At 47.5% G+C, this 67,934-nt stretch overlaps 1 protein-coding gene and 2 long non-coding RNA genes across 5 annotated transcripts; 1 reads left to right on the top strand and 2 right to left on the bottom strand.

Annotated features, from left to right (window-relative positions):
- Positions 1–14,146: 14,146 nt before the first annotated feature.
- LOC138066685 (uncharacterized) lies at positions 14,147–24,064 on the bottom strand. Of its 2 annotated transcripts, none has more exons than XR_011140058.1 (3): positions 23,919–24,064; positions 20,599–20,722; positions 14,147–20,060 (listed from the first exon to the last, which is right to left on the bottom strand). It is a non-coding gene; the product is annotated as an uncharacterized lncRNA (long non-coding RNA). The 2 variants fall into 2 exon arrangements; XR_011140057.1 differs by lacking the exon at positions 23,919–24,064 and adding an exon at positions 23,760–23,832.
- Positions 23,107–40,183, top strand: KLF11 (KLF transcription factor 11). Of its 2 annotated transcripts, XM_068937199.1 has the most exons (4): positions 23,107–23,332; positions 26,189–26,443; positions 27,797–28,790; positions 30,915–40,177. In XM_068937199.1, exons 1-4 carry the CDS (start codon positions 23,291–23,293, stop codon positions 31,217–31,219), a joined length of 1,596 nt encoding a protein of 531 aa, XP_068793300.1. In that variant the 5' UTR covers positions 23,107–23,290; the 3' UTR covers positions 31,220–40,177. The 2 variants fall into 2 exon arrangements, with proteins under 2 accessions (XP_068793300.1, XP_068793301.1); XM_068937200.1 differs by lacking the exon at positions 23,107–23,332 and having other exon boundaries at positions 26,203–26,336; positions 30,915–40,183.
- A 628-nt stretch (positions 40,184–40,811) lies between these two features.
- LOC104147610 (uncharacterized) lies at positions 40,812–58,020 on the bottom strand. The gene is made up of 3 exons (XR_011140056.1): positions 57,953–58,020; positions 49,278–49,330; positions 40,812–42,299 (listed from the first exon to the last, which is right to left on the bottom strand). It is a non-coding gene; the product is annotated as an uncharacterized lncRNA (long non-coding RNA).
- Between the last annotated feature and the right edge of the window lie 9,914 nt (positions 58,021–67,934).

Genomic DNA, 67,934 nt, shown 5'->3' with positions numbered 1-67,934 from the left:
GACGGTTTCGGCAAGCGAAGGGCCTAAAGGCGCGCGCGGTTCGAGGAGCCGCAGCTCTCCCCGGCGCGTCCGGCTGTGCCAGGCTGCTGCCGCAGGCCTGGGGCTCGCGCGCCGCCCGGCACACCGCGGCACGGCCGGGCTCAGGGGCGATCGCTCCCGAGCGATCGGTTTCTTTCCCTCTCGCGTGGCTGCTGCTCAGCCGTGGTGGCCGACCCGGTCCCTGCGGGATCCCTTCCGCCGGGCTGCTCGGCGCGGGCTCGCGCCGCTCTGGGGGGCGGTAATCAGACGGCTTCGTTTTCTCGCTGGGATGGGGCTCCCGTGTAATCATCTCCTCGGAGCCACGAGGATCCCCCCTCGTCTCGAGCGGAGCCGCTGCCTCTGCCTCCCTCCCGGGGCCACGGCCCGCGGGGGAGCCGCCAGCGTCGGCCCCGCTCTCCCCCCGGCGCGGGCAGCGGGCGCCACGGGGTCGCTCCCCGGCCTCCCCTCACCTTGGCCTGCGGGCAGGCAAGCGGTCCCGCGAGCGCGGCGCTGACCCTTGCTCTGCCGAGCTGCTTAATTCGCTGCGGCACGGCCGGCGCTGGCCGGGGCGCGTATCACGAGACGTGCAATTACCGCAGCCGGGCTACTGCCGCTCAAATATTTACAGCTGCTTTGCGTTGGGTTTTTGTTTTGCAGTCGTGCAGCAGCGCCTGTGGATGGGCCATCTCCGAAGCTGAAGCAATGCGTTTCCCGCTGCAAGGTGAGTGCGGCGGCTGAGCGCGGAGGAAGCGGGGCCGCCGGCACCTCCGTTCGGCCTCTGGGCCCGGCTGCGTTCGAGCCTCGCCGTGGCCAGAGGCATCCGCGGGAGCGCTCAGAGGCATTTTTTCTCCTGTGCTTTGCCCGCTCGGTTGGTGCTGGGTGTGCAATTATTTCTCCTCGGTTTCGCTAGCGGAGCCCGTGCTCCCGGTGCGACGGCCATGCGCAGCCGTGAGCGGGTTGCTGCAGAGCCGCCCATCTCCTGTTGAGCTCTACCAGGCCAGAAAACCCCCCAAAAACTGCTATGGGGAAACAGTGGAGAAGCACAATACTTTTTTTTTTTTTAGTATCTCTGGTAAAATGTCGCTCTTCCTTCCGCCCCAGATCAGCTCTCTTTGCTTTTGTACCCTGCGTATGGATTTTGGCAGGGAGGGTGTCGGACTTGCAGACGTGGCCAGTGTTTTCCCAGCGTGAGATGAAAGCGATCCTGATTGCGACTACCTCCAACAGAGCCCGGCGCCCGGCAGAGCCAGTGATTACAATCTGCCAAAGCCCGGTTTTGTACGTGTCCGTCCGAGTGGACAGATTTGGCCTCTCCGGGCTGGGAGGAGGGGAGGGAGAAAGAGTTCCTGCTGAAGTTGCAAAAATAATAATTTCCTCTTTGTCTTCACCAGGAAACAATCCTCGGGTGCCTCTCGACAGCCTTCGTTGTCCCTACCTCTGAGGAAGTCTAAAGCACCATGAATGTATAATTTAACCTGCCTGGTTTCCCCCCGCCGTTCCCAGCGGGCTGGCAGCGGGTGCCGGGGAGGGGGTCACCGCGCACGGGGCGAGGGGAGCCCGCTGCGGCGCCCCGCTCCTCCCCGCTCCTCGCCCCCCTCTCGCTCCCGCCTTGGCTGGTCAGCGAATTCGCCCCGTGAGCGCTGGTGGCGCTGGAGGCGTTGTCCTTCACTGTGCGTTTGTACAGCGCTTACGGCTAATCGGCACGGCGCTTCCAGAAGCTGCTGCAACGCACAAGTCAGTATTTCCAGGCAGGGCAGATGCTTTGGGCTGAGCAGTTGCCCCCAGCTCCCATCCATCAGCTAACGTGCCAGCTCCGAGGGACGCTCCCAACCGAGCCTCTGGCCTGTCGCTCTCAGGAAAAGCCTGCTAATCCAAGGAAAAGAAGTAGAAAGCATTAACACAGTGACTCAGCATCTCCTTCCCCTTAAGTTTATGTCTTCTGAGACAGTTTCCCGAATATCCCTCTTGCACTCTTGTCATAGCCCTTTGTGACATGACGCAGTAATGATAATTTAAGTATAGCCAGACTGTGTTACTGTTAGGAAGGCTGGTGATAAAGTCAGAGATCCCAGAAGGGCAGTAAGTGCTTATTGCTGTAAATAAAAAAGGGTGCTTTTTATTCACATTATTAGACATGGTTTTTTATAACACTTTCTTTTTCAATTGCTTAAAATAAGTATCTAGGCTGAATTTTTCCATGCTGCTGCTTTTCCTTAGGATGAATTTTTGAGAAAGTTTTAGCCAAAGCAGGAAAAAACCACGCAGAAAGAAGTCTCACCAACATTTTTAGAGGCTCTATTCCTATTCTGGATAATAGAATCCTCCCCAGCCTTGAGAGTTTGGGGAGGACAGGCCACATACATGCCTTGCACTATGCAATTCCAGCCATGTTTACACCGCATTACAAATGAAAAATCTCAATTCGCACCTGCCCAGTGGAAAAATACTATATGATTAGCCTTAAAATAAATATTTTTTAAAAGCATTAGAAAAGCATTAAAGACTCTCTCACACCTACATAAAAGGAAACTGGTTTTGGTTCAGGGAAACCCTAATTTAAGCAACTTTCTAACTTTGGAGAGCTTGATGTCTCTCTCTTGGTATCACCTTACACTTTGGTGAGGCAGTTTTGGTTGCTGCACAGATGTCCGCTCCTGCAGCAGCCTCCGCCACAGCAGTGTCCTGGCTGGATCTGCTTCTGCCCCATGGGGCGGGCTGCCTTGGGGGCTGATGAGCGCTGCACCCAGCGCACAGCCTTCTCCAGCGCCAGCATGGCATGGCATGGCACAGCATGGCACTGCTGGAGAGCCTCGGCACAGACCGCTGACTGGCAAAAGGCCCCCAAACAAGACAGGGGCTACAGGAGGGAGGTCGTTTAAGAGCCCACGAAGCTCTGGTGGAAGTCAGGTATGTTGACATGATGTACTTGGCCAAAATCCAAGGTAGACTTTTTGGTTTGGTCTGGAGAAGATTGGTGGGAGAATGTGGAAGAGAGAGGAGTCTTCGACTGTGGGAAAGGCAGGGGCAGAGGGAGGCATATGCTGTTCCCCGCAACCAGAGGCAGGGCTGGAAAGGTGAGGGCAAAGTGCCAGGCATCCATTGGGGAACATCTGGCATCTCCATCCCTGACGAAACCGGCTGGCAGACATCTTCTGGCAGTGGCTTAGGTGTAGCTGGCTGTGCTTTGGGCTGGGAAAGTGCGTCAGATGACCCCTAAAGTCCTTTTTAACCCTATATTCTATATTTTTTCCTTGTTATGTCACTATTCTCCTCTTCCTGCCTTAATATTTTCCTAGGCTTCTCCTGAATGCTGTGAAAGTAAAGAATGTTTAGCTCTAGAGGTGGCCACTTTTCAGCAACAGGCAAACTGAGTATATGTATAAAGCTAGCAAGTGCTCCTGGTATCACCAAGAGCACTTGGTCTTTGTCTTGAAACTTCATCTCCTAGGTCTGTGCAATTACATGGGAACTGAAGCCTCCTTTATCATTTTTAAAATGAAAACGTTGAGTCTCCCTTCCTTCAGGATGGGAGAGAAAAGTCAGGAAATGTCTCAACAGGAAGATAAGTGAAGAAAATTGTTGCACTTTTAATTCTAGAAGATGATCATGACCCTTTGCATTTTTCTCAGGTTTGTCTTCTAATTATTTAATGCTTTGCGTTAATGATACTGTTCAACGCTATCAAGTTTTGCAATATTTAATTTCTTGGCAGAATTTGTAAATGTCTCTGAATCATCATACTCTGAAAATTCTCTCTGAGATCTTCAAAGTTTTCTTCATGTTGTATTTACATACATCCATCACCCTGTTGCTAATCAAAGGTACACCTCAAGCCTTTTGAAAAGTGTATTAAAGCTCCTTGACAACAGAGCTCAGGCAGACATAATACAGCATAACAGACCATGTGAATGCCATAAAATGCAGAGATAACAGGTGAAACCCTGGCCCTACCAACAGGCCACAGAAAACCTACTGGGTGCAGTGGGATTGGGATTTCTTGCATAGGTGAAGGGAGAAGGAGCATCTGTTCTGACACTAATAAAGCTGGGAAAAAGTAGGCAAGCTTTCAGCCAGGCAAGTCTTCCTTTAGTTCTGAAACAGAAGCACCAAATTTCAGGTTACATACAGGCTATTCAAAGTTTTGCTTAATTCTGTTACCTGCTTAGACAGCGAAGAGAAAATGAGGGGTGGCACTTGTGAAGCAGAAGAAGGTGCTAGCAAAGGAGGGAGGTGATTAATTCGTTACTCCACATAGGAGCAATAACTAGGTTGCTAATTATCAGCTGTGAAACATAGAGGAGTGGTCTGGGATGGCGTGTGGGGAAGATTGTAAGGTGTTGTGAAAGTAGTGTTTCTCCTGCATCTGTGAGGTTTCATATCTAGCAGAATTACGAATGCTTGTCCTCAGGCTGGTCTTGTGAAGGTATTTGGTAGGTATCCCTGAAGAAATGGAGAGACAGAGTAGTGATTTTTGTTGTAAGTACATAAATAAAAGATACTGTTTTCCCCCACTGGTAGCCATATGTCTTTGTCCTTTACCATTTCCCTCTGCAAGTTCATTCTGGTGGTTTGCTTTTGTTTACGTCATTTCCATTAGAGAGTTCAGGGCGTGAGGTTTAGCCCCATTGGGCTCAGGTCTTGCCCCATTGCAGTTGGGTGCTGAATGCTAGTGTGGCTGCCGGGGTGAGCTGAACCGGGGCGAGGATGGGGCTGCCCGGGGGCTGAAAAGGGGCAAGAGCACCGAGAAGGAAGAGGTGGCATCCAAGGCTAGTGGTCGGCACTGAGAAAGCCGAAAGGGGAGAGTCACAGAAAGGGACAAAGAGAGTGACTAGGATTGAGGCTTGAGCCTAACTGGGAAGAACGATGGGGAAGGAATAAGGGTGCTCTCTTCCTTGAAGATGAGATGAGGAACTTGAACATGGGATGGAAAGAGAGAAGATCAGCAGCAGGATAGTTACGTTAAGTGTTACAGCTTAGTGCCCAGATGCCACGTTGTGAGCCCCACCCTCATCCCTGCACATATCCTCGCAGTTTCGAGTCAGCCTTAGAGGATAAATTCTTGTGCAGCCCATTGATATGTCTTTACTAAGCTGAAGAAATCTCTGTTGAGTGATAGGAGATATCCCCTTGCTGACATCCTGGAGCTTAGCCATCTTCCAGTAAGCTGAAAAATTTTATACTCCTGCCACCATAAATTTGATCCAGTGTCCAAGCCATAGAGTTTGCAGCCAAGGTCAAGCTTTCCTGGAGGTCAAAAGAGCTTGGATCTCAGTGTTTTGGTCTGGACAAGTCACTTATGCTACTTTCCTCTTCCCAGCTTTCCATTTCTTAGGCTAAAATGCAAAGTGCTAAGAAAAGGACTTGGTACTGAATACAATATTAACCAGTTTTACTTGCAAATCTTATTAAAACAAACCTAAGGAAGCTGGAAAAGATGAAAGCAATCCTGGAGTCAAAACAGCCCAAGCAACTGGAGTGGAGTAAGCCATCAAGTGGGAAATAGCTTATTTCATAACTGGCAACTTGTTCAAAGTTATTGCACTTTCTCCTTTTGGCAACATCCCAGCAGCAGTGGGAAGTCCATGGTGCAGTGAAGAGATTTTACTGTATTCAGGAGCTGCATTACATTCTTTAACAAAAAGCACCATCAAATTTTACAGAGAAGGATAAAGACAACAAGCAAGTTGATAGGATAGAAAATCTAGAGTAAAAAGAGTCCTAAGTGTCAGATCCCATGTGTTAGTTTGAGATCACTGGATACATCCCATGTGCCATGTGTACCAGCCAGGTACACTCCTATGTATTCACACAACTTTGATGCTGCTGAGGGTTCAGCTTGGCAACCTGAGACTCTGCCTAAGTCCTAGACACTGTAAATATTGTGTTAAATGAACATGTTAAATGTTGTGTTAAATGGATAGTCGATCCTCCCCCTACCCACACACTTCCCAGCTCCCCGCGAGACCTGCTGAAAGCAGTGGAAAGCTTTGACTTGTTGCCAAATGTTTCTTCTGCATAGCTAGTGGTCTCTGCAAGGACTTGCTGTTAATTACTGCTTATTTGTTTGTAAGGCCAGCAGGAGTGTCGTAGGATAATTATTATTTAGCCCTCTTTTTCCTTTCCTTTTTCTGCTCTCTGCCGTCAGGAGAGACTGTGACACTGATCACCGAGTATTTACATTGAGCTGTGCCAGGTAGTTATACTCTGTCATCATACTGGCTCTGGTGGCACTGAAGGAACGTGACTGAAGGAGGGGTTTGCTTCTGTAGCTTGAAAGCATTGTGAAAGTATCAATGAGTAAAGCCTTGCAGAAGTTCAGGGAAGCAGGAACATGTAAAATACTTCACCTGTTTAACAGAGGAGGAAAGTCAGACCATTTTGAGTATTAGGGCTGACATGCATGGGGTTTATGAAATGCAGCTTTTGGCACTAGTTAATGCCTTGCCTCTGTCCTCGTCAGGTGTCTTGGAGGACCTGAATACGCCTCGATAAGGCTTGAGGTGTCTATGGTAGTCTCCAGCTGTAAGATAGTAAGCGAGCTGACCTAGCCTGAGGCAAGGCAGCAGAAGCGAAGGCGCAGGATGCTTGCGGTCGCAAGACTACACACAGGCCCCTAACATGTGCCCCTTCCCCGCTGATCTTGTGGCCGCGCTGCAGTAATTCCCCAAAAGGTAATTTTAACTTGTCAAAAATGATGTCCGTTAAATGGACTGCATCTGCCTGCCTGTCTGTGGTGGGTGATCTGTGCTCTGTTGTGGATTTGCTCTATCGCAGTGATACAGTGTGATGTTGACCAGAGGTTCCCCACTCCTCGAGCGGGAGGGAGTCTAGTCTGGCTCTGCGTAAGCCTGGAGTGCCCTAGCTGGAGGGCAGAGCAGCTCCAAAAAGCTTTGCTGGGTTATGTCGGGCTACACTTAAGACACTGTAAGCTGTGGCTGTATCTAGACCTCCTACCACAGTGTCTGAGCTTGTGAGAGCAAGGAAGCATCTGAAGTAGTTGTTCTCTGGGGCTGATGGACTTTAGTGACCTACAAAGTCAGTGGAGAGAAAATGTCACGGCATCGAAATTCAGTCTGTGTAGTGTGGGTCACCAGTGGTGCTCTCCAGGGGCTAAACAAGGAGTTTGGGTCTGGCAGCCCAGGGTAGTAAGTGATGCGAAGATACCTTGTAATGCTAACAGCGCTTCAGAAGGAATTTACTTGCAATCTGATACCACATACTAGTGGCATAAGGAAAGGATTTGGAAAACATACCCTCAAACAGAAAAGCCATCTATTTCAAAGCATTACTGGAAAAATATAGTTCATATTAATTTGTTACTAAAATCCTAGCAGTCAGAAGTGACGTGGCCTCCTTCCAGGCCCCTGAAGTAGAACTTGTCTGGCATCAAGTCCGGATCAAGCCCCTCTGCAGATGCTGCACTGGGTAATGTCACTTCTGGCCTGACCCCTTTCTTGGGACACCGCCATGCCGAGTGTCACACACATATCTGCACGGCCGAGAATCCCCAGCCTGCTGACTTCAGGCCTGAAGCCTGCCGGCCATCAGGCGTAGCCTCCCCTTCCTGAGAAGACAGCTGCTGTCCCCAGGTTCTCCTATGTTTGGCAGCTGCTGCCTCCTTCGAGCTGACCTTTTCCTCAGTTTTGAGTTGTATACGGACTGGATTTACTCTGGTAGTGTTTACAGGAATTGCATGTTGTGGCTGACCTCAGGGTCCTTTATTTGTAATTCCCTCCATCTCTCTGTGTGTGGAAAGCTTAGCTGGGCAGCGACAGAGCTGCTCAACACCATGCATGCAGGAGAGCGTGTTTTCCCTGGTTCAGCTCGCAGATGTAGTCTCTTGCTTGCGGAGTAGCGCAGCATAAGTTTCCTGCAAATGTGAGGAAGACAGAGAGCGCTATTTGGTGGCTTTAGGGAAGCATATTTAAGTATCAAAGCAAAGCAAAAAGCCAAACGGTGCTGACTAGGACTGGCGTTTGTGCAGTGCTGGAATTGCTTATTAAGAATTACTGTGTTATTATGAGACAGGCTGTTCACTTGTTGAGGGCCAGACTTAACAAACCAAGCAAATTAAGAAGCTAAGTCAAGGCGATTAATATGGTAGCACTACTCTAATAATGATTATAAGCATAATTGGCAGATTACAAGTGTAATCAGATTTGTACGCGTAAAGCTACGTATTGTTTCAAACGTGTTGTTCTGAGAAATCAGCTAACTAATGACCGGAGTGAGAAGGCCCTCCGGGGAATCTTGGGAGCCTGATGCACATGGTATGGGCAGACGCAGCCACTGTCCTGCAGCTGGGACAAACCCAGCCAGTCTGAATGTTTAGCAGGAAATGACAAGATATGGACTGGCTTTCTAAGACGAGCCTTTCTTAGGAAGATTGGAAAAAGGTCTAGCAAGTACCGTCTAAGGCACACTGTGCAAAGCTCTGCAATGTAACTTTGGTTGATTTCTGTGCTGTGTTGTTACAGCTGGTAGGGGACCATGTGAATTCCCTCTCCCAAAAACCAAATGCATCCAAAAAGACTATAAAGCTGGCACCAGAGTCTGATGGACACAGAGGACACGTTGAACCCTAATGCCCTACCCCAAGTACCTCCTGCTGCCTCCCATAACAGAGATAAGGGTGGGGGGCTTGAGAGAAGCTCCCCCCCCCCAAGATATTTTGTTCTCTCATGCTATGATGAGCCTGGACCAAGGGGGAGGAGAGACTTCTGCTCAGATGTACTTATAAGGCCTGGAGGCATTAACAGAGATCATGTGTCCTGCACATCCGCAACCAGGACAAGGCTGAGCTGTGATCAGTTTTCCTTCTCAGCTAAAGCCAGTCTCTTTTTTTTTTTTTTTTTAATGTTTTCCCTAGGGGCTCTCTTGTCTCTTGCGTTCTCAGGTGTCTCTGACAACACTGAGGCCGTGAATTACTTTTGCTCTGGGCAGCCTTCGTGGACTCCTAGATGGGAAAGCCAAATAGGACTGCAATCTCCCTTCTGCAGTTGCTGTTATTTATTCCCATCAGCCTCAGAGGCAAGTACAGGAAGGCTCAGACGGCATGTAGTTTATAGCCAGCTGCCACAGAGCATGCCTGGCTGATGCCCCGTGCTGTCTCTCTCTCACCGTAAATCAGTGTGACCCTTTTTGATCCTTGTACCCCAGCCCAGAGCTCCACCCGGTCAACATCCAAGCATCTGCAGTGGAGCAATCAGCTTGGTGTGTGATCTCATTTCCCTTCTAACCCCAAGTCCTGTTCAATGTTAGAGAGCTGAGCTGGTTCAAAATGTTCCAGTTTTGGGGAAGGGGCTGGAGGGGGGATGCTGGGGAAGAAAGAGGTGGAAAGCAGGCTTCATGTACTGCTCCTGCATCTATGCCCGTGGGAGGGATGAGGCTGACAACTGGTATTTCTTGGAGATTCCCCCCCCACACCCTCTGCCACAGCCAGCCTAATCCTTGCCTCCAGCAATGGCAGATGGCTAGATGCTGAGCTCCTAAAGCTGGAAGCAGAGATGAGGCGGCGTGGAGGAGCCGACCAGCCAGCAGTGCTTCCTGCCAGGAGAGCTGCAGGTAAAGCAAGCCTAGGGCTTTGCTGCCCAGGGCAGCTGAGCTCCTCCCTGCACTCCCTCACCTGCAGCTGTTCCCAGCCCTGGCTGAGCCTAGAGCTCGATGTGCCCACGAGAGTATCAGAGCGTAGCCAGGAGGGCTGAACCAAGGTGTGCTAGATCATACCTGGCAGGCGTGTTGTACATGCCGTCCAGGCAGGAGCAGGTTTGTCTGAATTCACATGTACTTATATTTCTCAAGAAAACTCTGGCAGGACAGGACCAGTGTCTAGGGGAAAGCAGCACACTGCGAGACTCCAGGGGAAAGAAATTCAGAGTAAACAACATCGCTTGTACTTGGGAAGAGGAAATAGCACAGCTACAAAACAAAAGAGTCATAGCCCAGAATTAGAACCTAAGTTTATTTTACATTAGTTGCCTTGCTAGATCTTTTTAACATCCTCAAATACCATAGCAGCAGAGTGGAAGTGCATACCCCAACTCTTACTCTGACATAAGGATGTGTCCATGACGTGAAAAAATGTGGGGATTCCTTGTTCTTGTTATATAAATAGTGTAAAACTAAATGGGAAAGTGCCTTTGAAGGGGGAATTAGGATCTCCTCCATACAAAGGGAACTTTGCAGCAGCAAGGAAGTGCAAGCAACCACCAGTTAGGAGAAAAAGCAGAAAGTCACTTTCACCAGCCCAACAAGTTGGGATACTTTATCTAACAGTATGAGGTATGTTCTGCTTCTGAGCAATGAGGTGGAGCAGGCTGAGTCATTTGTGACCAGCAATGCTGGTACTTGAGATATATAATAAGAACAAGAATCTCAGTTTTGCACAAGGAGCATTTGGAGAGGTCAGTTGCTGAGTCGGCAGTTAGCTGTTAGCGCCTGTGAGGTGGTGGGAGCGGTGTTTAGCCAGCCCCTATCTCAGGTAGCCAGCTCCAGGTCCTTGGCTAGTCAAGGATGGGAGATGGACACGGTCTAGGGGGTCTCACCACCTAAGAAAATAATCCCTACCTATCTATATCTCAGTTGATCTTTCCCCTTTTCCTTCTCCCTCCCCACCTAGGATTGTACATTGCTCTTTCTGGTGCTTTTGCTGACTAGTACACGGATTTAAACTGCTAAATGACTCACTTGCTACTCACTGTCATCAAAAAAACCAAAGGCGCATAAGAACATAGGCAGCTTTTGTTTATTCAGCCCTTAATAGAAAACATGTTTGTTTGTCAGCAATGATATCATATACTTGATTGCACCCATTTGATATGTAGCTAATTCCTAGAGCACTGTGTTAGTTCAACATTACATATATGCAGGGCACTCTGGCAATATAATCATTAGTCATATGGTTTAAGTACAAGCATTCTGGGAACATGGTTCATAGTTACGTCCATTAGCATGCGTACAAATAACAAACCGACACTGCAAACCTCTGGCTGACAGAATCTCCCAGCAGGGGACAGTTTCCTCCCTCATGGGCTCAAGCATTTCCTCAGCCAGTTTTCTGCCCAGAGGCCATCTAACTCAGTCTGTCGTCAGGGTCAAGCAACAAGTGCTTCTGAGGCAGGCTCTGCCTGCCTTGCTGCCTTCAGCGCCTGATCCGGCGGCACTCCTCCTGCCTCCTGGCTAGTCACATTCCCAGACCAAATCCATCCCTGCCCTCGAGCTTTTTATCTGGCCTCTGTGAAATCCCATAAATCCTGTGACCAGTTACTGCCCGTGTTTGCAAGCAGTCTCCTCCCCAGTTAGCGCTTTCCTTTGTTTTGGCTGTTGTTAAACAGAGATGTGTCCTTGTTCCCGTGTTTGAGGGGTGCTACAGGTTTACCCAGGGGATGTGCAGGCTTAGTCACAGCCTACCAGGAAGCGGGTGGTGTTAGAAGAGGGCCTAGGTAGCTGGGCGCGATGGCAACATTGAGTGAGAGCATACCCCAACAACCTCTGAGGGAGCATGGGGTGGCTCAGCTGCAAACAACATGTTTTAAAAAGCATTGTTATTTTGCCCACCAAACAGTCCTAGATAGTTAAAAGAGGTAAGAGGTGGCAGGTGAGCGCAGATGGAGACCAGGCAAAGATATGCCAAGACACCAGGACCGGAGATACGAGTAGGAACAGTATAGTGCAGAGAAACTAGAAAAAAGTGATAACACAGCTAGGCGCCAGACTAGTGAGGCATTTATTTGTAAATGTAATGGATTAATGATTGTACCTGGGTTCTGATGTCAGTGCAGTATAAAAGCTGGCCTTTCGCAGGGAGGATCTTTACACAGTAAAATTCACGGTAGCCTTAACAAGTTTATCTTATGCCTGCATGGAGGGGACAAGATTGTCTGGCAATCAGAACTGACCTGAGTACACCAAGAGCTAGTCTCATGTTCTCAGACAGAGCCTGATGTCAGGAAAACCATCTAATAGGAAATAGCAAGCAAAAATCTGTATGGAGGGTACAAGCATAGATAGCTCAGCTTTTGCCTTTTGCTCTTCTGCTCTTGCAGATCCTCTGAATCCAGGGTCTCTCCTCAGTGAGAGGTAGGGGAGGACATGCACGCCTATCATCTCGGCACCTGGAGAACAATATTCTTGAGCCATCTTCAGGAAACGTCTGAAGGCAAACAGCTAGGATGTCTAGATTCAGGAGGGTGAGAGTAAAGTCTTAACTTTATGTTTGGTGCCCAGTCGTCTGAACATGGCCCTCTCAACTATTCCCCTCTCCTCAGCATAAATTCTGCTTACTTTTGCCAGAGTAAGTCCTTGCAGGCCTACTGCCTCTCCTGGGATGTAGGGCTTTCCTCAGACCCCTTGTGTTTTCCATTTTCAATGACAGGTGTTAACTGCAAGCCAGGATAACTACTTCTTACATGGATCTTCCTTATTTTTAATGTTTTGCCAGGAGAGGGTTGAGCAGAGAGAGGGCAGTTCTCTTTGCAAGGCTGCGGAAGGGAAGGGTGGAGAAAGTGGGAGAGGAGGAGAGAAGCTGTAGGAAGGAAAAAGCACAGCAGGGAAATGTGGAGGGATGAGTTCAGTGGGAAAACCAAGGGAAGCAGCAGGAAGTGAAGTACACGTGAGTAGGACGGGAAGGAAGTCATTAGTAGCAGAGCTGGGATATATAGCAGGGTCAGAGCAGCAGTCGGGGCAGAGGGAATCAAAAAAACGCCAATAAGGCACCAGCCTAGCAGAGCGGAAGCAGTAAAATGGACACTTGTTTAAAGGTCAGCTGGGGTTACAGACACGATCCAAGAGACAGTAACTTTTCATTTTGGAACAAGATCTGGGATGCCACGGCCTTTGCCAGACAGATAAGAAAGGCCTATGCCCAAAAAGGAGTGTTGGGAGAGTCCTTTGAATATGATTACTACTGTAATCTCAGGCTATCAAACATGATGAGGAAGAGAAAGTTGTATGTTTGACCTGTGCACAAGGCTTCTCTGACACCAGCTCAGTAATCCAGAAGCCCTCCAAGAAATGTGAAGGAGTAGAACATGCTAGGATCTGAAATCCCATTTGGTGTCAAGACCTCTCGTGAGTTGCCCTGCTGTGGCCATATGAGAATACATTAGGAGGAATCAGCCACCTCTTCTGAACGCTGGCCAAGTGCCAGTGAAGAGATAACTAAAGACAGCTTAAAATCCTGTGATAAAACAAATCAGCCCATTCACCTTTTAGGCAGGAGTGAAATGAGAAATATTCACTCATAAAATAAAAGATGAGGGGCCACGCTTACCTCTCCCGTCAGCAGGAGTCCTCAGGGGCACCCTGCCACTTTATACCTCAGTGGTGTCTTGTGATTCACAGACATTGAAGGTGGTTTTCCTCTCTGATAACACTGTGGTCTAAAAGTTGCCCAGACATAATCTAGTGACCTCAGTTTTCCCTTTATCACTGGAGAGCAGCAGGCGTACGGAGAGCGAGGTTCATTCCATGGTGGGATGAATCACCAAATGAATGAAACCAGGGAGGGAAGTTGGGATTGGAGTATGCAGGACCAGTTCTTTCATGAGTAGCATGCTACAAGATTGGCTCAGCTAGCTCCCTTTACAAGACCATGATCTATTGATCTACTGCTTACCCAGGCTGCGTTCCACAAAGACACTCTCCTGATATACACCCATATTTCTCATCACCTCACATAGGCAGCATTTCCAGGGATCACAGGGAGACTACATGCTCCGTAAGTGGAAGAGCTGCACCTGGAGGTTTCACGTGTGTAAGTGCGACCTCGCCTGAATGCCCTGTGTGGTGGTGATAACCAGGCGCGGTGGGAGATCTCTCCCCGAGGCGAGGGCGAGACATTATGCCTGCCCTCACCACTCTGTGGCTACTGTGGTGTTGAGGACAAGTTCCCAATATTTCATCTCTTACAGCATGGTTTGACTCTGAGAATATGGTTAAACTGTTTTGCTTTAAGTCTGGACTTTGAAATGCATGCAGGGCTTAATCTAAGAGGGACCTGGTGGGAGATATTCCTCTGAAATCTGTCTTCTTACTGAGGAGATGTGATGTCACATGCAGCAAAGAGCTGGGTATAACAACCTTTCACTTGTATACACTGACCTTCATCAGGCTCCTATTTATAGCCTGATGAAGCCTCCTACTTGTTAGTAGCACATGTGGACCTCATTGGGGCTTGGAGCCCTGCTGTGCTTTGATGCTGTACAAATAGGCAGGTGAATATGGACAACATCCTAAAGAATCTGGTATTGTAGGTGTGACAAGATCTTCACGCTGACTGCTAGGATAGCATTACAAATTCCACGTGCAAGGCCACCTCTGGGTACAGCAAGTCTGGTAAAAGGCTGTGTGGTATTTGTCACCTGTAGCAGTAAGCGTGAATGATGTCCACTGTTGCTGAAGTCAGTCTCCAGTCATACAGGACGTCTTCCCAGCACCCTAACGCTGCATAAAAACACTTCAGAGTTAATAAAATGTGAAAGATGATTCATGATGAAATGCATTTTTGCACATAGGCTTGACACATGCTCAAGCAAGTCGTGAGATGACCAAAAGAAAGGAACATCCATCAACGTTGCTAATGCTTTAATATACTGTGTGTCAGAAAATATGCTTGGGTTTAGGTAACAGTAATATCGAGGTCAACAGAAAAGGGAAAAAGATGAAGCCATGCATTTATGCAGAGCAATAAATAAATAGTATTCCATTTTTATATTTGCTGAACTTCAAGAAATAAGTATTTGAATCCATCTTCCATTGTCACTAAAAGAAGATCAGAACACAAATAACAGCAGTGGAAAAAACAGGTGGTACATTAGAGTGAGCAGATGGTACTCTATTGTGTCATACTTATTATTGTCGTTCAATTTATTATTTCTATTATGGTGGGTCTCCGGAGGCTCCTTACCTGTAATCAATATTGGTATTTTTTTTTTTAAATTCAGTAAACATTATGTTTCGCATACTCTGAAAAAATCTGTTTGAATGGTGATTTCTCTCCGTAGTTCTGCCAGGTGCCAAGAATGTTTGATGCAGTCAATATTTTTTTCAGGTAGAAACATGTTTTTGGAAATTGGTAGCATGTGTTTTTTCCGTAAGCATCCAGGGTCCAAAACAAAGTGCAAAACAGTTTGCGTGACTGTTTTCTTTTAACACTTTCTTTTTGCTATAACCTGGCCATGTTTCCTTATGATATCCTGGCTGCTTCCCCATTGCTTGGACACTGTGCTCAAACCACTCATCTGTGTACTTAAAGCTTAATCTGTTTGTGAAACTGAATACTCTGCCCTACAAAAGATGCAGGCAAGGAAGAAGCAAACTTTTATGTTTACTAGTTTGGGATGGATGAAGGGGCAGTATTTTTCCGTCCTCTGTGTGGGCAAGGGTTGCTCTTTCACAGCCTGTCCCTGTCAGTGACCATGTACACAGTTTGCTCATAAGGACTGGGGCTCACCGCTCAGTAGGCAGCAGGGGGATTTGCTGTGTTATTTGATATCCCGCCGTGATGAACTAGGTCTCCCTTTCAGCAGCTGTCCCAAATACAGCAGGACAGTGTGGACAGACTATGCATTCCTATTCTTGTTCTCTTTTATGTACTGCTTAGCTTTTTGTTGGCCTCTTTCAGCACATTTGTAGCACATCCTTTCAGCTCTATGTTGTTGCCGGCTATGCTGATATCTGTAAATACAGGAAAAGTTAAACAATGGGAGAATACTGAATGGTCTCTACAGCTTCATCTGTTAGCTCTCTACGAAAGCAAACAATCAGTCAAAATGTTGTTCACACAGACCCTAGCTATCAAGCTGGACCAAAGTCCATGTAAAATACGGTGCATTTAGATTTGATTTTGCATTCAAATTTTATTCTAATGAGAAACATTCCTGTTGGTCTGTCTGCTCCCCCCCCCCCCACTTTTTTCCCCCTATTCTTCATGGATATCCCTTATATAACTCTACAACGGCCTTCTGTAAGTCTACAATTTCCACCGAGGCTGGCGTGTTCGCTCCCTAAGTGAATTTCTTCTGTCCTCCTCCCCACAGTCAGAGTTGCTACCAGCTGTTTCCATCAGTTAATATTATGCACAACCTTACAGATTGTTTCACTGGTTTGGCAGTGGGTGACTTCTCCGTTGGCTGGCATTTCAGGCGATTAAGCATATTTCTTGTCAATCCAGAGCCACAATGGCTCTCAGGTTGCTCCATCCCTACCGTATGCAGAGGAGGAGGGAAAATGATGGGAGAGACACATCTACACATCTACCAAATCTTTTGTTTCTTCGGATGTATTTTCTTATCTCTGCTGTATGAGAGTTCTGACTGTGCTTATACGTATTTTTTTAAACCTCCCTATCAGTTATGCTATATATATTTGCTACACTAGTCTTCTGCTGTATTCAGCCAGGCCAAATGCTGCTGCCAAATTGCGCTCTCTAACCCTAAAGATACACCCAAGACAACTGCTTTGGTCTATTTTTGGTCTGCTGGTAAACATTAAGAACAGAGTCTGAGCCCATAATCTTCTGCTCTCTTGATTTGTGTTGCTTATTGTAGTCCCCTTTATAATTATCTGCAACAGGGGAATGGGGGAGAGCTGCCCATGGTTGTTTTCAGATTATAGTTTTAAATATTTTCCCTCCTACTTGCATGCAATGTTTGATTCTTCTGTTGTCTTCCCTGCCTTTCTAAAGGATAAGATAACTGGAGCAGAGCTTTCTGAACCCTCCATTGAAGGAACTTACATCTGCCCATTCCTGTATCAGAACAAGGACATTGTCTATCTTTGACAAAGAAAGCTTTTCTCTGAAATATTTGCAAATGGTTTGAGCTAAATGGGCCTTTATAAAACCGAATGGTACTCAAGAGGGTCAAATCCTGAGGATAATGGAGCACTAGCAAGCATGCAGGGGCAGGCTGGCAGAGGAAAACTCTGGTGGGCTGGGCCCTGTGGTCACTGCCACAGCTAGGTATTGCAGGAGCACCAGGGTCCTGCCACCATCCTCTTTTTGTTTCAGGCATGTACTTTTGCAGACTCACCCAAGCTTTTCAAAAAGGAGTATTGAGGATGTTTGGGTTTTGTTCCAGGTTACTTTTAAATAATTCCCTTCCTAATGATGAAACATATATTCATTGACAGAATCAATGACAATCAGGACATACAATCCCGACAGAAATTTCAGTAACAGCTTTACCTGCTTAAGTCTGCTGTTCTATGAAGTGCTGGTGTTAGCTTCAGGAGAGAAACCTCTGCCAGCACGGATTACCCTAATATACAAGCTATTGCATTGCTAAGGAAATTGTGCTATTGCATGAATTTGCGGGTTGAAACATACAGGAAAGCCCATGGATGTAAGCAGAAATACGACAACGTAAGATTAGATTAACTGCATTAATATTCACCTTAGTATAGCCTAGGAAAAGGAAATAAAAAGGGGAAGAAGACAGGACAGATGAGAAGTTCTAGGATGCTAGGTCTGGGCGATTTGGACTACATGGGGTTCAGATCCAGACTCTGTCGTTAACATCCAACGTGAAGGTGCAGGAGATGCTCTTTCCCCATCTATAATACTGGTACGCTAATACTGCCTTAGCTGGCAGCAGCAGAACAAGACAGACTAGATGATTTTGACAAGTGCTCTGAGGATTACATTAAAAACCTTAGTTGCCATTTTTAGCTCAGCAAAGGAAAAAGTCAACCACGTTTTCTCTATAATGCAAGTAGGAGTACAGACTTGTAGCATCATTTCTTTCAACTGCAACGTCTAGCATCTATAGACTATAGAGGAGCCCCAGTTTAGCAATTTATGCTTTGGGACTCTCTGAACGTGTCAGCACAGTCTGGGGTATGTTACATGGGAAATCATCCAAAGGCATGTGGCACAAGGAGAAGTGATGTAACAGCCCCTCACAATCAATCCGCTTCCCTGCTATGGTTTCTTCATTGACAAACTTTCCATCCTTCTTTCAGATGCTATTACTCAACTAAAAATCTGTGCTGTAAATGACTAAGGCTGTGTGTGCAAGTGCTTTAGGAGAAACTGCATGTGTTTCAACAAGCAGAAAAGAGACAACTACAATTGCTTCTGAACCACAGCTGAACTGAGAAAAAGGCAAAATAAAACTGCTAAGTATTTTCATACTTTTATAATTTCCTAATGTTTTCCTCCACATGAGAGAGTTTGAGTGGCTATTGCCTTACAAGGAACAGCCACTGATTTATATTAAAGAGAGGCTGTATCCTGTACCCCCCCCGCCTTTTTTGTTCGGAACACCACCACACTTACTACTCACTGAGTGACAATATTTTCCCTGAGTTTCTTTCATTCACAGTTGGCCAACTGATTTACTTTTTGAATTTAACTAATGTTAAAGCTGGCTTTGGGGCTCGAATTATTACTATTTTTATTATTATCATAATGCATAGGACTCTGCCTCACGGATTACAACTCCAGGATGGTAGGTACCACGCAAACACAAACAGAAACTTGCAGCCTAGGTAAAACACAAGAAATGAGGCAGAGAGATGTAGGCTGGCCAGGACGTGAGTACAAGGAAATGCTGAGACAATTTTGGTCAGCTAACAGACACTGGTCTCCCTGGGCCAGCAGCCCAGCCACTGGCAATTCACTTCACTTAGCAGTCCCAGGTGAAGCTTTAGGTTGCTTAAAATTATACTGTGCATTTGAATCACCTTTTCACAGAGATGAGCTCATGTTAAAAAAATATATATTAATATCCAAAATTGCTGGTGAAAACTATCAAATAGCTTTCCCCGCTGGGCCGACAGCTTTCTGGCTCACTGCTGATTGGGTTAGCAATACACTCAGAGTCGATTCCCTCAGTACTTAGACAAGAGCAGAACACAGTATCTTCAAAGCTCCTGTGTAAGCACTTTGCCAGCACTTTCAGGTCACTCTCCTGTCCTCCGACCGGGCCCCAGGAATGTCAGTGCCAACTACTAGCAGTTAGAATTGGGTCACTTTGTGGATCCTGGCTGGGGAAATGAGATTGGATCATCTTTCAGACAACTGGAGTAGCCTGTGCAAATGCATTTCATGGGTAGGACTGATGGGCCTGTTAGCCTGCCCCCTGCTCCTTTAACTGACTGTGAGCTTCATTCAGTGACTGTTTAAAGGAAAATTCATATGCAGTCCTGGCAGCAGGACCAGCATGGCAAGTCTGCCCTTTGCCTGCTGAAGACCATGACCACTCAGCTGCAGAGGCAGGACGCCTTTGGCTGTTGAGGGCCCTTGAATTTTGTGTCCTTTGCTGTGCCAGGACGTGGTCACTCAGCATTGTCTAACCACCTTACTCGTGTCCTGCTAATGCCTGGGGAACTAAAGTGCCTAGCTCAGTGCTATAGGTTTCTGTTCAGGAGCTGGGCACGAGCATCTCAGCTGGTGCAGAGATGACGTCAAAATACTGACACTATTTGCTTAGATACAGCTCTTTCCCTCTCCCAGTCATTGTAAATGACTTCTTCCGGGGAGCAAAAGCACCAAGTTAGAGAACAAAGCACCTAAGGAGGCCACTCATCTTCCAGCGCCAGGCCCGAGGCACCTACCAAAGAGAGGGTGGCCCAGCGTATAAATGCAGAAAACATAAAGCCCAGGAGATCGTGACAAAACAGCTTCCTAAGGAAGGGGTCAGACACCTTTCTGCTCAATTGATGAGGTCATGGTTGAGAAATTGTTCAGAAAGAAGAAACTCACATCCAATGAGACATGTCTGAAGGAAGTTTGGCTTCCTGTGCCCATTGCAAAAGGGGTAAACAGGACAGATCCTTTCTTATTTTAACCTCCTGTTCATTTTTGTCTTTCATGTTAGAGCTAGTTACTGCTGTTAGGACGAAAAAGTACTTTAGGTATAGAAAGCCATTTGGCCAATGCCTTGATTGCTCGTTACAAGCTCCAGACAGGAAAAACTGCATGTGGCAAACTCAGTATGACCTTCTGGGGTGAAAGGTTTGTAGATCCACAAGCTGCTGTAGTCCTTGCAGCACAATCACAGCGTTCCTCCTCAAGGGAGATGGTAACAGGAGGCCTGGCACTGGGAAAAAGAGATTAGATCAAATATGGGAGGCATGGGGCAGAGATGCAAAGAAACAAGTGGAACACACTGACAGATGAGCCAGGGAGATCATTTTAATTTGTTTTTTGATGGGACTGGAAAGTAGTAATACTGACACCGGGGAAGCGACAGTCCATGAATTTACAATAGTGAAGGCCAGAGATGAGCTCGGAGTGGAGTTTTAGAAATTATGTGGATGGGGGGAAGAATCTGGGTTTGGAAGAGCAGTGAAGGAAAAAGTGAGCCCAGGGGTCAAATAAAGATAATGGGGAAAGGAGACAGAAGATTTAGGATGAGCCCCCTGAGTCCTCCACACTGATGAGGAGGATGTTACAAGCCTTGAGAAACTGAGGAAGGAAAAAGTAGAGATAATTCAGCAAGAAAAATGTTTATTATTGCGAATGTTTTGTTTGAGTTGGCAGCAAAGCATCCAAGGGCAGCCAGACTGGGAAAAGGTTAGCATCATAAACAGTTGTCTAAAACTCGGACCGTGCGCCCTTGATCCTCGATGACATACCACAGCTTGTTGCTGTGCCTCTGGGCTCCAGTTTAGGATGCTTCCATTGCAGCTCCCTATGCCAGGACTCAGTTTGCAGGCTCTGCAGGCTTGCAGTGGCACCTTATAAATTATTTCAGGACACCTTTGAAGAAATGTTTGAAAGAGGCAGTTAGCTGGAATTTGAAGCAGCTCTGCCAAGCAGACAGCTACCCTTTGAATTGGAGATGTTTTTAGCCTGTGCACTGCAAATATCTTTCCCTAGAGTGGCATTTCTCAGTTTTATTTTCCCACTTCTGTAACCTTTTAGCTCGAGGGCTGCTGGCCTGGCCTCAACACCTACAAATGAAATATAATCACTTAAGAAAGTGAGAAACTGGAGCATGTGCCCCACTGTTTCTTCAGAGACAAGTCTGGAGACACCTTCCTGACAGTGAGAGCTTGCTGAAGGGCTTTACCTTGCATCCCCCTCCTCCTCCGAGCTTGATCACTCTTTCCAACCCTCTGCACATTACAGGAGACATCAGCCCAGCACGAATTTCAGTCACGAGAAGATCGAGTTTCCCTCTTTGATGGCCAGTACTGTCGGGGACAGGAGCTCAGGTGAGATAGCCTAAACTGTCGGCAAACTTATCAGCCCTTGCAATTTCTGCAGAAGCCTTGCAGAGGATTTAGGGTTTTCATTAAAACCCCACATCTTGCTGTCACCTGGTGACTGATGAGTTTCAGCTTCCATTAAAAAAGGGAGGAAGGAGTTAGGGATGAGAAAGTAAAAAAAGAAAGCATATACATTTCTTCTAATCTTGTAAGCTCTTGAGCCATTGCAATTTGAAGATTTGTTAAAATGTGTATCATTGGCAATAGCACCATGACATGATCGTGGCAAGGACCTCTTGCAGGGACCCCTTGCGTAGGGACACTGGCCCAGAATTAAAGGCTGTTCCTGTTAGGCCAGGAAGGGAACGACACAAACCCAGACGAGTTCAGGTGAATTCAGAGCGGTAGGTCAAGGTGCCAGAGAGGGGCGCTAAGCGGGGGGAATCCCGGCAGGCATGCCCTGCTCCTCAAACAAGGCCAGGGGAACGCAGGAGATGCGGGAAGCAAAAGGAACGGAAACAGATGTCACGCAAGTCCCCAGTGCCCACTACAGTGAAACTTTCATCTCTCTGTATTGTGAAAGTCCAGCTGGGCCAGACTGTCCAGGAGACCGACAGGAGGTCCCAGTCCATTGGGTCATCTCCACGGAGGAGAGCAGTTTTGCATCGCCGAGCACAGGATGAGACGAGAGCATCACTCAGACCCCGCTGCTCCCCACCACTGCCCCACTGACTGGCAGAGGACACAGCTGCCCTCAGTGGGGTGACAGGAATAGAGCGCCTATTGCCCTGCACAGGCATCGAGCCCTCCTGGAAACCCACTGCCAGGCGCTGCTGACCTCCAGCGTGTGGCATCATGGTGGACGGTTTAAACTGACCACGCGACCCTGCCACAAGGCCTCGCGCTCTCCCTGCTGCTAGCTGCGGTGCCTGTCCGACCCACAGGGCCCGGGCACAGGACATTAAACTGGCAGGGTGCTTTCTTGGTGGGCTAGTTTCCCTTCCTGAACCTGCCACTCAAAGAAAAAAATATATATATTAATGACCCCTTTTTGAGGGGGTAGGGTTATTTTTAATCCTGGATCTTTTCACTGATCCAGTTTGCTGATCTGGATCTACATAGTCAGGCAGGAGGCCCCATTTCTAAGCTCCACGCTGCAGCCAGCAATTTCTTTAACGAAAAAGAATTAAAGGAATGTACAAATCTCAGAGAAAAGGATGTTTCCAAAAAAAGTACGGGAGACAGCACAGCCTGCCCTAGTTTATTATCCCTTCTAAACTGCATCCCAGCTTTTTTGGTTTGTTTTTTCAAGATGGCCTCTGCGCCCTGTCCCGGACGAAGTGCGCGTTCGCCTTCTCCCTCTGCGGTCGCTGCCCCGGCCCCGGGGGCCGCAGCGCAGCGCGGCTCCCTGAGGCGTTTTCCCGCCTCCCCCGCGGCGCGGACGTGCTCGGCCGGGCTCGGGGCGGGGCCGCGCGGCTGCCCGCGTCCGCGAGGGCAGGCGGCCGCCGCCGGGCCCGGCCCGGCCCGGTCCGCTGGGCACTGCCGGCCCGGCGGAGCCCGCGTGCCGAGCGACGCGGCACGGCGGCCACGGCACGGCGGCGCGGCACACCCCGCCCCAGCCCCAGCCCCCGCCGCGCCGCGCCCCCGCACGGCATTCCCCGGCCGGCCGCCGCCCCGCCCCCCGCGCCGACCTTTCCCCTAGTTTCCAGCGCGCGCCGCGCCGCGCCGCGCCCCCCCTCCGCCCGCCTCCCGCCTTTCCCGCCCGCCGCCGGCTGGGCCGCCGCGGAACGAGCCCACGCGCCGCCCTTCCTGCTGGCAGCCCCGCGGCACGCTGCGATCACGCCGGTCGGCGCCGCTCATTGGCCGGGCGCGGGCCGGGCCGGGCTGTGATTGGTGGGGAACGGCCCCCCCTCCTCCCCTCCCCCCCGCTCGCCGCCCGCGCTGTCTGCTGCATGGAGTATTTCGGAGCGGTTCCCGCGGCGCGCGGGCTGCTCGGCTGCCGGCCCCGCGGGCGGGCGGGGGAAGGGGAGGAGGCGGAGGCGGTGCCGGCTGCTGCTTCTGCTGTTGCCGCCGCCGGCAGCCTGGTCACATCGCTGCCGTCTGCGGGAGCCGCACCATGCACGGCTCGCCCTGCTCGGAGATGGGAGATGCGCCCGCGGTAAGCACCGCACCTCCGGGCTGCGCGGGCGGCACCGCAGAGCCTCCGCACGGGCGGCGGGAGGGGCCGGCGCCCGCCGCGCCGAGGGCAGCGCGGGGCGAGGCCGGGCACGTGCGCTCCGGCGCCGCGGCGATGGGCGGCGGGCAGGGCAGGGCAGGGCAGCGCCGCGCGCGCCGCGAGGCGCCCGCCGCCCCCGGGGACCGCTCCGGTAGGAGCGTTACCCGCTCGGGGAGCGATTAGAGGGGGTGGGGGGGGTCCCTTGTGGCCGTTACCTGCCCGGGGCGGGGGGGCGGCGGTCCATTGGGACCGTTATGTGCTCGGGTGGGAGGCTGGCGTCCGTTGGGACCGCTGGCTGCTGGGGATGGGGGTCCGTTGGGGCCGTTACCTGCTCGGGGTGGTGGGAGTCGGCATCCGTTGGGACCGTTACCTGCTCAGAGTGGGGGCGGCAGTCGGGGTCCGTTGGGACCGTTTCTTGCTCGGAGGCGGGGGTCCGTTGGGACCGTTTCCTGCTCGGCGTGGGGGCGGGGGTCGGGGTCCCTTTGGGACCGTTTCTTGCTCGGGGGTGAGAGTCCGTTGGGATCATTACCTGCTCGGGGTGGGGGCGGGGTCCGTTGGGACCGTTTTCTGCTCGGCGTGGGGGTCGGCTGGGACCGTTACGTGCCCGGGGGAGCCCCGGCAGAGGCGCGGGCCGGGAGGCCGATGTTTCCCCGGCTCACCTGCCGGGGCGGGCGGGCGGCGGCCGTGCGGAGGCGGGGGGGAGGCATGGCGGGGGCTGGCCCCTTGCCGCCGTGCCCGCCCCGTGAGCGGCGCCGCTGCGAGCCGGCCGGCCGGCCGCCCCCGAGTGACATGAGGAGCGGGCGGCCGCCGCGGGGGCGCCCCGCCGCCCCTTCCCGAGGGTGGCGCTTGCTCGGCCGTTTGGCGTGGGGGAAGCGGGGCCGCCGAGGAGAGCTTCCCCTCGCCTCCTCCTGCCTGCCTTTATTCGCTTCCTAGCTAGGGATAAAGGGGGGAAGGGGAAAGGATCCAGGCCGGAGCACTGCAGGGCTGTGGGGGATCTCCCGTCCGCCTGCTGCCGGTCCCTGCCCGAGTGCCTGCCAGCTCCCCCGCTGTGCCCCGGCACATAACGGCCGCTGCAGCCGCGGCACCCGGCGGGGTGATCTGAGGACAGGCGGTCAGGCGTGGTTAGCCGTTTCCCTGCCAGCAGGGAGAGCCTAGGCTTGAACGCTTGCTTTGAGAAGCGTTTTCCTCCCTCTTCCTCTCCCTTGCACAATGTATTTTGTTCATATTTCTTTAGGGAAAAACTGGTATCCTGAAAGACAGACTTAAACATATTGTCTGCAGTCAGACTTTGAGGGATTCTCAAAGGCTGTGTGGCTTCAGTGCAGAGCCTCACATGGTATGGCTCCTGTATGGCAGACGGTCTAGGTGTGTAGGCTACGATTTCTTGCTCTCATTCCCTTTTTCATTATTTTTCAGTGGAAATGCTTAAAAGTCTTTATCAGATCAGCTAATCTCTTAGATTCCTTATTTTAGAATGCTTTAACCCCTTGCTGCCCCTAGTCTTGACCTCTCCGTGTTTGGTACCTCTTGTTTTAGGTGAAAGACCTCTGTGGATGCAATATTAGCATTTTTGATCCATTGTGTTTAAAATGTTTGCCAGGGTACATCTCTGTAATGGCAGTAGTGTCCCGTAGTAGTGTATCTTTGTGACACTCCTGGGCCAGGATTGTTCCATGTTACTTAACACCTCATGTCAGTAGCAATATCTCATTGACTTCACTGCGTAAGCGATGTCACCCAGCAAGTATAGTTCCTTGCAGGGCTTTTGACCATAAGAGTGTGGTGGTGCTCACTGCTGCTTTTGTAAACCTTTTGTTGCAATATATAAGCACTCTTTATAACAGTGTGGAGTTCAAGAACCGTGGTCCATGCTTCTGAATCCCAGCTTTTACATCTAGTTGTGTGTATGTAAAGACTGAGGAGGTTTGGATGCTTAGTTGAGACTGAAGAGGGGGCAGAGCAAATAGTGAAAAGTAAGCATGTGAGTGATAAATGAACAGCACACCATGGCTTTGGGTCACTGCCATATGCACTGTGAGGGCTTTGTGAAGTTCAGGAACCTTTTTCAGAGAGAAGTCAAGAGTTTTGCATGCATGTCTGTGTGTACCCCCCCACACTAATTTTGTATGATGCTCCCATTTCTAAGCAAATCAATACAATTAAATTTGTTTTCATGTTAGTGATAGTACACTTAGAGATATCTAGGACCTATGTAGTATCTTACTTGTTTTAAGATACAATACAAATAATTAGTCTTTAAAGTGCCGTGAGGCTTTTCTTCCTTCCCCCTCACCCCAGTTTCCCTATTGGTAAAATAAGATTAAAACGCTTTGCAGAATATGGTACCCCGAATCAATGGCAGAGCAGGGATCAGACCTTAGAGGACTTTAGATTGCTGCTAAATAACACAGTCTTCTTTTTGGTCCAGGGAATAGCTTTGTCTAAATAATGTTAGAGGTTGAGATTCTTTCTTTTTCCTTCTTTCTGCTTGTGTGCGGGCGTGGGATGTGTTTATTCACAGCAACATAATCCAGGAAAGTAACTCTGAAAAACTGAACTGCGTGCTATGTGTATCAGTTCCTTTCCTTCAAGTCACTTTTTTAAACAAGACTAACAGGGATGGGGAGACAAGCTGTGCTTTGGTTGAGTGGGAGGGTGAGAGTTGAGCTGATTGCTAAAAGTCTTGCCTCAGGCATGGGATCTATTGCAGATGACCTTCATCATGAGCAGACAGTTCGTTGGTAGTGTCATCTTTGTTTTCTGACTTGTCCTAACGGCCAGTAATCCAATTACCTTTAGGTTGACATTGTGGACATCTATGAGTCTATCCGGGAAAGACAGCGTCATGACAGCGAAAGGTCTACCTGCAGTACCTTAGAGAAGAATGACATTGAAGCTGTTGAAGCACTTGTTTGCATGAGCTCCTGGGGTCAAAGAGCACAGAAAGGTGACATATTAAAGATAAGACCACTTACACCCTTCTCAGATTCGGGTGATTTCACAATGCACACTGAAGCTACATCTGAATTACCAAAGGATTATTTATCTACGCTGGTAAGAAAAACATGAATGCAAATAAATATGCATAACATTTTGACCTTACATCCCTGCAATGTTTTAACTTAGCTGGAAAAGGCATTTGACTGGCTTCTGGGTCCCTATGTAGAATAGATACGGTATAGCCAGCAGTGTATGTGTATCAATACATAGAATATTAAAGTATCCGTTGTTGAGTTTGGATTTTTCTGCTGTCTCCTGAATAGTATGTGCGGTGCTTTGATCTCTTGTTAAGACTAAGTGGGAAAGCTTTTACCGCCAGGGTATTTACTTGGACAGGTGTGCTGAGGAAGCTTATTTGGATGGTTATTGTAGTTTTCTTGGAGTATTTTGAGTAAGAAGAGAGTGGCAGAATGAGCCTTAGTGACTTGGTGCTCATTTACCTGCAAGGACTATAAGAAAAAGTCTTAATGACATTTGACTTCACCCTAATTCTACAAGAGAAATCATAAAAACTAATCTTTTTTTTTTTATTTCATAATGGTAACTTGTGCTGTGTGTTTCTACATGTAGTCTGTTGTTTCTCCAAAGTATTGCTCTACAGTTGCTGACTAATGTCAGTTGAATCACAATTTTTTTTTTTTGTTTCAATTTATGTGGCAATGAAAGAAGATATTGAGAAAAGGCTTTATACCATTCAAGTTTTAGAAGGTTAAGATGCTTATTTCAACCAGTAGGCTTTTAATATACAAGTATGTCAGGAAACAGGAGAAGAGAGTAGAGGAGAAAAATTGAAATGGGATGACAGCTGGCTGATAGGCGGCTTTTATCACGCTCCTGTCTCTTAGTATTGGAACTGTCTCTTGAGCAGCGTAGGAAATAGGCATGATTCTTCAGTGTCAAAGAAGGAAGGAGATGTGGTAGCAGCAAGAGAGCACGGAGAGAAATGGATAAATAAGAGAAAGGAGAGCGTTTCCAGATGTGTTTATCTCAGAAGTAGCCGTCAGCTGATTGAATAATCATTAATAAAAGATCTAGGACTCAATGGAAGTTTGAAATTTAAGTCATTATGTATTGCTAATCTATTTTCTGTGAACAGCAGAGAGCTCATAGCGTCTTAATAAGCTGCACTCATTACTGGGGAGAAGAAATGAGAGGCTTTTTGTTTTACAGTGAGATGACATGCAACGTTTTGTGCAGGTTTACATCTCTATCATTGTCTTCCTTTTATTGGTAGGGTTTTGAACCTGTTGAGAATGGCCATCAGATGAGCAGCGTATGCTTTCATCAGAGTTTCTCCACTGTGCAGGCTTTCAGAACTTTGTGTGGGGGAAGATGGTTTCACTTTCACAGTAAGGGTGGTGGATAATTGTCCTGTAACATTGTGCTGTTGTATTTTCTTTTTTGCAGTGTATGACCCCTCCACACAGCCCTGACTTTGTTGAGATATCAGCTGCTATGCTCCTCTCCTCACAAGTCACTTATTCCAAACCAAGGACTGTCATGGCAAACACAGCTGCCTGTTCAGTCACATCTGCGACCTGTGCCTCTCCCATAACCAAGCCATCCGTTATAAACATGGAGAGGCAGTGCAGTCAGAAGCCAGTGATATCTGAATCCTTTACCCCTCAGCCTTGCAGGGCAATGGTGACAAGTGTGATACGTCACACAGGTGACAGTTCTGCTTACCACCGCATTCCTGCTGTGCAAGAGAAGACAAAGGTAACTTCAAGCTACAGCAGTTCCGAAGACTGGCGTGGAGCAGATGATCGAAGACATTCCAGACTGCCACAGGACGCATGTGCTGCTGATGGTGTAATTAACAAAACCTCTCCAGTACCTCAACCTTATGCGCATGACTCCAGTGATATTGTGACCAATAAAGGACAACTACCAGTTCGGCCTGTTTCACCACAGACCCACTTACCAAAGAATCCTGAGAGCGACTTGCAGAAAAGAGCTACCCTGGGGACACCTGTTCCTGTTTCAAGCCCTCAAGTTCTCTGTCAAATGATCCCTTTAAATGGACAAAGCAGTATGATTAATGCCTATGTCAAGCCTTCAGCTCCAACAGTCTCGACTCCAGTCAAGCCTATTTTACCACAGACAACTCCCCTTTCTCAGCCTGTACTCATGGGACCTTCTGTGCCTCAGGGGACTGTTATGTTGGTTCTTCCACAGACTGCTGTCACACAGACACCACAGTGCCCACAAACAGTAATGACTGTTGGGAGCACCAAGTTACTGCCCCTTGCTCCTGCCCCTGTGTTCATAGCTTCTGGTCAAAGCTGTGCCCCCCAAATGGACTTTTCTAGACGGAGGAACTATGTTTGCAACTTCCCAGGATGCAAGAAAACCTATTTCAAAAGTTCCCACCTCAAAGCCCACCTTCGCACCCACACTGGTGTGTAAGAGGACAAGTCCTCTGTTGCTATGACTGTTGCTTGCATTGGGGTGTTGAAATGCACTGTTTTTCCAGGGTGGGTGGGGAGGGGAAGAAGCAGGTGATCAGGAAACATCTGCTTGTCTCAGAGAATGCAAGAATGTTCATTCTCCACGGGCAAGCAAAACAAGACAGACTTTGTTCTGAGACCTCAGCTGACCTGACAGTGTTAGCTGAATTTCATATGCTTTAGGTGGAGCAAACTTAGCTGTGTCGGTATGTGTCTCTGTGTAGATACGAGTGGAATTCTGACATTTGGAACTAGATCAAAGTGAATTGTGCAAAGTTTTTTTTTTTGGTTTGATTTTTTTTTGTTTTGTTTTGAGTATGGTGGAGGGGGTGCGTGTGTAAGCAAACCATAGCAGGTAGCTGGTCTTAATTCTGCAGGACAGTGAACTGCATATAGCTGAATCTTCTTAAAATAGTTTTAACGTGAGTTCAAAAAAAAGGTCATTTACTGCACATTGCTTATTCTAGAGTTACGTCTAGGCTAAATGTGCGTGCATTAAGATTTTGGGCTACTGTGTTAGGAGGCAGAGCTGCTGCAGGAACATAGTGGATCTATTCAGTTGCTTGCAGAAAGGGAATTCTAAAGGTAAATAAAAATGTAATTAATATGAATTGGTTTGCTCCATAAAACCTGTTTATTGTGGAGACAGTATAAATATGTTTTACTTATCCTTTTCCTGTGTTAGAGATCCTGTCATGTTAAAAGTCAATGTTGAGTTCTCTAAAGGAATTGTTCTTTGTTATTGAGGGATGAGTGTAGCTGGAGATTGGTACAGAGTAGCTCATTCAAATGTTTGGCTAAACTTTGCTTTTTCCTTGGCTTCTTTCCCTCACCCTCCCTTCCTCACCCCAGACAGCGTGGTTTATTAGATGTCAGCTTCTGTGTCAGGATTGGCATTAATTTGCTAGCTTATCTTTAAAATTGCTTTGGGAAAATAGCTTGAACCCTGAATGAAGCGGATAATTCTACCTCTGAGCTCCAATTTACAAAGGGCTTCTAGCTCTTGCTTCTGGTTAGAGAGCGCAAGTGCTGCAGGCTCCCGAATTTACTTAGCGCTGCAGGATAATCGTAGAGTAGGAACAAGGAACAAGGTGTCTCATTTAAAGCACATACTGCTGCTCATCATAGTGTCCCCCTGTAACACGATTAAGACTGTAGCCACGTACATGGGAGATGAAGCACACTGACCCCTCCCTAGCCAGTCAGCCTTACGAGATCAGTGGATAGAGGTGTTTATCTTTGCCTCCTTTCCTTCTGCTTATTGCTTAGCTAGGTGGCATTGTGTATACCAAGCGTGAACTTAACTCTCAATATGTGAAATGAGAAAAAAGTTCCCTGTGCTGCTTGCTTTCTGGTGGAAACTTATGCTCTGCTCCAAAGTGTTGTCGACAAACTTGGGCTGTGTGATATGTATTTATTTATGTTGAGGTTTGTGGGGGCTGCAGGCAGCGGATCTTGTTTAGAACAGATCTGATGTTACACGGTCATCCAGGATGAGCAAAAGTTAATTTTGAAAGTCTTCATGACTCCTTTTCATTCCTGGGCATCCAGAGCTCCTGTAACTGTCTCTTGGACTCCTAGGTGTGCGAGGATGGCAGGATAGGCCATTCTTTAGTAGCCAGTGACATGATGCGTGTGTGTAGAACTGGATCACTTTAGCAGGCCTCTGAGGCTGAATTCCAGACTTTTTTTTTTTCCCCCTACAATGTTAATGACACATAGCAGTCTGAGCCGCAGTCACACAGGAGGGATGGGGGCAGGGATTGCTTCTAGTTTAGTTAGAAGGTAACATAGCTTTAGGAATAATTTTTTTCATTAAATTTGTTTTTTGGTTACTTAGAAAAAATTGACTTGATTTAAAGAAGGTTTAAAGAGATGAGAGAATAAGTGAAAACAAAATATATGATTTTTCTCTAAAACTAGAATACAGCTTGTGGTTAAGTTAACGTTGGCTGCGCACATGAATTGTTCTGTGAAATTCCTCAGTTGTTGCAAGGCAGGGTGTAAATTAATTCTTTGATAAAACTGTAACATAGCATATCAAAAGTAAGCTGTGTTTCTTTAATGTTCTACAGGAGAAAAGCCCTTCAGCTGCAACTGGGAAGGCTGTGACAAGAAATTTGCCCGCTCAGATGAACTGTCTCGCCATCGCAGAACTCATACAGGAGAGAAGAAGTTTGCTTGTCCTGTGTGTGAGCGTCGCTTTATGCGTAGTGATCACTTGACAAAACACACCCGCCGCCATATGACCACAAAGAAGATCCCCAGCTGGCAGACAGAGGTTGGCAAACTCAACCGAATTGCCACGGCAGAGAAACCGAAAAGCAGCAATGCTCTGAGTATGCTCATCCCCATGCCGTCATCTGTCTGTCAGGGCTAGTGTGAGAAGGTACCTTCTCTACAAACTCTCTGGAAGTCAGGAAGAGCTCTGATTATGACAGAACTGTCAGTGGCTCCCCCCCCCCCCCCCGCCCCCCCACGTTTGTGCATACTTTAGTTTCCTTCAGTTTAGGTCCTCAGTTAATCATACCATGTGAGAAATCTCGCGAATCTTCCCTCAGTCCCTTCCCTGTCTCTTTTCAAGATTTGGGCAAATGCAATCACCAGCACTTCAGGAAAGCAGAACTCTTTGGAAATTATTTTGGTAATAGCTTAAAAAAATCACTTGTAATGCTTGCTGTTAATATTTTGAGGGACAGTAAAACAGGGTGATTTTTAATTTTTATACTAGTATTTTCTATACCAAATATATTTTGTATTTATTCGTTTTGGTCTTGATATGCAGGCAAATTACTGGCCTGCATAGTAGAGGTGTGCAGGGTGAGACCCAGGGTTTTGGAAAGTGCTTTTCAGTAAGCTTGAAGAATCACGTATAGTATTTGATAAACTCTGGTTTTGGGGGTTTTCACACTTCTAGATCCTGATCCTGCAATGGGCTGGTGCTGTTAGACCCTCATTGCGCAGGTGATGTAGGAAGATTGAGATCTAAGTGTGTCACCTTTTAAAAACACAGAGTAACTTTATTTTTTGGAAAAGAAGCCTTGAAATCTTCAACTGTTTCTGAATTCATACTCTGCAAGTGGAAGCCGTTGTGACTTCTGCTAGAAGTTTGGCATACTGGGCATTCCAGAGTCCGCACTCTACCTGAGCAGAGTTTGGAGGAGCCAGGCTGCTCTGGTGGATGTAGCAGCACAAATACTCATTTAGAAGCTTTGACACTAAAAATTATGCTTTCCTTTCAGTCCTGCTAAACCAGCATATCAGAGTCTACTGAAAAATGCAAAAACGGCAAGACAACCCGTGAATAATTAGCAGGGTCTCTGTTTATATTATTTTGAATGCAGGAGAAATAGAAATTTTTAAGTTTTTTTGTGTATTGTGGATGCTTATGCACCTTACAGGAAATTGTTCAAGACTTCCATTTACCTGTATCAAAAGCACCAGAAGTACTATTCTTTCTTGACTTAAGAAATAGCCACCATGTCAACTTGATGATGCTCTTCATGTGGCCTTATACTTCTCCACAGTACTTTTGTATGCAAAATCACCCTTTTCTATTAAATGAGATATTCTCCCTGTTTAATGGATTTTCTTTTACACCAAGTGTAAATATGCCTAAAAAGCAAAATCACTGGCTGCAGGAGTGCTGTGTTGTAATGGCATAGTATGAGTAATAAAATAAAATACCCGTAGCACAATCAGACTGCTCAATTTCCGTGTTGCAGATAGATACATATCTGTATCTATAGCAAGCTGACAGTAGAGCTGTAGTGCTGTCAGGTGCCGGGTGTTAAACAGTTCCTGTTGTTCTGCTGGGAGACAGCACCATCGTTGCCAGAACAGACATTAAAAGTTCACTAACTTAATGAAATATTTCTGTATAGTTTATTCCTTCTGGACTCTTCATGCCTTCAGTTACTCCTACACTGAAGCTCAGTTAGGCTGAGCACTGATGAGAGCTCTTTTTTTTTGTGCATATGTAAAATGTAGATAACTAGGAATGCACTGTCTATTGCACTCTTTCATTGTTCTGGAAGCCTTGTTTTGTTTCTCAGTGTGTGGGTAAAGCGCTGTTCTCATAGGAATGGGTGCAGATTTGCTGTTCTTACCTTGCCCTCTGAAACCAGCAGAGGCCTGTTGTGGTTGAAAGCAAAGTATGTCCTTATATTTACAGTTAAGGCTCTTGTTATAATTATTGGTAACACATTTTCAAACTGCGCTAGAGTACTGTGCTAAGTGTGCTAAAGTTTGTGCCTGACCTTCAAAATGTGGGTGTTGTTCACTTGACACACATTGTCATCCCACTGACCATAGCGTATGTATCAGTGAGTGTGTGTGCATATGCAAACCCTGCTTTGTACTCTGCAAAGGGCTTGATTGAAACTCCTCTTTCTGGTGAAGTGAATGCTTGGAGTGTTTGGTTTTTTTGTCAGTATTCAGTGTCCCCAATTTGTGTGGCAAAGACAGACACGTTCTACTCTTCTTTGTTCCAAAGTTCCCTAGAGCAAGAAGAATGCCTTCCGGACACCATTTTGGCATCGTTGTAACTGGTGGGGAGGAAGGAAAATTTTAATAAGAGCATCCTGTCTCAATCTCATAGGCATTTAGACCTCCCCCTAACAAAACAATTTTTGGCATTTGAGCAAAGCTGTTTGGGAACTCTTGTCATAATTTAGTAAGTTTTCATGTTAGTTGGTTGCATCATGGGGAGGAAATGATGAAGAATATGGAATTTCATAAAAGTATGTATGGCATATGTATGTCATGATACAGAGATTTGCAACTCCCTGGTGTTAGGTTTATCTAACCTGTGATTCCTTACAGCCTGTTTGTGAGGTGTATGGGGTGTATGAGGTGTTGCCTCTTATCTGTATCTGGGACATGTAGGTCTCGTGAATGTGCGTGAATAACTAAGCCACAGTGTGGCTGTGTCTGCTCTCGGTTTACTTTTTTCTATTCCTTCTTGCTGTGTAAGGGTTATTTATGGATTAAGCATGACTGGGATAACTACTCCCTTTGCACTTTATTGCCTGAACAATGTTGTTCAGTCTTTTTATTTTGAGCCTATATTTTAAAGAAATGGAATCACATTTTTGTACTTGTTTTTAACTTTTATTAAATAAAAAGTATGTAATGTGGCTGTTTTTAAATCATAAAAAGACTTGTGACTATTCAAGTTTCATATAAATGTCCATTCCGGAGCTCTATAAATACATCTGGTTTAGGTTATGTATCTAGACTAGCGGAAGACTTTGGGGCTCACTAGTTCATTTACCTGTTTGTTTACCTGCAGGATTTCTTTTGATCCTGTTGTAAGTTGACCAGTGCTTGTCCATTCATAATTTTACACAATGCTTGTGTATTTGGTAGGATGTGTACATCACCACGATGGTTTGTTTTTTGCATGCCTTCTGAAAACAGGAGTCTTGAGGTTCATAATTATGTTCTTCTAGTATGACCTCCAGAAGTTAATCAACAGAAGGTAATGATCTGAGTACTACTCTTAGTGTTGTGAGCTCTGACTGGCATGAATGGTAGAAATAAAGAAGAGATGAGAATTTGACCCAAATGATGACTGCATTATCCCTGGTTCTTCCTGTTCCTGTGTACCTGCACTCTGTGGTGGGGAAGTTTCTCTGGCAGACTGGGTGTGACTTCTAAGTCTCGGGGGGGAAAAAGGTGTCCAGTAATGATGATGCACAGCAGCAGCAACTACTTGTTTGTTTGTTTATTTTTTTTTAAGTATCTCAGCTGTTCCATTCCCTCCAACTGGTTTCCAAATTGCAGCAATGCTTATTTCTAGCAGTGTCATGTTTTTAAAGGTCAGGTTTTGGCTTCCAGTAGATTACAGTGGTGTAGAAATAGGGATGGACACATAAGTGAAACTTAATGGAAGGAAAAGGGGAGATGGTGTGTGGGTACCAGCTTTCTACCACAGCCTTCGAATGCAAGGTGACCCAGTTTCTGTAGTCATAGTCTGTCAGAAAACTGCCTTAGAGCAGGGTCTCAAGGCTTTATCCCCACAGAAGAGCATGTCATTCTTGCAAGTGTTTGGAAGGTGAAAAGACAGCAGAGATGGATAGTACTACTTCCCCCTCAAGAAAACAACTGGAAGAGAAGGTTTTACTGCAGGATCAATGCTCTGAGGAAATAATGCAAACTTCTTAAGTTCTTCAAATCTCCCTAATGTTTTTCTCAGTCTCCTTGTGGGAAGACCTCCTATCTGTCTGTTTCTACTTCTATTTTTCTGGTAGGATTTTTTCCAAACAACAAGTTGTATCCTAAACAGCTCTCTTCTCTCTCTCTTCACCCCCACCACTCCACGCTTCTAATTTTTGTGTCCTTTCTCCATTAGTTTGCTTACACTGAAACCAAGAGTATAGCTTTCACGATTATGTAGTCATCTTTCTGTTTTTTCTCGTGAACCAAACTGGTCAGAGCAAAAGCCAGTAGGTGCGGTTACATGCACGTCCTGGAGTGGTTGGATGTCTTTACACGAGGGAGAAAAGAATTTGCAGCTGAGGAGCCTTTCTTAGCTATCACTGCGCTAACAATCATTGTGCAAGCAAAGTTCTTTATAGCTCACAATGATTCTAAAACAATGTAAGTGAATACTTTTTCTAAAGAAAAATGGATGTGCTCCCAAATGTTTTTCACTGATTTAACGTAACTTTTTTTTACAGTTAGATCAGCATTGCTTTCTTGTGTGTGTATGGCTAAGCGCTCAAAACCTTCATTTTAATAGCTTGCCTTATCTTACAAACTAATAAGCACTGATCAGTGTGTTAGGACACTGGAAGTGTGAATCTGTTCTTAAGCTGAAATATGCTGTTTTGTGTAGGCGGGTGTCACCCGTACTGCTTGGTGGTTCCCTATTTAGTGTTTCACTGCTTGAGGCTAAGTCTCTCCAATTCCAGCACAATCACCTGTGATCAAGGTTGATCTGACAAATTTTATAGTAGTGTACAGCCCTATTCTTGGGAGTCGCCTGATAACTCTCGGTGCTTCAGCACTTGAACTGCAATGGGTTTGTGAGTGTGAAACTGGGGCCTGAGCGAGTCAATTGGTACCCCACAGGCAGGGCTCAGCACTTGAACAGCTGCACAGATCTGCCTGGGTTTTGTTTTGTTGTTTTGTTGAGGCTAGACTGTGAAAATGGTGCTAAGCATACTGTGAATAAAGCACGTAGCACTTCATAGTTTATCTGTGATCTCCTGTGAGCAGGGTCCTGCCCTAGGGATAACATCTTACTTGAACTCACCTGCTAGGATAAATCTTCCAATCAGTTTTCAAGTTAATCTGTGAGGCCATATGTCTGTTTGCCTTCTGTTCACGTCTGGAAAAGCAGCTTAAATCAAGCAGATTTGTGGCCACAAAAAAGGCAAACTTTTCACATATGCAGAAGAGAAAATCATGACTGAAAAAATGGCAACATTTCACATACGGACTAAGGAAACGACAATTTAGGAGAACACCACAAAACCTCAGCCGTGTCTGTTCACAGTAATTGCAGTTTACTCTGTGGCATTGCCATCTCCACAGAAAGTATGTTAGTACTGGCTTGTTTTCTTTCTAGATGGTTTTTTATTCTGTCAAACGCAGCCTTCCTGAATTTTTGCCTCAGTCCTTGAGTGTAGGAGGAAATCAGGTAACAGTTACTTTTTGGATGTGTGTAAAAGGCCCTGAGTGCATCTTTTGTAACACTATTTAAAAAATTCAGGAAGCCAGAGCATGCCCTTTTCTGGGAGGATTTTTTCTAGATGGGGAAGACTTCAGGTTTTGTTGTTTTCTTTGCAGTCCGAGTTCAGTGTGATTGCTTTTCTGCTGGTTGTTATTGCTCAGATGAACTCACTTTACCCTGTACAAATAATTGCTGTATCCTGCATCCAGAACGAAAAAAGCTTCTGGGGCTAAACTCTGTGCTAACCAGCACATCCTCACCTCTGCCAACTGCTGTGGGCAGCTCTGCCATTTGTACAGAGTGGCTCGAGAGCTGCATCTAGCCCTGTGGTAGTGGTGCTAGTTCAGCTACTAGGAGTGCCCTATAGCACTGCTAGGCGTCTGCTTGGACAGGGATCTCAGGTTTGCTGGGTAGTTGCTTCAGCTGCTGGAATAAGCTATAGTTTTGCTTTAGAAGTTTTTAGCTGGGAGGAGGAGTATGTGAATGACTGGCTGTGGACAGAGTTTGGCTGAAAGCTTAGGTGGATTTTGATCCTGCCAGGAAGCAGGCTGTGGAATAACCTCCCTGGCGTGGAGGGGAGGCCACCCTTGCTGCTTGATTAAAAGAATGAGAGGGAATATATGACAATAGGGGACTGGGCATGATGAATCAGGGAACCATCACCAAGTTAGCTGCTCTGCTCTGTCAGCTTTGAGGTGAGATGCTGGCAGGTAGGCCTGTGCCTCACACACTGCAAAGGTGTAAAAGGACTGCAAAGGGGAGAAGGACTGGAGGTTTGGATCCAAGGGCCAGAGGAAGAATGTCAAGACCTCATATCCCAAAGCTGTGGGATGTACTACTGGGAGTAGCTGTTCTGTATTCTTTCCAGCCGTCTCACCCCAGCACGGATCAAATGGGCAAACCAACTCTTTTTCCCTACTCCAGTCTTCCTCCAGCTCCCAGTCTAATTCTTGAAGCTTTTAAGAGATTTGTCCCACTTGCAGCCATCCACTGGAAAGACAGTTCCATTCCTAAGACTGCTCGGTTGCCAGCCTGTTTTCTTAGCGGCCCTTTGGGAAAGAGCAAGCTTCACTTCTCTGGAGTTCCAGCTGGTTTTGCAGGTATTTGTGAAAGATTGCACATTTTCTGTGCTACTAAAAAAGCAAAATTCTTCTTACTCCTGTCTGGAGTAAGCTGGATAAGCTTCTACTGCACTACTAACAGCAAGAAAAGATATCTTCAGATTAAAAAAAAAAAAAAAAAAGTATTCCTGTATTGTAGCTACCAAAACATTTATTTGCACATGAAAAACCCTGAGGTGTGTGAAACCTAGAATATGAGTAAGTGTGCAAACTGGTTCTGTAGTTTGGGGTTTGTTTTTAAGATTTTTGATTGGTTGGGTAATTTTAAAAATGACTTTAATGCTTGCACTGATACTTTCAATATCAGACCCTTTCAACTGTAATCTTGTTGCATGCTAGTTCGGGAACCTTGTGAGCTGGCAGAAGTCATTAAACTCAGTTATGGAGAAGTGGCAAGATCTGTTGATGCACTAAAGAGTAATTTTCGTGATCAGCTGAAAACATGATCCTCATTAGTCCTCTCTGCTTTTTGCCTCCTTTACAAAATGTAATAGGAGCTATTTACGGACAGCTAGCTGGTCAGCGAAGTTCTCATATTTTTTTGATTGGTGCAAAATAGTGCATGTAGCTTGTCTTTCGACACTAATGTACTAAATTTGGCTAGAGTGCATGGCATCCCCGCTAGTATTAGTGGGGATTAATAGTGTTAGCTTGAAACCAGTGCTCACCTATTATATCTGATGCTGTGTGTATCAGACAGGAGGATAACTTCTGAAATGATGAACCAGATACTCTCCGGAAGTAGAATTCTAAATCTTTTGGGGACTGAAAGAAGTATTGGCTAGCTAATATCATTTTTGTCTTGTAAATGTTTGTTGTTTGACTGTTATAGCCTGCTGGCTACAGTGTAATGTCACCTTTAGGCCAAAGAGGAAATACAATGAAGATAAAAATAAATTCTCTGATAATTCAGCTGTCGCTGTTCACTACCTGATGAGGTGTGCTAGATCCTAAGTGATTTCCATAGTACAATAATCCTTTCTTTATTAGAGCAATAAATTTAAAGTTTCTTTTTGACGAAGAAATTAGTCCTAGACTCAGGTGCTTCTTCAATGTGACTATTTATCTGCAAAAAATCTGAAAATCTGGAGTGACCTATTTTCCCTGAACAAAGCATGGATCAAAAGTAAGGCTACATTTATACCAGCTAGTTAAACTTTGCAATAGTATCTTCCTAGGTACTGCAACATGTGTGGCCATCCTCTAGTTTTTGGCACAATGCTGGATGCAGCTTTGACTCTAGTTAGGGAGCATGCTGGGTCCTAGGCAGACTGGGGAGCCGATGGGTCTGGTGCCCATTGCCAATGGGCAGCTTTGAGTACAGTCACTACTTTTTCGATGGTAAGGAACTGATGTATGTGAGCTGTTCTGTGCTGGCTGGCTTTAAGGTCAGAGGACAGCACTGCTTGTGTTTATTTGGAGGGTACAGAGAATGGCTGACAGACAGGCCTCTTTCAACCCCAAACTTCTTTCTCTCACCTTTTCCCTGGGCCAGTGACTGCTCCAAGTGCACCCCCTTCCTCTTGGCTGCCCTTGTTCTTGTGGTGCTCCTTTTGTTTCAGTGATGCTATTACAATGTTAGCTGTGAAACCCACCACACCTTTATTCTGGGTGCAAAAACATGCTTGTCCTTTGGCTATTTTGCGAGCTGTCTGATTTAATAAAGGAGCTTAGTGGTTTGTTGTGTCTAGTCAAGAGAAATTTCTTTCAGCCTAACAAGAATATATTCAGCTTGGAATGTTTTTGTCTTTCAAAATTAGTCACTTTCTGAAAAACAGTTGAAATGCAGGCTTTACTTTAAGACAGCTTGAAGTGGGTTTTAGAACTGTTCGCAGGACCGGTTACCGCATACAGCCTTGGAGATGAAAACCAGGCTTGGGGAGGCAGGGCGCAGGTGAAGTCACACTGAAGACGATGACTCCAGTGTGAAGACCCTGGCCCCCGGCTGTGCCACATTACAGGACAGAGCCGGCACCATGCAGGAGGCCAGCTGCAGCGGTGGCAGGCCTCCTAATCTTGCAGTGCGGTCTGGCAGGAGCGATGCTTTCCTTCAGTACTGTTGTTTTACTGTGTTGGTGAAGGCCACTTGAGAGTACAGCAACCTGCTTTCACTGCCCTCAGAATGAGGAAGATGCAACCGATCTCCTTCAAGGTACCTCCCTGCATACACCAGAGACTCCTGGGAGCTCTGCGCAGGAAGGGTCCTGGCCTAAAGAAGGCAATTCAGATGGAACGGAAATCTAAAACAATATGATGATTAAACGCAAGAGAGTGTATGGAGTATCATAGTCGCCTACTGTGCCAGAGTCAGGAGATTTCCTGTGTTTTTCCTGTTCTCTATACAAGCATGTTCTATTCACCCCAATAGGTCTTTGAGAGCTGCTGAAAACTTAACATAAGCTGTATGAAATCTGGCTGTTGACTCCTGACACGGTGCAGAGAAATGAGCAGCATTTCTGTCGCAGTTCAGAGGTATTCATGTATCTAAAAATGACTTTTCCTACTGAAAAAAATAAAGTGCTATCATGTGAAGTTGTTTTTTCTGGAGGGTAGCAGGGGGTCTTACCGCAGAGGCACCAGCCTACTTACTCTGAGCTATGCAAGGACATCTGCTCTCTTAGGATGCTCTTTCTGGGTCACCAAGGCATAGGAAAGCCATGGCCGATGTAATGGGAGCTCTTGGCGGTAAACTCGGACTCCATAGAAGACTAGTTTCCTTTTTTCTACCTGCTTCTGCCAAGTGTTGCTGCTCAGTGAGAGGGCAGCAGCTGAGCTTTCAGAAGGCTGAGGTTCAGTCTCATTGAAGGCTGCTGCAGAAAAGATAGTCAGTATGTGAGTGTGCATGCCAGAACGTTTTGGAGCAATGCCTTGTTTCCTAACTGGTTTACAGCTTTGTATTCTGGTATCTGCCCCATGGCATCTCTCCTGCCATCCTCCATTTCGCTTATTCTCTGCAGATACGTATGATGATTCACTAGGCCTCTGAGCCATCACGTAGGCATTCCTGCTCTATCACGTTGGCAAGGAGAGTCAAGTAAAGGGACGGAAGTTCCTCCTTTCATAATTTGAGAAATTACTAAATTAGAGTTCTCTTTGGGGAAATAAGACCATTCAATGACAAGACAAAGTTTGCGGGATATTTACATGCAAAAATAACAGTCAAAATGAGAGCCTTTTTCAAAATGACATTTTATTGCTTTTCCTAAGGGTTATATAGAATACAGTTGCATTTATTTCTGTTTCACAGATATCAAGAATTACAAAAGAGAAGTCAAAATACAACATCTTAAGATGTGTCCTGCTGTTTCCTCTTGCATTTATGTAGTATAGGTGAAGACTTCATCTGATGTGTTTTATGCTTCATCTGAGGACAGAAATAAGGTATTTTTCTACTTTTGATAATAAGCAGCTACTCAATACATTAAGATGCAGGTAAAATAAAGGCAAAAACCTTAAAATACCAGGCTTCACTATTGGTGAGCACTGAAAATGTATTATTTTCTTTGGAGTTCCAGACTTTCCATTTTACTTTCCAGTCCTCTAATGATAAAATGTAGTGATTTTTCTTCTAGGTTATCTGCTAAGGAAAAGAAATATATGGGAAAGGCAGGAATGATGATTCTGAACACAAAGAACGGTTTGCAAACAACTGCTTTACCGTAGTGTTCAACTCTGTCTCGAAACAGATGATGAACAAGTGCAGAGGGGCAGCACTGGGACATGCCTCCTGTTTTCCCTGGTGGATCCATGCCAACGAGCCAGCCAGGAAGAAATCTGTGAGGATCTTGCCCTGAAGAGGTCGGGACTCTGACTCTCTGCAGCTGCGCATCTCCAGGATGCTGCTGTAAGCAGGAGGAAGCTAGGGCTTGTCTGCTCTTTGTACAAATCCTGTGCTCCCTCTTGGTTCCCCAGAGCCTCATTTGCCTACGTAGTGGGATTTGAACTCCTGAATTATACTGCCTACATTTTGAATTAGAGATTCGCTCCCCTTTTATTTCCTGTACTGGTAACCATTTTCAGAGATACAGTGCCAAATTCAGACTTGGAACTGAGGCCTGCAGGGTAAAAGGAGTGAATGCAGCCTATCTTTTTGAAGTGGCAGGAACATGAATTTTATGCAACATCCCCTTAAGGGAGATCTCAGCTGAATGATTCTGCTACATTTTTTTCTGCTAAGACAAAAAGTCTTCCCTCAAAGCACCATGTCTCAACACTTAAATTCTAGTAAATCTTCATATGTAAATACCATTTAGAAATGAGCTCTTAAATATTGATTTATAAGATATCATGGTCCCTCTTCCAGCTGCACTGATCAGACTCAGCAGCTGGTGAGGATTCTCCATATTCTCACTGAGAATTGGGCAAGGAGGCTCTCTTCAAATGCTCTTCCAAGCTTCCTAAGCATGTCGCGTTGCCTCTCATTCTTTACTTTCCTTTTGCACCTCTTCCATGCTGTCTCTCTGCATGAGGGGTTATTTTGTTAGCAACAGTTTTGCTCCAGCTGGGCCTCCAGAAATGTACTTGATGTTCTCATCATATGGGATTAGATTCAGCGGCCGTATTCTCGCTCAATACTTGCCATGAGCTCCTCCTCAGAGTAATCATATGATATTGTGGATTGCCTCTCAGGCTTCTTGCTATTTCTTTGTGGGCACCTGCTGGTTAAAGGAATGAGTTATTGCTTTTACGAGAGAAAATCAAGCTCTGAAGATACAGAATCGCAGAATCACAGAATCGTTTAGGTTGGAAGGGACCTCTGGAGATCATCTAGTCCAACCTCCCTGCTCAAGCACGGTCACCTAGAGCATATTGCCCAGGATCACATCCAGAAGAGTTTTGAATATCTCCAGGGAAGGAGACTCCACCACCTCTCTGGGCAACCTGTTCCAATGCTCTGTCACCCTCACAGTCAAGAAGTTTTTTCTCAGGTTCAGATGGAATATTTTTGATTCTTCCTCTTATGCTTACCAATCAAACTGAAATAGAGTATTACTTCAAAGACAGAGCCTTATGACACCAACAAGAAAAAGAAGTACACGTGCTGCTACAACTAATTTGCTCAGTTTCCAGATGGAGCATGCATCCATGTAAATAACTGTATTTGCAGTTCTTAACTGTATGCAAGCCTTCATTCAATTCCTCATTAAGAAATTCTAGGGGTAAGCTAGCCAATGCCAATTTCTTAAATATATAATTACAAGATTAGTTACACAGTACAATTTAGACTATAAATAAAAAATTGTTTAAATAAATTAATTAAATTAAAATTATTAATTAATTATAAATTAATATTAATAAAATTATAAATTAATTAAAATACAAGAACCTTATTTCATTTTTTGTGAATGGAAAAATCGAAATGTGCATGGCTTGCTGAGACACAGGCACTACGAAACCTCTATTTTTCATACCCCACAAACATATCACTTGCTGATGGTTAGTATCACTTGACATCTATTTTATTCTGTATGTTCATTACAGTAAAGCCTTACAAGCGAGCTCCCGTAATCCTTTTGTAAACTTTGTTCAAGGCCTAACTAAAGCACTGCATACCTTTATGCTAGTTACTAGTTGTAGGCTTTATGTGAAAAGGGTTTTCCTTTTGTATCAGACCATGATCTGTGTGTCCTGTGGCTGTCTTCTCTCTCAAGAAGGCTGGCCATTACTGGTAAGAATGGCTTGCATTTCTAGTGCTTTGGTATTTTGTACTTCTGCTTTTGAGATATGGAGACAGAAGTTAGGCAATTTTATAGAGTGCTGGGCCCAAAAGAGTGGGATCATATGCTGAATTTCTTCCACCTGAGCCACTGCAGCACTCCGGGGATTTGGTTATGTTTTCTTTGTCTTCAGCTGGTTAAATAAGAATTTCAGTTCCAACCAAAAAATGACCTTGGCCTCCTCAAACTGCTCTTATGGCTTGTATTTATTTTCACGTTGACATAATTGTCACATGAGTGATATTTGATATAAGATTCAGAAGAGAACTGGAATGATTTTTCCACCGGTATTCTCAGAGATGTTTTATGCCTGGTACAATGAAAACAGGCAGATTTTCTGCATGAAAATCTCTTCTTTCTCTGTATGAGAAAGAACAGTGAAAAGTCTTCTCCGGATTTTGACCGCTGCAGTTCACACTACCAGATAGGTCTATTTTATCTTGCCCTCCAGGACTCAAGGGAGGAAAGAGCAGCATGACAGCTGACAAGCAGGTCTTCTCAGCTCCCTTGGCCTTGTGGGGAACTGTAAGGCACGAAAACTGGGCCTTCAGGTTCATACTCTGGAAGTCTGGGCACACTGCTCCATGAAAGGGGTAATGCTGGGGTCCTGGGCTAGCGGAGTCTTGCACTGGTAAATCTGAACTGTACCATGCCATGTGAACTGATGGCTGGGGTTTAGAAGTGGGGTAGGGGCACTAGACAAAGACTTTATCTAACCTAAGGCCCTGACTCTCACCAGGTCAGCTGCAGACTTGTGCTAATGATGCTGTTATCAGTTTCCCTTCTCCCTTAAAGAGGGACAGTGTTTGTACCACTAGTTGAGCAAAGGTTAACATACAAAGGTTTGCAAAGCTGAGTGGACACAAATGTGAAGAGTGAGTGCACAAGAGCAGAAGTCAGAACACAGAGATTCTACTCTCAGCAGATGGAGCAAACATCTCCCAGTCCTGGTATCTGTATGTGAGTTTTGCTGGGCTGCATGATTCATTTGAAGGAACTTGGATAATGGTACACTTTCACAGAACTCTAACTTGGTGGGTTTCCTATGTGGCCACCCAGTGATGGAGACCAAACAAGCAAGAAATGATCTTGTATGGCGCTAAGAATAGATACTTTCATAATCAATAGCATGGTTCTAGCTCTATCCCAGCCAATGTGACTCATTAATCAGCGTCTAGTCACTTAGCGTTTCTCTAAGGATGAGCTAAAGGGTCTTGCAGCTGATATAAATTTGGTCATTAGCATCCTTTGTTGAAAAAATTGGGGACGTATCTGTTAGATCAAATCAAAGGAGCTGCCCAAAAGCAGGTAAGTAAATGCAGAATAAAAGAAAAGTGCCCTGAAATGCCTTCCTAATGAAACGCTATCATATATGAATGGTGCTTTCAAAAACTGTTAGCCTTCTCTGATAGTCCAGACTTGTTCTCCTTAGGCAAGAAAGTATCCGTAAGGTTGCTCAAACGGGCATGAATCAATGTTCCACTGCTGTCACCTCAGAACAAACTAGACCAATTTAATTGCATCTTCATGTTCTTATCTGCCTAGGTCAGAAAGGCAGGAAGTCCAGCTGATCCGACCTAGCTGTGTAAGTGCCATGGCCTGCAGATATCAGAAACAGTTGCATGTTTTTTCTGGAGCCACCTGGTGACCAGCTGGCATGGCAGCTGGGTCATGTGGGTTCCCCCATGTATTTACATTGCGTGGTGCCCTTGATTGCCAGTTCCACAGGCAGAGCCATACATGGCAGCATGGAGGATTTAGTAAGAGGACTCTTCTGCTTATTTCTTTGTTCATCCTCCTCGTTCTGACAGACTGTGAGCAGTCTGGTTTCCACTGCAGTAAAGAGAGTAAGGAGCTGGGAAGAGAGCTTAAAATCAGTGTCCAAGAGCTAGAAACATACAGCAGCAGCTGCAAAGCAAATTCTTTGTAAGAACTAGGAAAAAGAAATACAGAAATCTGACTTAACTCACAACTGGCACACGATTTATTGACTAAACTCTGTGCTGTGACAATCCTTAAACTAATTTTATGTTATGTGATGAATCAGAAGCAGAGCCCTTGGCAGACTTGCTTGCAGGCCCACAGAGGATTCATTGTTTCTCTCGGTGATTACATAGTTTCCCACTGTTAATTATTCTTGATGCCTTGGTCTGTATGGTGACCTTTAAGCATGGGAGAAAATCAGGTAAAATTCAACCTTACTGAAAAATGCATGTGCTTTTAAAAAGACAAAAGCAAAAGGCCCCCTACCATACAGATCCCAGAATTTAGCAGGAAAAACAGAGCCATTTTTATTTCATGAGCAAAGAGGAAAGGGGGAAAGCAAGTTGCTGTTCATGTTCTCTGTCTCTACTGTTGTGGCAAAGTTCTATATTATTTGGTAGGGAAAAAGTGAAATAAATTGAAATATGAGAGGTGCTGTCTGGACATAAGGAGCTTTTCCACTATGAGGCCAGCAAGCAGTGGAACAGGCTGCCCAGCAGGGCTATGCAGCCTCCATCCTTGGAGGTTTCCAAGATCCAACTGGATGAAGCCTGGAGTGGCCACCTGCTCCAGAAGCAGAGGAGGCCCCTTGCCGCTCTGATCTATGCAGCAGCCAGGTCTGGCGATCCGGGAATTGCAACCACGTCAAAGCAATGCCTGTTCAATCCAGTGGAGGGCTGTTAGACTTTCCAATTTGGAAAATAACAGGTCAGTACCTTGAGGGGAAAATTACTCAAAACCCAGCTGCTCTGGGGGAACAAGAAACCTGAAAAGCAGTAATGCTGAGAGGAAAAGAGCTAACTGGAAAGTATAGGGGAATTTGCAGCATGGTAGGACAGCAAAGACACACAAAAAAAAAAAAAAAAAGGTTAATGCAACTCCGTCAGGATTACTGTGCAGACTTCTGGGTATCTCATTACTAAAAAGTTATTAACAGCTTGGACAGAGTCTAGAAAGCAGCAATAAAAATGATTTATGGGAGTAGAGCAAAGCAACTCAGGAAGGAGGAAAACAACAAACGTGTTCTACTTCAGCAAAAGGCCTCTCTATGTTTTAAGATTATTAAGGGGAGGAGGATTTTTTTTAATGAAAAGACAATTAACTATGCAATGAGAAGAAAGGAATGCAAAGGGCAAAATTAGACTAAAAGTGAGCAAAACCACCTTGGAGCAAGATGTCAAGCAGGGCGTTCCAGCCTCCCCAGCGGCTGGGATGGGTGGCAGTGCCAAGATTCTGCCATGGGTCGTGGTGCCAGGCAGCTCCCTGATGCGGGGTCTGCTAACGATGACCCTAACGGGGCAGTGAGGGTGACAAGCTCCTCAGCAGAAACCTCAAGTAAGTGCCTAAAAATCAAGTGGGATGACTCTAGGCCACTTTTTTATCATTTTTCTGAGGATGGGAAAGTCCAGAATTAATCATTAAAATGCCTTCTGAAGCCCTTGTGACTGAAAAACGGGTCAAAACAACGCCTCGCTAACTCTGCTAGTGACACAAGCATTGGGAGCAATTATAAAATCCTTATAACCATTCTCGGGCCATGTCATCCAGCCTTTGGCCTACCAGATGTTACAGAGTGGTTCACGAAACAATTGTGGTGGGGCAGAAAGTAGCACAATACCATAAAGAATACATACAGCTATACTCCCAAGCACTAGAAAAGTACTCATTAATTCCTGTTTTAAACACTTATTTAGTTTCACACATGCTCTTAGCCCGAATATTTGAAAAAAGCAGTATATAACCCCCACAAAAACAGTGGCCACGAGTTTTCAGGCACCCCTTCCCCATTTGATGGACATTCCTTTGCCTCATCTCACTGCCCTGCACCTTCGCTGTACAGTAGGTCTGCACCTATCTCACGTGACTGCTCTCTTGGCAGATAATATAAAACCTCCTTATCTAGTTATTTTCTCCCTGCTTGACATTTATTTCTTCTGTACCTGGTTTTATGGGTATTTCTTCAGTCAGCAATTCTATCAAGGCTAGGCTGATTTTTGCTGCTTGTAAAATCTGTTTATCTAGAGTAACTCTGGCCACAGAAGTCTGTACTGTGAAGGACGAGACATCTACACAGATTAAACACTGTTTCTTTGGCTTGATGCAATTCCTTCAACAAAGCTGCATTGTTTTGTTGGGGGTGCTCAACCATTTCCAAAAAGTGTTTGCGCGTAGTTTTACCAGTAGAAATTGTGGCCCTACTCACGGGTGTTAAGGGCATGTTATGCTGCACTGGCTGTGTTATGGGGCTCTGGAGTGTGTATAAAGGAAATGTAACCCCCCTGTACTTTAAATGAAAATTAACTTCTGCTTTGGCATCCCAGATTTGAAACCAGTTTCAGCTGTTTTTGCCTGCTCTTATTCCATTGTATGACACCTCGCCTGGGTATATTTGGGCTCTTTTTGTAAGACAGTCAGATTTCCCCTGGGGATATTTCGTATATTGAACTACCGGGTCTTCCCTTGGTATGCCAAAGAGGGGGAGAAAAGAAAGTGCCTGGCAGAGGATGATGTGGGTCAGCAAGCACCTTGGACTGCAAAGCGCAGTGTGGGGCTGGCGGGGACCTAGGCAGGAGATTTCAAGCCAAAGGCTTGGGAGCCCTCAGAGGACAAGCACTGCTCAGTTGTCACCGTGGTGCAAAGGCCAGTGAGGACGCTGTGGAGCTCAGGAGCGGTTACGCTCACTGCGAGAGCCCGGTGTGCCTCGCCGCAGCCTTGTCAGCCGTCGGGAAAGCAGAGGGGAGGCCCGTTTCCCGAGTGGTCCTGTCGGGTTTGCTCCTGGCCAGCGCCGAGGGCAAGGAGCGGGTGGGGGACGGCGGCTGACGCGTGAGCTCTCCTGTCACATCCATCAGCACTGTTTGGCATTAGTAGGTCACGCAGGCTGACAGCTGGGATTTTCAGATTAGTCTGCTCTGGAGAGCTTCAGGAGGAAAGGGGCTGTGTGACAGTCGGAAAGGAAAGAGCTTAACGTTTGGAAGAGTGGCTCTGTAGTGTTAGGAGATGACAGTTTAAAACAGTATTTTAAGCCTTTTAGTTTCAGCTGGGTTTCCTTAACATGTGCATCAAGCTGTTCCCATTGCTCTTTGCTGCTGGCAGATTTAGAGGCACAGTCTGCACTGCTGCTTTTACTTTTACTTTTAGAAAGATGATTTCAAGTTTCTTTTGTTTGACACCCAATACAGTACGCCCTCCCCTTTCCCCAGTCCAGAGGGACACGTGTGTCTAACGGGTGCAGTATGGGAGCTTATCATGGATTTTATCCTTATGAATCCTGGAGAGGAAAGAGATGGTTTCCTCTTTTCATATATGCTGCAGAGCCCACAGGAGACCAGTGGTGAACCAGGGCCTGAGCTACTCACTGGAGCGCTCCTCCCCAGTTTTCTCTACAGCTCCCACCAGATGACTTTGTGACATGTGGGCTCCCTAATGCTGCATTACTCATGCCCAGGAATGAATCTCTGCACCATACTTAAGCTGTAGCCTAGATCTCTTCAGGCAGCACGGCTCTGGATTTTTTTTTAATTGGAGAATAGCTACAGGAGAGAATACTTAGGACTATAAACAATTTGATGCCATTCCCACTTCTCTTGTCTTTTGTGCAGCAGCAGGTGTGCAGGAACAGCCTTGCCTGCTTCTGCTTCCTCCCTCCCAGCTTGCGCTACCCCACGCTCTTCCACCCCAGCGCCCCGGCTGCCAGCTGGAGGAAGCCCTCCCCTCTGCAGGTCCGGGGGCCAGAGACCGGCACAGAGCCACGCAGGAGGGCACATGGGGAAATGGGTCCGCGCAGCTGTCTGTGGGTGGGGGAGTCTGAGAACGCACGGTGGTGGAAGGAGCTCTCTGTGCCTTGAGTCGCTCAATGCACGCAGCAGAGCAGACCAGCGTTTAGCCATGATGATAACAAAAGACATAAGCTGGGAAATGAAAGCAGGGGTTACTTACTCGTTGTCGACATTGTTATTCTCTGGGTCTGGCAGGCTTCTTGTCATTAAGGCCTTGAAAAGAACAAATGTCAGAGCATCATATATTTCAATGACATTACTTTAAAGTTACCTTTGTCTATAATGGGCCATATCTGCACTGGTTTACACCCCTGATCACCCTCTGTGAAAACAATACAGGTGTAAGCGAGCCCCCTGCATTAACAACAGTGTTCTAACTCTGTTTTAGCATCCAAGGCACCTGAACGGCTTCCGGCCATTGGACTGAAATCACTGCATGTTACCTGACTAAACTTCTAATTTTCCTGTGACTATGCACTACACAGATCTGTAGGTAGCAGTATAAAAAGACTCGGTAGTGAAGTAAGTTTTGGGAGTGTGGACCTGACTCTTCATCTGACAAGTCAGTGTTCCTGCTGTAAAGCACTCACAGTGCACCAACCCCGATGGCTGTGGAAATGATCCCGCCTGGAGGTGAAATATCCACATTTCATATGCTGCAATCCTACAGCTGTCCACTGGGAGACCAATGGGGCCAGCCAAAACCAAATCTAGTGGTATTTAAATGGAAAAATTATCAGACCTTGGGCCCACTTGAGGCCACTGAATCAAATCAGTAACAAAATGAAACCACTGCAGCCAGGCCAAATGCAAATGCTACCGAAAAAATATCACTGTCATCTTTCTGGGCTTCTTTATTGTGTATTCTCATGGAGGGGGAGGCGGAGGGGTGATGACCATGGCTTTGCACATAACCAGGCCCGTTTTGACTTGCCGTTATTTTTTCTAAGCTGTCCTTCTTTTCCTCGTCTTGTTTTTTTCTGTGCAGTCCTGAATCTGGTGGGCCTCATTAATACAGGTTATCTTCCTTCTCATGATGACACTAACAGGCATTAAATGGGCAATCAGCAAAATGAAAGTAAGGCACTGGCACCCAGAAAGTAAAAGAGAAAAGTTGTTTCAACAGCATGGAAGAGAGGAGAAGATTGTTTTTCCGCACAAAAAAGGGGAAGTAAAGGCAACGGAGCAGGGTGGAACAACTGCAACTGCCTGATTTTAATTGGAGGGACGATATTTTCACTACACTTGCTCTTTAGCTGCTGCTCACGCAGATAGCCTGGAGCTGAGGCTTAAACTAGAACTGGCGCAGATACTGAGAGGCAGGTAGACCCTTGGCAGCAAACTTCAACTCTCCCGTTTCTTAGGTGGGTTTTGTGCTGCCACGATCACCTCCGGATCCCCTGCTCGAGCCGGTGAGTGGGACTGCAGCAGACATCTCTCTGAAGGCATGGGTTGGAGCCCCTTCTAGCTGGGCTCCAAGCACTGTCCATTTCTGCAGCTGAGAAAGGTATCTGCTTTCTACGTTCTTTCACATCCCAGCTGCTTGCTTAAACTGCAAACTAAATTTATACCAAAGACCTACAGCATCTTTTGATGCCTTTCAAACCCCAGCGCACCTCCTTTCAGAGAAGCCCCCGCTCTTTGGCAACAAATTTGTTTTCTCTGGAATAGCCTGAACTGTTCCAGAAATAGCTCCTTGGATCAAAGCGGCGATGAGGCTATGTGAGAAAGCTGACGGGGAATAAATAGAGTTCCCTTCTGGTTATTTAGTATCATTTCTTGGCAATCTCCCATGACTGACAAAAGCAAGCCGTAGTCCCTCGCTGCGATGCCAGGAGGGAAGCAGCGCTGAGCTCCTCTGGCCAGCTCCTGGGAGTGCACCCAGCCGGGCAGCGCGACCCTCGCCCCGGCCCAGCCCCTTTTCTCCACCGGGCAAATCACAGCATTCACCCTGAGCGCTGCGGGGAGCAGCGCTGTCGAGCAGCACTTTGATTCTGCTCTTCCTGCAGTGAGAACCCATCTTCCAGCACTTCTCGGCAAAGGATGGGTTCGGATCATTTTAAGGAGGGGTTTGAATTGTACAGTAGGTTGCCTTCCCCCCCCCCCCCCCCCCCCCCGTGGCTGACTCCTCCACATTACGAGCTGTACGTGGTGTGTGGGTGGAAGACAGAATTAATTAGTCATCAGGACAGAGCAGCTCTGGTTAGCAAAATCTGCTTCTCTGTGCAAAACTAGCTCCCACCTTCTCCAAGGGATCTGTCAGCAACAACACTTATTTCCCAAGAGAACGCCGCATTGGCACAGGTAGATCTCAACTGACATTTTAATCTAGTGCATCAAGAAAAACTGTGGGAGAGTGAAAATCAAGGCAACTCCAGTCTATGCTTTTCCACCTCCATCAAAATCTCCATGTTTCAGGAGCTGTTTCTAATTGATCCAAGACAGGCCAGCAATGCAGAGACTCGAGATGACAAAGCGACACGGTGATGCAAGTGACCGGCAGGATGTGGAGCACGGCATGTCGCATGGCGTTAGACATAATGAACCCAACCCCACCCTGCCTGCTCAGGATTGCTGTAACATCTATGTTGCAAGTTCAGCAGATAATTAGTTTTAGTCCTTTATGCGGGTTAATATGATACACACTTCACAATACTTTAATATTAGTGGGCTCCTAGCCTGCAGCTAAACGGGTAATCGCTGGCCTGTTTGGCCAAGCTGCTGTTAAGAGATAAATGAAGTCAGCTTCTCACTTCCGCAGCTTGCAGTCATCTTTTTATTACTCATCCAGGCCACAGTGTGGCTCCTGGCTTTCCACCCTGTTCCTACCTTCGGCACCTAGTGCTGGGGTTTGTTGTGACACGAAGCAGTGCAGCCGCAGAGCGAGGACCGACGTGTCCCCTCGTGCATCCCTGACCTCACGTGGGCCCGGGCGGCACCCAATGCAAGTGCAATGGCTCAAGGGGCTCATGCCCCTCGCTGCCCCTCTGCTGCGCGGTGCACCACTTGCACAGGGATGGCTGAGCTGCATATGAAATAGCTCCTGAACTGCTTCAGTTTAAGGGCTGGGATATTAAATTCACCCAAGATTTCGGTTTAATTTAACATGAGGAAATGTGAGCTACAGTGGTCTAAACGCTGTTGTACATACAAGTACAGCCCCCAGGAGCAAGGCAGGGTAGAGGGCTGGTGGTAGGAGCTATTGCTCTCTGCTGGTGCACGAGTCAATGCTCTCGGGGGCGCAGGGTGCTGCCACGCTTAAGCCAGGGTGAGCGGTGGCCCCCTGAGGCGGTCCTGCCGCCCCTTCCACCCTGGTTCCCAGCCGTCCCCTTTTATCGCACCTGGTAATCGCACAGCGAGGCTGAGTTGGCCCTGCAGAAAGCCCCGTCTCTGGGATCACGAGGTTGATGTGTACTTGCACAGCTGCACATCTTCAGCAGCTCCGAGCAGCCCCTCCGGGCTATGTCGAAACCAGTGAACTTTAAGGTACTGTGACTCAACTGTAAAAATACCATAGCCTCCAAAACTGGCCAAATTCACGCTGCCTATCTCAGAGGGCCCTGGCCCTGTGCTGTTCCCTGAACCATGCCTGAGCATTATTTGGGAGAGTGGCCCAGGCCAAAACCATGCCAGGGACCGCTCCAGAATGCAGCTGGGCAGACCACGAGGGCCGGTGGCCGGCAGCCGGGCAGCCACTGCCATCCAGTTTACCAGTACAGACATAGCCCTGAGGCCCTGAGTAGCCCATCGTGTATGGGGGAGCCTACAGAGACCCGCAACACCTGCAGCGGAGTGTGGTTACCGCCGAGGAGGCTCATCCCACTTGCATGGTGTCACTGAAGCTAGCACAGGCTGCGGTTTCGTAATGCGATGCTTGAGTGGGAGCGCCGATCTCTGGCACAGCCACCTTCCCCGTTCCCTCTTTACATACATTCATCCCTACTCCCGTGTCACAGCCTGCCCCATCCTCAGCGGGCCAGCCCAACTGCTCGTAGGAGCGCTCTGCAAACCGGAGCTGGGGCCCTATCTGAGCTGAAATTAAAAACACCCCCTTCGGAGGGCGATCCAGTTCACAGGACAGTTCAGATGGCTGTGCTGGTGCAACAGCAGGGCAGCACCCTCCAACGACCTCGATGCGGGTGGCTAAGCCAGTTATCCCTGCTGAAGACAATGCTGCATGAACCCACAGCTGGAGTTATCACGGGCAAAAATCTAGCTTAGGTAATGCGTAAGGAGGTACAAAATGGGAAGTAGAGCCCCAGCTGAATCCCAGGCAGGCAAAGTACCGTGTGCTTGCACAGCAGCACCTTGCTCCAGCCTGCAGCAGCATCCTCTGGCCAGCAAAGGAACTGGTAACTAGTCGAGGAAGGTAGCTGGGAGGAATGTGCAGTGTTCCCACACTCTTCTTCCCCAGCCAAATAAAATACCAACTTTTGGCTATTCCGTGCATGCCCCATGTCTATTTGAGGTCAGGAACAGTTTGGGGACAGAAGTGACCCACACTCTCCACAGAGTGATGCTGGGGAAAAAAACTACCTATGCAGCAGTCTTCTAGGTCCAGGTGCAACGCAGCTGTGCTGGGAGGGTGACAAGCTCTGAAAGCGCCATCGACACTGGGATGGGGGGACAGCACTGTTTGCCGGGCTTTCCTGAATATTTGGACTCTCTTAAAAAGAGAAGGAGCACTAAAGTTAAAGAGAGAGAGACCTTTCGCTTGGTAACTGCCAGAGCCACATCTGGAAATTACCTGCAGAGCTGCAGAATCTGAACTGCTCTGACTTTCTTTGGGTTTTTCATGCAGCTGCTCTCCTAGCCCTAATCTGAAGTTCCCAAAGTCCCAGATGTGAAGGTGGAAAAGACCTTGACTTAAGTCGCCCCGGCCAGTGGAGAACTACATCCTACACGACAGTTTATAGCCCTCTGAGTAGGGAATGAGAATGTCCTGACCCAAGGGCATTTTTGACCATTAATACAAACAGGAAGAAAATGCTGAAATAAATTGCGAACAGCACTGAATTAGAAAGATCATATTTCTGTAGTGGAAAGCCTATTTTAATGACAGTATGAAAAAAAAATCTATTTGAGTTCCTGTAAGGAGTTAATGTGTTATGAAATTAAACCCACGCAACCCTGTAGATGTTTGCAATGTGGCCTGGCATCCAGCCCCTCTCCAAGAAGGAGGGAGATGAGCCGGGCCAGCCAGCCACGAGGTGACGCTGCACCACGCAGATCTGCGGAAAGCACACTTATCTGGCTGAGAAACACAGGCAAAGCTTTGAAGACTTACCCAGTATTTTGAAAATATATGCCCTCCCCTCTAAACCCTCTAGAGTACAGCTAATACACTCTTGTCTGTGTTATTCCAGCACTACGGCAGGGGTGACTGAGTTACTGTAATCACATTCGGTCTCCAGTAAGAAGGGGTGACAGCACTGTGGAAAAAGCCGCTAAAAGCAAGACCTTAGCATGTCTGCGTGATTTTCCGTTTCAGGAAACCAGTGGTGAAATGACTGAGGCCACGGCTTCTCTCCTGCTCTCCACAGAGAGCCGCCACCCTGTTCTGTGCTGTGGAAGCATTTGCAAAACCGCAAGTATTTTCTTCTGCATTGAGCAAAGAAACAAAAAAAAAAAATAGCATGTAAAATCATCCGCCTCCCGAGGGGGGAGCTGGAATCACAGGCAAACCTGAAAATGAACGTTTGATGCTGATAGGAGGTGTGGGGTCTGCTCCAAACTGGGCTCAGGTTCCCCATCAGGGTATGGATCCCAGCCCACTGCTGAGAAGTGCTTTTACACTTCTCACTCCAAAGCGCTATTTGAATGTACTGGAGTTGGCTCAAGACTTTAAATACAGCAGTTTCCCTTTCAGCAGCCCTTGCCATCTGGCTTGGCTACAGGTCAGTGTTGCCAGCTTTCTGCTGGATGACAAAGCGCATCAAAGTCCCGGTGCAAACACGCACATTGATGCAAATCACACGCAGGGTAACTCCAACAACTACACCAAAGAGCTGGCCCCTTCTCGCAGGCAACCTCCCTTCTTTGCTGGCAGGTGGAATACCTCTCCTCTTAACCTGGCCCAAACTTTTACCTCTCCTGGCCTTGTGAGCCCTGAGCTCAGTGCATGGGATCCGCATGTTCACTGCTTATTTCTCATCTCACTTTCCTACTGTGCTGCCATCTCATTGCCTTTCCTCGTTTCCTGCATTTCCTTTCCCTCATTTTTTCCCCACTAGTTTTGTTGAATCAACCTGCCCTTCTTCCCTCACCAATACTCCTCTTTGTCCTTCCCGTGGTTTGCACAGATGAGTAGGGTAAGAGAAGGAAGTTCCCAGCATGTGACAGCAAGTACAAATTACTGGCTGAGAAGCTGGCAAGATCAAACTGCCCTCAAAACTTCTAGTAAGGAACTAGTGACGCAAGAACCTCATATCCCTTTCCAGAAACCTTCTGTGCTGTCCTCCTGGGACGGGTGGGACTGCAGTTTGCACAATGACCTAAAAATCTAAACTGCATCCAGTAAACAATCAAACCTTTGTGTTGTGAACAGCTTCATCCCTCCTTCTTACAGGATAGTGACTTCTTAGGCCTCAAGGAGCCCGAACTATAAGCCATGACTGCTCTCTGAACTGGACCATGGCAACCTCAGATTCAGGTGGGGAAAATACTACTAAGAATAGCTTCAGTTTTGGCCAGAAAATGTCCCTAATCTTTTTCTTCTATGTCTTTGCAAAACACTGGTAATTCTTTGCTGTCTTTCAAACAGCTTCTCTATTGCAAGTGAAAGAGTACTTTTTTCAACAGCTTCAACGTGACTGGGGCACCTAAGGCTGTCTATACAATCTGGGTAATACCTTTGGGGCTGGAGTAACTTGTGTAATAATATATGAAATAGAGTAGCTACTCGCTACCTACTAACAGTGCACGTGCAGCCTTGCAACTTACTGGGGAGTTTCTCGTTGCTGGCTGGTAGCTCTCCCTCTCAGCAGAACGCAAGCTTTAAACCAAAAACAGGTTTGGCACAGTTAAGGCCAAAAAAGCATGCCTGGGGCCAACCCGACTATCTGCCTCAGGCACGGCTCATCTGCCCTATATAGCCGAGTCTGCCCTACTGGGAAGGTGCAGGGGAGCAGCTTGAAATCACGGATGTGACCTGTCCTTCCCATGCCAAAGGGACAACAGGCATCAGCGGTGGCAGGACAAGGAGGAAATGCTACACAATGTAGTTTCATGCTGCACCCACCTAGGCACCACTGGGCGATTTAAGTGTCAGTTGTCATTATTTCAGCAGTATCTATTGTCATGGTAGACACTCGCAGCTAATTCTTATAAAAGAGGAGCCCTTAACTCCATGGTGGGGGCAACGTCATCGCCTTTTTTGATATGTATTTAGTAAGAATATACATCACTCTAGAATACAATTCAAATACTAGTTTAGGCACAGAAACAGTCACGGCCAATATAATTGTTATTCTAAAAAATTCCAACCTTGGTACTCACATGCAGACATGGAAGGAAAACGGAAAACAGAAGCCTTTACTGCGGTAAGTAAAGACAAATGGGGGAAGGCAGCAGGACTGTTCATATACGAGAGTCACTCAGAGGAAAAAGTGGTGCTGGACTGAGCTCCAGTTCTTGCTGTGGGAAGGTTTGGAGTTAAAAGAGCAAAGGAAGTATATGACAGTACAAGACCTCTATTTTTTCCACATCCAAATCTTACTTTCTCTCAGTTTTTTCTCAAAACTTGTACAAAAAGATTTTTCACGCTGAACTGCTGCCAAGATTTCTAAAGGCGAAATTATTTTTTATCAAGGTTATATTATCCTGCGGATATGCAGTTTGGCAATGGAAATTGTATAATTCTAAAGAGAGCAAAACTCAGGCATGCAAGGCGGAAAGTCCTGGATTCTAAATATTTATTTCCGTTTTTAAATCTATTACTTCAGCCTTACGATTTGCGTGTATCTGCCTGGAGCAGTACCCATCTAACAAACACAAGGCAGCTTCCGAGGCCGAGCTGACATCAAAGGTGCTGCTGCTTTTTGGCCTCATAATCAGATGACACGGATGCTGCTGTTATTTTTGGATAGGAAAAAAGGCCCGTTAATTTCAGCTCTCCTGAGAGGAAAATGTATTATTTGTTAAACAGAAAAAGACCAAAATGATTCTTTAGGAAGAGTTAGCCCATAACTGCAGTGGATTGGCAAACATTAAATAACAGTTTCACATTTACGTTTTAAAGCTTCTGTTTATAAGACCTACCAAGAGAAAAGCAAGAGCCATACTTTATATTATAATACTGAGATCCTTTTCCAAGCTGAGGGAGGCAAAGAAACTTTTAGTAGCCCAGAGAAATCTGAGACCACGGTGGCCCTCTTTTGGAAGGATGTTTTCCTTGAATTGGAGTTAGAGAAATGAAAGAGTAGCGACAATGATTAAACAGCCGCCGGAATGATTTGCCAGCAAAGATAAAGACAAATCAATGCAATTTAGACTTTGGCTAAGCCATGGCTACGCCGGGTGGTACCAGCTACGGCAGCTGGGTGTAAACCGGGGACAGTAAAGGGCAGATCCTGCCTCGCAGCTGCTCTTCACGCCGGCTTCACCCGGGGCTTACGCAGCCGAGCCGCAGCGTTGCTGAAGGGACCCGAGGCCCGGAGGTGACTTTTGGGGGACGCAGAACGAATTGGAGCCGTGAAGAAGAGGGTGTAAAACAGCCTCGCCGAGGAAGGGCCGCTTCGCTGGGTGCAGATGTGGCAAAACCCGGCCGGGGGCTGCTGCGGACGGCTCCCGGGCGCGCCGTCGGGGGGTGCAGCCGGGGCCGGGGCCGACACTTACCGCCTGCTCGGGGGGGGGCCCGGCGCCGCCGCCGCCTCCCGCCGCCGCCGCCGCCGCGCAGCGCCCCGCGGCCCCGGGGGCGCGGCGGCCGGGGGCGGGCAGCGCCGCCGCCTCCGCGCACTCCGCCAGCACCGTCTCCAGCAGCTCCCGCTCCTCCGCCGCCGCCGCCGCCGCCGCGCCCGGCCCGCGGGGGGCGCCGCCGCCCCGACCCGCCGCCGCCGCCGCCGCCGCCGCGCCCCGGCCCCGCCGCCGGCTGCTGCCGCTGCCCATGGCCGCCCCGGCGCGCCCCGGCCCGGCCCGGCGCGGAGGGCGCCGGCAGGCGGCTGCCGCCTGACGGCGGGGGCGGCCGGCGGGAAGCGGCCCGGGGCGGCGGCGGCGGCGGCGGAGCGGGGGCGGGAGGTTTCGGCCTGGAAAAGGAGGCGACGGCGAGCGGCAGCGCGGCGGCCAGCGGGTCCCTCCCGCGCGGGGGCGGCGGCGGCGCAACGCCTGGCCGGGGCGGCGGGCACCGGGCGGCGAGCGCGGCCGCTCCGCAGGGGTGTCGCGAAGGGCCGGAGCGCTGCGGCTCGCCCGGCAGATGTGTGCGGAGCAGCCGCGACGGCCCGCGCCCGCTCCCGGCCCCAGCGCTGAGCCGGCGGGTGCTGGCGCCTGGTGCTGGCAGCCTTCACCCCAGCTGGGGCTCCGGAGGCAAAGCACCGCTACGGTGGTATCCAAAGCCGGGCTGCCCTGCTCTAGTATTTATGAAAAGGAGGGAAAGAAATGAGCACTAGCGCTTGTCGTTGGTAGGGGAGTTTCCGGCACCGCTGCGGACCTGCCTGGTCGGCGCTTTAGCTGGGGTGCCGCTCAGCTGTAATAGCTCCGTTCCCTGGGTCACGCACATTTCTGAGCCTTCGTGGACGTGAACGGTGGCTCTGCACCATCTGGAGCTTGGATCTCCCAGGTAGGCAGCCAAAACCACACTGCCCGTTGTCTGGGGGAAGGACTCCAACCCAAAAGTCCCCAAAAGGCTGAGAAAAAGAATCAATAATGCAAGAGAGGAATGCACTGACATAACAACAGTGTGTGAGGCCAGAGCCCATGCAGGCTGCTTCACTCAGCTTAGCCCACCTTCAAGGACAGCCCGCTATCACAGGTCTCCCGCACCTCCAGTTATTCAGATACTTCTCCCCAAGCTATGGAGGAACGTTGTCACCTTGAGGCACAAGGTATCAGGAAAAGGGATTCTGGACTACATTCATGCACGTCTTACTCTTAGCAAAGCTCAGACAGGAGTTACAGCTCTTTGCAAAACAACACAGTGCCCAATATTTTGTTTGGTTTTAGGCACTGATTTCACCCCCCGGGCAGGTCCCGGTTCGGGCAGTGTTCCTGAGCCAAGGAGCCTGTTGTGCCTTCGCTCTCATCTGGTCTCTCTCGTTATTAAGTATTGTCCCCGCCCCCCAAAATTAGAGTATAAATATACAGAGATGCTAATAGGCAAAGTCATAAACATATGAGTTGTGCTACTCCATGTAGAAGCAAGTCCATGGTGTGCCATGTCATCCGTTTGAGCAAGCCCATTTGTGTCCCTTGCAGCACGTGACTAACTTGCTGGGACTGAGAAGAGCCTTTCTTTCGCTCAGAGCCCACCACAGCCAGCCAGCAGCAACGCAGGTGACTCCCATGGGCTCGCAGCTCTGTGCTGTCACCCACCAGCACGAGGAGCAGTGTCTCTGGGATGCCTGGTGCAAAGGGGAGGATGGCTGTTCCCCTGGCCGGCACCACTGAATAATATTCTCACCATTCCTGAGCACTGCTTGCAATGATTGCACCTGCTAGTCATTCCTTGGGCTGGTTCTTTCTAAACTGTCAAGGCAAAGCCTAAAAATTTGTAACTGAGGCGCGAGAGGAGGGAAGGCCAAGGATGGTCAAATTCGTTGCCAGAAAGACATTTTGGGGAAATATGGGAGTTTAGGGAGGAGACTGCTGCAGTGACCCTCGCGCACACGGAGCGCCTGGCTCAGGGGTGGGTGAGGAACAGCAGAGAGGGGGTTCAGACCTCAGAAACGGCTTAAGGAAGGGAGCAGAGATGGGGCCTGGCGGCATGAGGAGGCGATGGGGGAGTCCAGTATGGAGCTCAGATAGATGAGGGGGACTGGTGGTTTTTTGTTGTCAAGGAATTAAATAACTCAAACCCAAATGTGCAGTGTATAAAATGGCCAAAGGATGCAATCCTAGGAACTCCCATTAGTCTATTTTGACCTGGCAGCACATGCTTTCTGAAGACCTTCTTTTTGGCAAAGAGGCCCAGGCACCCTAAATGGCCACGTGATCATATTTGCTGAGCAGTTAAAAGCAGATACATCTCCCTGTGTGCTGAGTGGCTCCAAAAACCGGCATCTTAGCTGCGTTAGTCTGGTGGATTGTTCAAGCTGGACAGAATAGGGCTGTTGACCTTGGTCTTGCTCACTATAGTGAGGGAATTCAGTCCCAAGCTGCAGCTCAAGCTACTTACTTGAATTAATCCAATTCTCCCCAAGGAAGAAGGCCTTCGGGAGATCCAGGACAAAACCGTTGCCAGCCAGGAGAGGTGAGCAAATTCCTCATCTCCCCATCAGTGAGTCAGTGAGTGCGCCTCGACTTTTCCCGCGGGCAGGTACACCAGGACACAAAACTGGGCACAGGAGGCCGAGGCAGGCAGAGTTTGCACAAGCCTTCTCCTGCAGTCGGCGGTGGCACTGTGTTCAGGCCCTGGCCAAACGAACAGCATTTATTAATTCAGAGACATTTCAGCTCTCTGAAAGACTGAAGCCTCCCAGACCATTTCCTGGCTGTCCCTATGGAAATAGTTTATTCCAGAGTGGTCCCTCTGATTCCTTTGGAAGTGGCGCTATCTCCATAAACTATCTGTCAAAGTGAGCCAGACAAGTTGTGTTTTGAAGTGGCTGGCTGCCGGGGCCAGAAAAGCATTTGAGCAGTGACCCAAAGTGCTGCCGTGATTTAGCAGTAACGCTGAAAGACTCTGATGCCGTTCCTACCGAAATCAGTGATACTTCCCTGCTGCAAAAACTGCTTATTTTAAGATTGAAGAGAATTAAAGAGAAAACTTGCAAAAAACTAAAGGGCTGATAAGCACGTGACTCCTCAGGAAAATCAATGAAGTTTTTTTGTTGTCATCCGTATTAGCCACAGAAAGGATTGAAATTCAAAGTTAAAAATGAAAGGCAATCTCGCCCTATTGTTCACTGACTAAAAGACTGGTTTCTCCTGTGCTGCCCAGGCATCCTGGGGTGAGCCGCCCCTGCAGCCGGAGCAGTGTAGCTGCTCCTGGGATGCAGCAGGCAGAAGTGCCATGTCTCCCTCGACTGAGCCCACCACTGCGCAGTCACTGGTCCACCTATGAGGACTCAAATATTGTTGTGTAGCACGGCCCCGTGCCAAGCGCACATGCCTGCAAGTTTGGAACAACCTCGCAGATTTGGGTACAGACGTGCCCCCACTGTGGCTCTGTTAGAAGCAGCCCAGTGAAAGCCCATGAGAAGTTTACTTAGATTTCAGACCAGTTTATGCAGCTTTCACTACTCTAGAAAGAAAGAAAAGAAACCAGTAAGATTTGGTCTCCACAGAGCAAGCAGGATCTTAATCTTTCCTGCTGCAAACCGCTGGACCCATGTTACCCTTCAGTGAACAGGTTTATTTATTAATCTGCCTTTCTAGCATTAACTTGTGTGTAGTAAAGGAAATATGTACATCACTCAGATGAGAGCCTGCCCATCCCGCAAAATGAGACAGCTGGGCCTGATTTTCAGAACCTTTTCCCAGATGTTGCCCTTATCTAGATTTTTGACAATCATCACCCAAAACCTCCTGCAAAATTTATCTGTAATTTTGAAAAGTTCTTTAGGCATTTGCTTTGATGCAGAGATCTCACTTCCCGTGACTCTGAGCAATGTCCTGACTTGACTCTTCTAATTTCTGAAAACTGCTGAGAACACATTTAAACACAGAAGCATATTTTTTAAGAGTATCTTTTCCACGCATCCTGGATTTTACCACACCCTCAGCAATGTCTGTAAACATTCCTTCCTGAGCCCCACGTTTCAAAGGAAGAGCTCTGTTTGGTTCAAAAACGCGACAACAGCGATCCAGCCCAGAGGAGAGTTACTTTTCATGTGTAAGGTGATGTCCGAGCCCTGTCCAAATGCTCCCTCCCCATCTCAGCAGAAACCCTGTTCCTGTTTGGGTTCTGTGCAAGGAAGGTTGCTTCTCACCTTCAGCACAGATAAGGTCTAAATCTCTCAAGACTGAGCGATATTAGGAAGCCAAACATCCCCAGGGTCCAGCAGGCTGTGGGGTTTCAGCTAAGCAGGGCTGGCTATCTTGGACCTCAGGAGTGTCAGCTGTGGTGTAGACATGCCAGGGCTGCTGAGCTTGGACTCCAGCTCTGCTCAGCTGAGACCTGCAAGCAATCGCTGGATGACCCAGTCATCTCAGTGGGGCCCGGGAACCTCTGCTTCATGTATAGCCATTCTGTGAAGAGCGTCTGGAAGAAATGATTTGGTCTATGGCAGTGCCCTCCTTGCTTTCTCTTTAAAAGCTGAAGCTATTGGTAAGATTTCTTTCTTTCTATCCTCTATATCCTGATTTTAGACCTTTGGCCAGACTGTTGACCTGATCCCTTCCAAGATGTGATCATAAGTGGGAGCATATGCTGATATCTCTCCTAAAAGCACCTATCACAAATTCATTCTGCAGCAGTTGCAAGTGAACCCGGCCTTAGTTGCATCTCAGCTCAGTAAAACTTTTTTTTGATGATTTTCATAACGGGACAACCTGCAGACCTGCAAAATTCTCGGGTGACACCAGGCAGGGAGTCAGCAAGCAGGCAGGTGACACGAGGCTTGGTTTCCTAGGAGAGAAGCTGCCTTGCTGCCCCGACACCATCTGACTCTCCAGTGGCTTTTCCTCTGCTTCACCCTAGGAAAAGGCACTGGGCTGTGGGGATGCCTCCTGTGGCAGCTCTAGCTTGTGAGACCACAGGGGCCCATGAAACAGGGTGCTGGAATAGGCCCAAGGATGCTGGTGCAACCCTGGCGCTGCTGCAGGTTTGTGTTGGTCCTGGACAAGGGACCACTGAGATTCATGGTGTCTCCTGAGTAAGACAAGATCATGCTTTCTGGTGTCTCATTAGTGATGAGAGGAGAGGTATACAGGCAGAGCTTGTTCCTTTGGAGGTCAGCAGTGCTAAGCAGTTATAACAATTGTAGGAATATCTTTTCTCCTGATGTCCTGGGCTCAACAGACCGTGTTCTGCTACCCAGCCCTACGGAGACAGCAACAAGCATGATTCATACAAGGAGGCCTGAGTGCAAGAGACTGTCCCCCCCCCCCCCCTTAAAAATAGATGGAGTTAAACTGGTTAAACTTATGCTTAGGAGAAAATAGCCAAGGTTAATATCTTACAGGAAGCAATAAAACTCACCTAGTGTTCAGATGTATTTATGAGTTTTGGGAGCTGACGGGTTATCCCCTGTCAGCAGAGCAGTGGTGACTGTCCCTGTGTGCCCTTAGCCCACTTCAGGCTTGAGCCAAGTCAGCCACTCACAGAGGAGTTGGGTAAAAAGCATATGCTTGGATAATGTCAGTTTTTGTGGCTCAGGTCACGCTTGCCCAGACAGGTTGCAGAATCTCCATCCCTGCAGATATTCAAAAGCTGTCTGGACAGGATCCTGGGCAATGTGCTCTAGGTGACCCTGCTTGAGCAGGGGGTTGGACTAGATGGCCTGCAGGGGTCCCTTCCAACCTCAACCATTCTGTGATTCTGTCAGTGAAAACTTGTTAAGTGGCTGTAACGTGATCATGCCTGATCCCTTAATGGTATTGCATGAACTATTCTGCTGTTAGCAAACCTATGTGTCTCCTAATGAGACTGAGAGATTAGGCTGGTTTGTAGCAAAGATATCTAAAGTGGGCTCTGGCAGAGCCCATGCTGTGAATAGGTAGCTTCTGCGTGGGGTGGCAGAGGTGGTAGAGTGGGGACCGCTAAGTTAGGATGGCCCAAGGGAAAGGCAGGGCAGGAATTTCCAGGTCTTTATCTGAAAAGGGTGGTATGAGTAGGAATTGCTTATGCTCACAATAACTGTTGTGAAGAGACCTTCCTTTCATCTCACTTGGCTTTTAAGTGCAAAATCACTGGTGTGATTTTAACTTGAGGGGGAGTCTTTGCATTTTTCTAGTTGAAAGAACTTCTATAATTTTAGGTATTTCACATTTGATGAGACTAATGGCAGGGAAGTTTTAAAAGCATTTCCTTTATAAAAAGTTCGACCTGTGCAGCATGTGGCTAATGCACAATGATGTACCTTTCAGCATGTAGTTAACTCTATCGAGCTGTGTCTCGGGCCAGGACACAGGCCTTAGATTTGAGAGCATAGAGATTTGTGCTGCTTTCACACCTGGGCTGCCAGGGCTGGTTACAAATGGGAACAAAGAGCAGGAGGATTGTTCCCCGGATGATGGAAACCTGGCTTAGAGATCCAAGGCTGTGACTTTTAACTCATAACCCCTTCTTGTAAACTCAGTGACTGCATCTCCTCTGAGAGGCAAAACTGGAAGCACAGCGTAGCTTGAGCAGGTACAGAGCTGGGCAGATCTGTGCTGCAGACAGGGAAGATTAGATTTGTTGTGTTTCTGCTTTTGGTAGCTGTCAGAGCCTGCTTGGGGGAGACAGGCTGGGATAATACAGTATTACCCTTATGTTGTAACTTTTGCTTTTCTAGCTCTCCAAGGAGCAGAGACTGCAGCGAACATGCCAAAGTCATGACCTAGGAGTGTTGCAGATGAACGTCAAGGGTGATCTAAAGCCATAAATTAGGCCGTGAGAGTGTATACCTGAGGAGCACAGGACCCCGGCTCCCAGGCAGCTCATTGGGATGTTTGAATCACATCTAAGACTGGGCAAGTAAGAATCTAAGGAGATGGGGTTTTTTTAGCCTGGAGAAAAGGCATGTCCTCACATACCCCATCTTATTGAAGTCTTCCACTGCTGGGGTCCAGGGGAGTTTATATCTTTCAACCTAAATTTTTCTATGATTGTACCAGAATCTGCCAGGGTGCTGTATCAGCTGTAGGATGTGGAGCTGTTTGAACCCTCTGACAAAGAGCTTCAAGGCAGTAGGAGGAGCAGGTAACTGATAGGCACCATGGCCTTCCCAGTGCCCACCCTGCAGCTTGGACCCACGCTATGCTGCTCTGTCATCCAGCCAAGGGGCGGGAGGCTTTGAGTGGACATGCAGGTGAAGGGGTCCTTCTGGTGGCTCTGCAGCAGCCGTGGTGCTTCACAGAGCTGTCCCCAGAAGCACCTTGCAGCGGGGTCCCTGTACTGGCACAGATGGCGGGCTTGAGTGCAGGCGTGAAAATGCTGGGAATATTCCTGTCTGTACTGCTATGGGCATGTGGTGAGCCAGGGCAAAAATCAGGGCCTCAGCGCTGCTTCTCCATGCAGCTGTGGAGGTGGTTGTGTGTTCTGGGCCTTGGGCTGGGACTCAGGCTGAGAAAGACTGGGGAACTATTTCTTCTGAATTCACCTGCCTGCATTTTAAGCAATTCCACACTCCCTCTCATCTTGGCCTATTCCCCCACTGTCCCTCATGCCTCTCTGGTCTCTGGACTGGGAGGTAGCTTGGTGCCAGCTGACAACACGTGCTGTGCATCGGGGCCTGCTGTATTTGCCTGTAAGGTTAAGGCTTTTGAGGAGCTCTGGCTGCCAAGGAGGATTCAGGTTTTTCTCACCCTTTACATGTATAAAATAAACCTAAACCATATCCAAGTTCACACGCAGTGCAAGGAAGTTTTTGCTCTCAGAGCACCTTGGCTCTGGCCAGCTCTGTTCCCTGGCTATCTTTGGCCCCACCAATGTGAGCAAGGTCAGCTCTACACCTGGACCTCTCAGCCCAGAGACTGGCATGAAAAACAGGAAAAACCTTCCCCCCAGCATTCCCTAAAACTGAGCTGGTGCAGAACCACATCTAGACCCCTAACCTGGCTGGGGCCAGGGCACAGACCGGGACCTGATGTGATGTGGATGCTGGTGAGAGTTGGCCTGTACTCAGCACGGTGGCAGCACGGTGCTGGCCTGGCCCTGCCAGTGCTCTCTCAAATGATGACGAGGCATGGCTGGGTGGCTACTGCCAGCAGAGGACCTTTCCCAGCCACCAGTTTGGACGTGGCCTTCCAGCTTTGGTGAGGGCGAGGGGGTTTCACTGTACAGAGGAAGTCAGGTTGTGTCAGATGGCCTCGGGGGCAGAGGACAAGCTCTGCCCTGTTTTATTTATCAGCAAAGATGTAGCCTCTGAGACTATAGAGGATTCCTGCCAGTTTGGCTGTGACTCGTATATGGACAGGACAGAAATTTGGACAGGACAGAAATTTGGACATGAGAGTTACACCTGGGGTTATCACAGGAATAAGAGTTTGTCCTGAATCCCATCTCCCTCCGAATTCAGAGCAGTTTAATACTATGTTTTGGGTCCCGCTCATTTCTAATGAATGTTGCAGGAAAATGTGACAAATCTTGAACTCCAAGTGAGGCGGTGTGTGCAGGAATGCAGCAGAAAATGTGTGGAGGAATTGCCAGGTCATATGCCGCTGTGGGAGGAGCATTTGTCTACAAGGAAAGCCAAAGTTCAGTTCTCTGGGCTGGATTGTTGGCCAAGTTTCAAACTAGCATCACAAGCATCACAACAGCTCGAGTGTGAGCATTAGCTGGAAACGCCTGCTCAGCACCCTTGTTGTCATTAATTAACAACAGCAGCAACAAGAGGCAGCTCAGCAGAACAAATCACCATGCAAGGGACCTTGGACAGGAGATCTGGGCTGAGTGGTCAAGCCAGGACTGGCCAGGCTGAAATAGTGAATTGAGTTTGAAGCTCAGATTTGTACGAAGTTCTAGCCATCGAAGAGATGGGTCACCAGAGGGAAAAATCTTCTCTGGAACGGATGGAAAGCTGGAGGTAGATATGTATGTGTGTAAAGGTTGATCTTAGTGGATTTGTCAGCTACGTGCAGCCTAAGATGGAGAACCTGTGCAGAAGAATCAGGGAGATGGGGTTCCCTAGTGGGGCAAACCCTGGAGAGGAAAGACTCTCTGTTTAGGAAAGTAATTCCAGAAGAAACTGTAGGACTTGTGTTCTTATTTGCTTGATACCTTTATTCTCACATGGGATTTTCTTCTGTTTGCCTTCTTTACTCAGTTTTTCTATAGGCCTAAACTTCTTATTACCACGATGCCAAGCATGACCTTAAAATGCTTTCTTTAAAATCTGTGTATGATACCACTGATGTTGTCTTTGCAAAAATCCTCCTTTTTCTTCCCCTAGGGCTCTCGTAACTGTTTATCCAGCTCTAGAATGGTATGAAATGTCTGGATCAGTTCTCAGCAACACTTTAGTAGTGCTTGCAGACAAACTTGTGTTTTTAAAACGTAGGGAGAAATTCCCAGGAGGAGGAGGTTAAGTACCTCAGGTGGTTGCAGAGATTAGTACTCCTACTGCATCTGCCAGTGATCAAAAGGAACCATGGTTTTGTCCAGGAGATAAGCTAGGATAGCCTTTGGGAAAAGAGCATTTTCTGGTGAGGTTAGCATGCTTCCTGCAGAAGTGCCAGAGGTTCAGTTCATGTTTATTGTGACTTGGCCTGTTCAGAAATAAAGCATTTCGTTATCTGAAATCAGCAGCAAAAGATACATCCACTAAAGACCTTTAGTGATCTTTGTTAGCAGACCATATGAAAGCCCCTTGTCAGATCTGCTCTTTTGACCTGTTGCCTTGACCCCAACAGAGACTGAAGTCAAGATCTGAGGTCAGAGGAAGTTTTACAAAAGAATTGCAGTTATAACTTAGGTCTCACAACGAGCAACGCTGCTTTGGGTATCTGTGTTGACCAGTCCTGGAAAATGTATTGGTTCTAGCCCAAAAGGCACCAAACCAGTCATCTTTTACCAGCCTTA

This window comes from Struthio camelus, chromosome 3, assembly GCF_040807025.1.
Source record: "Struthio camelus isolate bStrCam1 chromosome 3, bStrCam1.hap1, whole genome shotgun sequence".
Taxonomy (NCBI): domain Eukaryota; kingdom Metazoa; phylum Chordata; class Aves; order Struthioniformes; family Struthionidae; genus Struthio; species Struthio camelus.
Note: the sequence above shows the minus strand (reverse complement) of the source record. Positions and strands in the feature narration are given on the sequence as shown.

Excerpts from the sequence above, each read along its gene's own strand:
- KLF11 (XM_068937199.1), top strand. The coding sequence starts at position 23,291 with ATGCACGGCTCGCCCTGCTCGGAGATGGGAGATGCGCCCGCG. Across the intron at positions 26,444-27,796 it reads AGGATTATTTATCTACGCTG|TGTATGACCCCTCCACACAG; the intron begins GTAAGAAAAACA and ends TCTTTTTTGCAG. Across the intron at positions 28,791-30,914 it reads CCACCTTCGCACCCACACTG|GAGAAAAGCCCTTCAGCTGC; the intron begins GTGTGTAAGAGG and ends AATGTTCTACAG.